At 47.8% G+C, this 71,117-nt stretch overlaps 3 protein-coding genes across 9 annotated transcripts; 2 read left to right on the forward strand and 1 right to left on the reverse strand.

Annotated features, from left to right (window-relative positions):
• Positions 1-33,926: 33,926 nt before the first annotated feature.
• Positions 33,927-41,486, forward strand: LOC123060354 (proline-rich receptor-like protein kinase PERK9). Of its 6 annotated transcripts, none has more exons than XM_044483037.1 (16): positions 33,964-34,360; positions 35,092-35,202; positions 35,274-35,366; positions 35,437-36,093; positions 36,238-36,303; positions 36,375-36,473; positions 36,562-36,681; positions 36,763-36,966; positions 37,045-37,128; positions 37,233-37,307; positions 37,390-37,494; positions 37,608-37,979; positions 38,191-38,457; positions 39,607-40,005; positions 40,098-40,341; positions 40,414-41,486. In XM_044483037.1, exons 1-16 carry the CDS (start codon positions 34,303-34,305, stop codon positions 41,048-41,050), a joined length of 3,591 nt encoding a protein of 1,196 aa, XP_044338972.1. In that variant the 5' UTR covers positions 33,964-34,302; the 3' UTR covers positions 41,051-41,486. The 6 variants fall into 6 exon arrangements, with proteins under 6 accessions (XP_044338976.1, XP_044338972.1, XP_044338970.1 ...); XM_044483035.1 differs by having other exon boundaries at positions 33,967-34,360; positions 35,437-36,111; XM_044483039.1 differs by having other exon boundaries at positions 33,967-34,360; positions 36,378-36,473.
• Positions 41,487-42,481: 995 nt separating this feature from the next.
• On the forward strand, positions 42,482-46,720 carry LOC123060355 (pentatricopeptide repeat-containing protein At5g16860). Its single transcript, XM_044483042.1, has 2 exons — positions 42,482-43,207; positions 43,771-46,720. Exon 2 carries the CDS (start codon positions 43,812-43,814, stop codon positions 46,473-46,475), a length of 2,664 nt encoding a protein of 887 aa, XP_044338977.1. The 5' UTR covers positions 42,482-43,207; positions 43,771-43,811; the 3' UTR covers positions 46,476-46,720.
• A 1,504-nt stretch (positions 46,721-48,224) lies between these two features.
• Positions 48,225-58,822, reverse strand: LOC123060356 (transcription factor IIIB 60 kDa subunit). 2 transcript variants are annotated; one of them, XM_044483044.1, is made up of 20 exons: positions 58,517-58,822; positions 57,523-57,674; positions 57,269-57,350; positions 57,107-57,182; positions 56,933-57,018; positions 56,781-56,857; positions 55,826-55,882; positions 55,642-55,754; positions 53,587-53,666; positions 53,427-53,513; positions 53,192-53,272; positions 51,933-52,070; positions 51,666-51,854; positions 49,983-50,067; positions 49,808-49,866; positions 49,610-49,690; positions 49,319-49,393; positions 49,145-49,228; positions 48,891-48,938; positions 48,225-48,652 (listed from the first exon to the last, which is right to left on the reverse strand). In XM_044483044.1, exons 2-20 carry the CDS (start codon positions 57,585-57,587, stop codon positions 48,467-48,469), a joined length of 1,749 nt encoding a protein of 582 aa, XP_044338979.1. In that variant the 5' UTR covers positions 57,588-57,674; positions 58,517-58,822; the 3' UTR covers positions 48,225-48,466. The 2 variants fall into 2 exon arrangements, with proteins under 2 accessions (XP_044338979.1, XP_044338978.1); XM_044483043.1 differs by having other exon boundaries at positions 58,513-58,822.
• Between the last annotated feature and the right edge of the window lie 12,295 nt (positions 58,823-71,117).

Raw genomic sequence — 71,117 nt, forward strand, 5'->3', positions numbered from 1 at the left:
TGCGCACCGGCTTGGGAGCCGGCGTCATCCTCACCTCTCCCAAAGGCGACAAGCTCAGATATACGCTGCAAATTCACTTTGCCGCCTCCAACAACGTGGCCAAGTACGAGGTGCTCATACACGGGCTCCGGCTTGCCAAAGAACTCGGCCTTGGTGGTCCAACAATCATTCGACGACTGGGATGCCAAGGACGCAAATATGGCAAGCTACCGCTTCTTCGTTCAGCAGATCAGTGGGTATTTTGAAGGATGCGAGTTCCTCCACGTACCACGAGCCGACAACGAGCCAGCTGATGCCCTGGCTCGAATAGGCTCCACTCGGCAAGCAATACCAACCGGTGTCTCTCTACAACGCCTCCTCAAGCCGTCTATCAAGCCGTCTCCAGAGTCCGATTCCATCTTCGTGCCGCCTGACCCCGACGCAGCCGGCTCGAAGAACCAAGCAGGTGACCTGGGGACTTCGATAGTCGGCCAGGGGGTATCAGCAGGCGGCTCGGAGACTTCCGTAGTTACGCCCGACCCGGGGACTGCCTCACCCGGCTCGGGGACTGCGGTAGTCGGCCCGGAGACTACACCAACACAACAGGCGGCGGCCGACTCCAGCATTTCATCGCCCAGCCCGCCCGCCCTGGTCGCAGTAGCCGTTTTGGCAATAGAAGAAGTCGCAGCTCCGTCATGGGCTCAATCCATCCTCAACTTCCTAATAAACCAAGATCTGCCGGCTGACGAAGTAGAGGCAAGACAAGTCCAACGCCGAGCCGGAGCATACACAATCGTCAACAGAGAACTCGTCAAGCGCAGTGTCACTGGAGTCCTCCAGCAATGCGTCGAGCAAGAGAAGGGCATTGCAATCCTCAGAGACATCCACCAAGGAGAATGCGGCCACCATGCGGCCTCAAGATCACTCATCGCCAAAGCCTTCCGCCATGGTTTTTTTTGGCCGACTGCTTTGGATGACGCCAAGGAGTTAGTTAAACATTGCAAAGGGTGCCAACTCTTCAGCTCCAAGCAACACATGCCGGCTTTAGCACTCAAGACCATTCCCCTCACTTGGCCCTTCGCCGTTTGGGGACTGGACATGGTGGGCCCATTCAAGATGGCGCGCGGCGGCATGACACATCTGCTTGTCGCCGTGGACAAATTCACCAAATGGATTGAGGCAAAGCCGATCAAGAATCTGAATGGGCCGACTGCCGTGACATTTATCGCAAATATAACAAGTCGGTATGGCGTGCCACATGGCATCATCACCGACAATGGCACGAATTTCGCCAAGGGAGCCTTGGCACGTTTCTGCGCGATGCAAGGCATCCGGTTGGACCTAGCGTGCGTCGCCCACCCGCAGTCAAACGGCCAGGTCAAGCGAGCCAACGACCTCATCCTTTCCGGCATCAAGCCCCGACTGATCGTACCACTGGAGCGTTCAGCCGGCTGTTGGCTCGATGGGCTGCCGGTTGTCCTCTGGAGTCTGCGCACTACACCAAACAAGTCAACCGGCTTCACTCCTTTCTTCCTCGTATATGGTGTCGAGGCGGTCATCCCAACTGACACCGAGTTCAACTCGCCTCGGGTAACCATGTACACGGAAGCCGAGGCCAAGGAAGCACGAGAAGACGGTGTCGACCTGCTGGAAGAAGGCCGGCTGTTAGCCCTCAGCCGGTCCGCCATTTATCAGCAGGGCCTGCGCCGCTACCATAGCCGGAAGGTCAAGCCAAGATCCTTCCAAGAGGGCGATCTTGTGCTCCGGCTGATCCAGCGAACAGCCAGCCAGCACAAGCTCTCGGCCCCTTGGGAGGGCCCCTTCTTCATCAGCAGAGCCTTAGGCAACGACTCCTACTACCTGATCAACGCGCAGAAGCCGAAGGCACGAAAGAGAGACGACTCCGGCAAGGAGTCGGAACGACCATGGAACGCCAACCTCCTCCGAAGGTTTTACAGTTGAAATGCAGTATGTATCACGCTAACTTTTGTACTAAGTACGAGACAATAGGCCCCCCGAGGAGAGCTCGGGGACTGCCATCTTTTGTCTATGAATGAAAAGTATCATGCTTATGGCCTTGCCATTGCATTCACTTTTTTCCGTCCAGCACCGGGTTCGACTAGTCGGCCCGGGGACTGGCCGCCTGGAGTTATATTAGAAGTCCTACCTGCAGTCAGACAAGTAGTGTGCAGGCTCCCAAGCCTTCTCTTGCCAAAAGTCGTAGTTCGAAGAACCGGCTGTCCGGCTGGCAAGAGTTAAGGGCAGAACAGCTGCCCACACGAAAAACGGCTAGGGACTAACGGACTAATATAACAAAAGCCAGTTTTTCTCCCACCGCCGACCGGCTTCCACTCACCTCGCTCCAATCTAAGAAAGCTCGAGTACTTGCCTTCCCAGAAGGGGAAGGCGGCAAAGGAAACAGCCTAAGGATAAAAAGCATACATGAATGGAAACCAAACACGCAATAATATTTACATAAAAGACCTTCAAAAGGCCAGCATTGAACATAGTTCGAATACACCCCCAGTGGGTGGAACTGCGCAAGTTTAATAAAGTTGTTCAAAAGGCAACAAGCAGGAAAAAACAAGGATGGCAGACTAAGCCAAGGGAGCGACTGGCGAGTCGGGCAGGTCGGTGGAGACGGCAGTGCCGGCTGGAGGAGTGGCCGGCTGGCGAACCTCGGCATGATCACCGCCTCCCGCAGAGGGCGCGCTAGCACGCGCCTTGTTGCCGGAGGCACGATCAGGCTGAGGTTGGATGCCTGCTTCACCAGTCGGCTCAACGTCTTCACCGTCCTCTCCTTCGTCGTCTTCGCCTTCATCACTGGAGGTGATCTCCTCTGCCGAGTCTTCACCCGCTGCCGGGTCCAGCCCGAACCACTCCTCCGGCTGGGCAACGCCGTCGTCATTGATCTCAGGAGCGAAGACACTGATGTCAGTACACTCGGCGATCGTCGAAGCGCGCTGAGCGATAGCCGGTCGCACCTCCTCCAACTCTTCGTCGGCCTCCAGCCGCCAGGTGCGCAGCTGGTCCAGGTTCAGCCCCGGATACTAGGCTCGGACGAACTCCAGTGCCCGTCCAGCTCCAAGCCGGGCTGCCGACGCCTTCCAGGCCTCGAAGCGGCCAACCGCCACCTTCAGCCAGTCGACAGTCCGACTCGGGGTGCGGGGAATCGTCTTGCTTGACCAGAGGGCGGCCAACACCTGCGCCCCGGCACGCTGGAGGCGGCGGAGCATACGGTGAGCCGGCTGCAGCCGGGCTTGGACCGCCAAGAGCTGCTCCTCAAGCGTCCGGCTCGCATCCGGCGCGATTTCAGCCCCCACCTGCCGGCGTACCTCGCGATGGGCCTGGATGGATTGGGTGGCGAAGACGGAGTAGCCGAGAAAGTAGTCTGCACAGAGAACAAAAAGCAGCACAAGTCAGAACACAAATCAGGGATCAAAGGGCAAGAAGGGAGTGAAGAAGGCGGCTTACCGTCGATCAGATCCTCAATACGGCTGAAGCCCTCGCTCAGCGCCTGCTTCGCTTCAGCCCAACCCGCCGCTTCGGTCTCGAACTCGGCCTTTAGGGCGTCCTCGTTGTCCTGCGCCTTCTTCAGGGCCGCCTTGTGGCTCTCCTCCTGGTCGGCCAACTTCTTGACCAGGCGGTCACGCTCCAGGACCAAGGCGCTGTACTCGGCTTCCTTGGCGCGAAGGGCAGACTGGGCCCCGCTGAGCTGCTCCCTCAAGTCGGCATTGGCTCCTGCAAGCATGAAGACAAAGGAAAAATTAATAAGGGGAAGTCATCAAGGAAGATCCGACCCGGCTGCTCAGCAGTCGGCCCGAATCTCGGGAACTACACCTAGTGGGTGCGCTGACGCGCCCCCATAGGAGATGAACGAGACAAACACGCACTACGGCTGCTGGTCAGGTCCTCAGTTCTTCGGCCCAGCTCCTGAGCCTGGGAGTTGAAGGCGGCTGCGCGAAGGTTATGATACTCCTGGAAGATTATACAGGAGGCAAGGATAAGTTAAGTTGTTAGAACCTAGTAAGTTCCAAGCCGCCTGCGCAGCAGCCGGCTTGGAACTCGGGGACTACACCCAGTGGGTGCGCTGACGCGCCCCCACGAAAGAAATCGAAAGAGCAAAATAACCAAGGACAAAAGACTCACCCGGATGACGGCCCGCGTCGAGAGAAACTCTTGAGTGTATCGCTGCAGCGAGGTGGCCTGAGCTTGAAGCCGGTTCCGGACCTCCTGGGCCGCCGCGTTCAGCTCGCCCGTCCCCCCGCTGGGAGTCCACTCGGACGTGCTGACGCTGGCCGCCTCCAGGGCCTCCTCCGTTTGGCTGGCGCCCACTGCTCGGTGCGGTTCCGGCGCGGAGGCGCCCCCCCTGCGCACCGGTGCAATGCCGGCTGCACCTCGAGGCCGGCCCCTGCCGCCGGCTCGCCCCTGGACGGCTGCTCTGGCGCCGCAACTGATTGGCCGCTTTGGCCCGCTCCAGTCGGCGCCGTCTGCGACGCCCCCTCCACGAAGATCACGGGGTCCTCCCGCCTCTCCATCACCGGTGGGCCTTGGTCGACCTCCTCCGACGGGGCCACAGGAACGTCGGGGGCCACGTCACGGAGGGGAACAACGAGCAGCGGAGGCCGGTTGTGCGAGGCCTCCGCCTTCGTCTCCGCGGCTGCCGCCTTCGCCCGGGCCTTGGCCGCCGCGTTGGCCTGCTCCTTCATCGCCTGGGCGGTCCTTCGCTCCGCCGCCTCCCGCTCCTCCCGCGCCTCCCGCGCGTTCCGCTCCGTGGCCTCCTTAAGGTCGGCGCGGGGATCCACGGGGCGGGAGCTTGAGGACCCTCCAGTCAGCCCGACTACGGAGCCGCCAGGACCTCGCTCGAGAGAAAGCGGCGCCCTGTCCGGCAAGAAAAGAAAGGTTTAGAAGAGTTTCGGACGAAGAAGACAAAAAAATATATACGCAAGACATTCGACGACTTACGCAGAGATCGCCTGCGGCTGCTTCACCGCCTTGCGGAAGCGGGCCGCCTTCGCGGTCGCCTCATCCCGCTTGGTCGCCGCCGTGGAGGCCTTGGATTTTTTCGGCCGGCTGCCGAAGAAGGTCAATGTGGCCCGGCACTTCTGCGCGCCGCCACGGGCAGCCGGCACGGCAGACGAGCCCGTGCCTTGATGATCGAGCGCCGGCTGGCGGTGCGGGGCGACTTCGACCTCGTCGTCATCCGGCCAGTCCTCGAAGTTGGCCCCGAGTCCCGCGCCTCCGGCCTCATCGCCTTCCCCCATGATGGCGTCTTCCATGGCGGCCGCTCCCAGGTCCGGATCGTTGGCGTCGTCCATCGTGCAGTCAGGGAGGAGCTGGCGCTCTACCCCCGCGGCCCCGGCTGTCGGCGGGAGAAGAGGGTTCTGCAAAAGGCAAACCAATTGATCAAGAGTCGGCTATCATGAGGCCGGCTACAAAAAAGGAAGAAAAGAAGAAAGAACTTACGGCAGGCGGAGGGTTGGCGCGGGAATACGGCTCCTTGCCGTATCGACAATCCTCGGCGAGCTTGCAGTTGGAGATATAATTCACCTTGTAAGACACCTCTGCGTGAGGCATCTCCCTGGTGCTCAGCCGGCACGGGTCGAAGCGGCCGCTCATTTGGCAGATCATGTGAGGCCGGCCTTGGAGCGGAAGAACCCGGCGCTCCACGAAGGCGGCCACCAAGTCGGCTCCGGTCAGGCCCTCCGACTAGATCATCACCCAAAGCCGGGAGAAGGCTGCGTTCCCAGCCTGAGACAGCGACCTGGCCCGGTAGCTCCACGAAGGCTGCATCCCAGCCGGTGGGCCGGCTATGTAAGCCGGCAGGTTGACGTAGTCGCCTTGCTGGGCGACGTTCTTCACGTAGAAATAAGACTTCTGCCAAAGCTTCACCGACTGGATCAGCGGAATGGACGGGAACAGATTGTTCTCACTCGCCCACCTCATGGAAATGAAGGCTCCACAGGGGGCGGGCACGCCCGCGACGACGGTGCCGAGCTTGCTTTGGAAGAACTCCCCCAGAGCTCGAGCGTGGGGAGAACTCCAAGAAAACCCTCGCACAGGGTGACGAAGGCTGACAGCGGCATCACCGTGTTGGGCGTGAGGTGATGCGGCTGGAGGTGGTAGAACTCGAGGAAGGCTCGAAGGAATCCGCTCGCCGGGAGGCCGAAGCCACGCAGGCAGTGCGAGCGGAAGATCACCTGCTCGCCCTCCTCCGGTGCCGGCGAAATCTCCCTCGCCGGCGCTTGACAAACCCGCACAAGGTTCTCGCCGGGCAGACGCCGCGTCCGGCGAAGTAACTCGACGTGGTCCTCATGGACGTTGGAGCCATCCCACGAGCTCGACAGCGCCATGGGAGCGATGCGGCGGGGAGCAAGACGAAGCGACGGCGAAACGGCGCGGCAAAGGATTGCTGCGGCAGGGAGCAAGACGAAGCGACGGCGGAACGGCGCGGCAAAGAGTTGCTGCGGCGAAGTGAAGAAGAAGGAGGGCGAGAGGGGGCGGAGTGAGGGAGAGCGCGCGAGCCTCTGCCGCTCCCCCTCCTCCTACTACTTATAAACCGCGCGGCGGAGCCGAGGAGGCGCGGCGTGGGGGAACGTGGGGATCAACTGCGCCCACTCCCCCACGTCCCGCGATTATTGTGCCTTGATGGCAGAATAAAACTGCCGTGGGAAGGCGAGCGGTCCATGTGGGCCGCAGAAGATCCGCGCTCGAACCGAGGCCTGCGAGTGGCGGGCCCGGGCCTGCGGCGGCGGCCCATCACGTGCGTGCGTTGGCAGGATTTCCTCGCCACGTGGCCCGCGTTCCCGCCTACGAGAAATAGAGTTTTTCTGAAGACGGCGCGCACGAGCAAAGCCGGCCCCTTGGGATAGGAAGCTGACCTAGCTTCTCGTCCCTTTGTTAGCCTCGAAGCTCGATCAGCTTCGGGGACTACTGTCAAAGTAAATAACCATGGGTAGCCTAGCCGGCTCCCCCTGGCCCTTCTGAAAAAATTACGAGTCGATTCGGCCCTCAAGGATCCAAGACACAGGGCCGCCTTCCCCTTGCCGGCTGTCTCCAGGCCGGCTATCGGAAGGCGGCCCGACTTCAGCCCTCATGAAGAAAAGCCGCGGGAGGGCCGGCTCCGAGAAGCCGGCCGCGAGAAGGCCGACTCCAAGAAGCCGGCTTCCATAAAGCGGTCAAGATCGTACCCTCGAAGTCTGCATCCACATAACAACGATGTGACGGGGCGTGACTACAGTGAAGCCTGCCACCCCTGAATCCTGGAGCACGCCTGGCACAATGCGCCGTACGGGTGGCCATGACCCGTCCGACGCAGCACTGTTGCCACGTTGACCCTGATGTCATCCACGACGGGCTACCAGTACGGCCCACGGGCGGTGGGCCCCTTCAGGCAGAGAGACACCTGAAGGCGGCCAGACCTCCCCCAGTTGGCCCAAGATAGAGCCGGCTCCCCACAGCCGGCTTGCCACCTCCCTCGAAGAAGATGCCCCATTAATGAGACAAGACGCGGTGGGGCTACAGTGATCGCCCACCGGGCGGCGGCACTGTAGCCACGCCCACTTCGGCGAAGCCCTCGCCACCAAGATTGAGCAACAGTAACCAGCTGCCGACAAGGCCCTGACAGTGGGGCCTGCCTGTCGACCAAGGAGCCGGCAGCCGGCGGGCTCCAGCAGCCGGCGCAGAAGTCGGAGAGCGTAGACACAGACAGCTGGGGCCCGTGCCCAGCCAGATTACCATTGTACCCCTGGGGGTAGGCCTATATAAACCCCCCGGGGCATCCATGCAAAGGGAGATCAATCCCTGCTAGTCTCAGACACCACATAGGGAGGAGAAGAGAGCAAGCCGTGCCCTTCTTCCTCCTCTCGCCAAACAGCTCAAGGAGCACCGTGTAGCTACTTGTTCATCTAGTGACCATGCGGAGACCCCGCAGAGCAGCAGTAGGGGTGTTATCTCCACGGAGAGCCCCGAAGCTGGGTAAGATTCGCCGGCGTGCATGTCTTTACCTCATCCCGTTTCCAGGCACCGGCGACGTCTTACTGGCTCCCACAATGATAAGCCACCCGTTGTCATATGTCGCACCTACCACCCGACACCATCTGATTCTGAGTGTGTCTTGTGCAGCCCTGAGCCTTTGCTTCTGCTTTTTCAGACTCCTCGTGATGGCAACAAGCCTTTGATGGGCATTCTGTTGCTCCGGGTGCCTGTCCGGTGTGATGTCGTCCAGATTGTTATCTTCGACGGAGTCGGGTTGTTCGGTTTGATTCTCCGTGTTGCTGTGGTCCGGCGATGGTTCACCCTGCTCTATCGCTGGGTCTATATGATCGATGTTTCTGCCGAGGTTGGATTTGGAGCGGCGCTTACGCCGCCGCTTTGACTGCTTCTCGAGGGAACAACCCTTCGCCGCGTCCTTCCATTCCTCGTCATCGTTTTCTTTGGGTGTGTCCACCATGTATACATCATATGATGAAGTGGGCATCCAGTGCCCTGTGGGCAGTGGTTCCTGTTCGTCTCCTGCGTCGTCGTCCATACCGTCGATGTCTTCGGAGTCGAAGTCGAGCATGTCGGTCAAATCATCGACAGTGGCGACTAAGTGGGTGGTGGGTGGGCAGCGAATTTCTTCGTCATCCGCATCGCAATCCCGTCGAACATAGTTTGGCCAGGACTCTCCTGACAGGGAGAGAGACCTTAATGAGTTCAGTATGTCACCGAAGCGCAAGTGCTGAAAGATATCCGCGGAGGTGAACTCCATGATCGGCGCCCAGTCGGATTCGATAGGCACGGGCGCAGGCGGTTCGGAGTCCGTGGCCGGGGAAGAATCCGGTAGTTCGGCGTCACGGCTCCAGTGAAGGGTAAGGTCGATACGGCCTCCGTGGCGGAGTCTATCCACCCGTCCCTGGATGGTGCAATTGGCTCCAAATTGAGGGTCGGAGCGGTTGCCGATGCGGTCTCCTGAACATTGTTCGATGGTAGAGCTAAATCATGCTCCTCATGACCGTGCGGCGCACTCAGCAGGGGCTCGAATCCGTCGAAGATCAAGTCTCCGCAGATGTCGGCCGTGTAGTTTAAGTTTCCAAATCTGACCTAATAGCCAGGGGCGTAGCTCTCGATCTGCTCCAGATGGCCAAGCGAGTTGGCCCGCAGTGCGGAGCCACCAAAATACAGAGATCTGTCCGGGGAGAAAAGTCTCACCCTGGACTGCATCGCTATCAATGATTGAAGGAGCCATCAAGCCTAATGATGATGACACAGAGGAACTCTCAATGAAAGCACCAATGTCGGTGTCAAAACTGGCGGATCTTGGGTAGGGGGTCCCGAATGTGCGTCTAAGGCGTATGGTAACAGGAGGCAGAGGACATGATGTTTTACCCAGGTTCGGGCCCTCTTGGTGGAGGTAAAACCCTATGTCCTGTTTGATTTATTCTTGATAATATGAGTAGTACAAGAGTTGATCTATGTGACGCCCCGAGACCGATGCTCCAGATGCCTTCCATGTCTTGCGTATCAGCTGTGTTATTTATTTGTTTGTTTGCATTCATCATGTCATCATTTGCATTGCATCGACACTCTTTGCCGTCATTGTTTTTAAAACTTTCTTCCACTCGTAGTTGTCACGTCCCCCTTGCTTTTGTTGACCGTTCGGAGACCAACCTTGTTCTTTGTTTTCCCTCTTGCCTAAACAGGAGTCTCTTTGCATAGTGCATCAACCCCCTGCATTGTCTCTTTCTCAACTTCATCTTCTTCTACACCCACAACCTTGCTTGATCATCTTCTTCTCCTTCGTTAATCCATTTAAATTGTGGTATTCTATTTCCTGCACCAATTTAATGTTCATTATTTTCCTATAAATTCTCTACCATCCCTTCAACCTCTCTGCCAAAAAATCAGCTCCTTTTGGACTTGTTTTGGTTGGGTTCAAAAATGGCTCAAGTTTGAATTTAATTCAAATGTAGATTATTTTTCTACCTCTAAAAATGCCCAAAGAAATTTAGTCAAATTCTGCAAAAATCCTGGACTCCATGGATATGTTCATATCTCTCACAACCCTCTCCAATTCCTCTGTGATTTTGCTCTTCTATTTCTGTTTGAAGAAATAGAAAAAGAGCAGCAGCGCAGCCCAGCGACTAGTAGCTTCAGCAGCCCAACAGCCGAGCCGCAGCCCAATTCCATCCCCTGGTAAAGTTCGCACGCGGTCGCTGTTTACCCCTTCCTCAGACCCACCTGTCATTCTCTTTTCTCCCTTCTTTTTCTTCCACCTCACGCACCCCTTCCCTCTCACAGTAACTCCAGCTCACCCGAGCACACACGGCCGCCGTGGCGAGGCCAGCACCATCCACATCCCCCGGCCTCATATAAAACCCTCTCGCGGATCCCCCTAGGGTTTCTCCTTCCTCCTTTTCCCCATCTCCACCGCCACCCAAGGGCATCTCCCCTGCCTTCCTCCTCCTTCCTCGTGAGAGACCAAGAGAGCACACGAGCATGTGCCCGTCGCCGGCGTGGTCTCCGACAAGTACAGCTGCAACCAAGGTCACCAGGAGTACCCCGACATCGACTACTTCCTCTACGTGACGGATCAGACGCCATCTCGCCTTCACGCCGTCGACCACGTCATCCACCTCCCCTGCTTCTTCTTCACGGACAGCGTGCTCCATCGCCGTCTTCAGCGCCTCGTCGCCCTCTCCTTCACCTCCCAACGTCCTCATCGAGCCACTCGAGCCCGTGGTGAGCCGCTGCTCCTTCCCATCTCCTTCTCCGTCATATTTCGTCGTCGTTGTTGCCGTTTCTACGCGTACCTGAGGGCCTGCTCGCCGTTGTTTCTTCATCCACAACCAGAGCAGGCGCCCTAACCACAAGGTCGTCGCCCTTGTTCCCACGCGCTCGCGCACACACGCAAGCACGAGAACTCTCGGATCCACGCCCAGCACCCATCGCTCGCATCCACACACGCGCACACCCGCACGATGCACGCGCTCATGCACTCAGCCGTAGCCCATCGCCATGCCTGAGATGAGCTCAAGCTTGTGCTCGAGCAGCCCCGCGCGTGCACATTCCGTAGCAGCCTTGCTTGCAGGAACCGCAACCCCCACCAAGTTCCGCACCCCCGCTGGCGCTCTCTAGCCTCAACCGCCACTGCTTTGGTCGCCATCGTCGTCGGCGATCTCCGTGCGGCCATGGAGGGCCAAGGTCATCCCTTTCGGTTGATCTTATTATGTTTTCCTGCTACCATGCCAAACATGGAGCAGCAGCGCAGTGGTCTTCACACTGCTCGCACATTCGGCCCACATCTGTTCTTTATGTTCGCCGTGATTTGTCTAATTCCAAGTGCATCCATATTTACAGAAAATGCCACTAGTTTTGCTTTGTTGATAACTAAAGATCCATGCATCCATTTAAAACATGTCATATATACTTTTTGTTCATATTTTCATGTCATTTAACAGTATGCAACTTTCATCCATGTTTAAAATGTTTAAAATGTTGTTTGCTTCTTTTCGGTGTTGTTTCTTCGGGTTGGTTCCGATACCGTCGTGTGTGTGAGGATCCGTTTGACTACGTCCGTTTTTCTTCTTCACAGACTCGTTCTTCTTCCTTGCGAGATCTCAGGCAAGATGACCATACCCTCGAAATCACTTCTATCTTTGCTTGCTAGTTGCTCGCTCTTTTGCTATGCCTATGCTGCGACACCTACCACTTGCTTATCATGCCTCCCATATTGTTGAACCAAGCCTCTAACCCACCTTGTCCTAGCAAACCGTTGTTTGGCTATGTTACCGCTTTGCTCAGCCCCTCTTATAGTGTTGTTAGTTGCAGGTGAAGATTGAAGTTTGTTCCTTGTTGGAACATGGAGATGTTGTTCCTTGTTGGAACATGTTTACTTGTTGGGATATCACAATATCTCCTATTTAATTAATGCATCTATATACTTGGTAAAGGGTGGAAGGCGCGGCCTTATGCCGGGTGTTTTGTTCCACTCTTGCCGCCCTAGTTTCCGTCATATCGGTGTTATGTTTCCGGATTTTGCGTTCCTTGCGCGGTTGGGTATAATGGGAACCCCTTGACAGTTCGCTTTGAATAAAACTCCTCCAGCAAGGCCCAACCTTGGTTTTACCATTCGCCACGTAGCCTTTTTCCCTTGGGTTAGGCCAGCCCAAGGGTCATCTTTATTTTTAACCCCCCCCCCCCGGGCCAGTGCTTGTCTAAGTGTTGGTCCGAACTGAGTAGACTGCGGGGCCACCTCGGGGAAACTTGAGGGCTGGTTTTACTTGTAGGATGTCTCATCCGGTGTTGCCCTGAGAACGAGATATGTGCAGCTCCTTTCAGGATGTCGGCGCATCGGGCGGCTTTGCTGGACTTGTTTTACCATTGTCGAGGATGTCTTGTAACCTGGATGCCGAGCCTGATTGGATTGTCTTGGGAGAAGGAATATCCTTCGTTGACCGTAAGAGTTTGTGATGGGCTAAGTTGGGACACCCCTGCAGGGTTTTGAACTTTCGAAAGCCGTGCCCGCGGTTATGGGCAGATGGGAATTTGTTAATGTCCGATTGTAGAAAACCTGAAGTTGACCTTAATTAAAATACATCAACCGTGTGTGTTACCGTGATGGTCTCTTCTCGGCGGAGTCCGGGAAGTGAACACGGTGTTGGAGTTATGCTTGACGTAGGTTGTTTTAGGATCACTTCTTGATCATAGTTCATCGACCGTGCTTTTGCCTTCTCTTCTCGCTCTCTTTTGCAAATATGTTAGCCACCATATATGCTAGTCGCTCGTTGCAGCTCCACCGCATACCTTTACCTTACCCATAAGCTTAAATAGTCTTGATCGCGAGGGTGTAAGATTGCTGAGTTCCCGTGACTCATAGATACTTCCAAAACCAGCTTGCAGGTGCCGATGTTACTTAGCAGGTGACGCGACCAAGCTCAAGGAGGAGCTCGATGAAGATCTTGTCCTTTATGTTGTTTCGTTTCCAGTTGATCAGTAGTGGAGCCCAGTCGGGACGATCGGGGATCTGTGTAGCATTTGGGGTAGTCTTCTTTTATTTTGGTTCCGTAGTCGGACCTTGTTGGTATTGGATGATGTAATGCTTTATTCATGTGATTGTGTGAAGTGGCGATTGTAAGCCAACTATGTATCTCTTTCCCTTATGTATTACATGGGTTGTGTGAAGATTACCTCACTTGCGACATTGCTTTCAATGCGGTTATGCCTCTAAGTCGTGCTTCGACACATGGGAGATATAGCCGCATCAAGGGCGTTACAATCTACCACGAATCGGAGAGGCTAAACCCTAGAAGCTAGCATATGGTATGATTGTCTGTTGTCCTACGGACTAAAGCCCTCCGGTTTATATAGACACCGGAGGAGGCTAGGGTTACACAATGTCGGTTACAAAGGAGGAGATATGCATATCCATATTGCCTAGCTTGCCTTCCACGCCAAGTAGAGACCCATCCGGACACAGGACGAAGTCTTCAATCTCGTATCTTCATAGTCCAACAGTCCGGCCAAAGGATATAGTCCGGCAGTCCGGAGACCCCCAAATCCAGGACTCCCACGAGAGGCAAGAGCTCAAGCTTGGAGATGCCCAAGGCACCCCAAGTAAATATTCTAAGGATACTCAATCATCTAAGCTTGGGGATGCCCCGGTTGGCATCCCATCTTTCTTCTTCAACAAATTATCGGTACACCCATGTTTTTGTTTTGTTCACATGATTTGTTTCCTTTGTGTTTTTATTTTTCTTTAAGAACCATGCTAGTATGAGATAGCCCTTCATTGGTTTATAGAATTCTTCATGTGCTTCACTTATATCTTTTAAGTATGATCCTATAGAATTGCTCTTTGTGCTTCACTTAAATCTTTTGAGTATGGTTTTATAGAAAGCTTCGTGTGCTTCACTTATATATTTTGAGCTTGGATATGGGTTAGTTTATATTAATTGTAGAACGCTCCATGAACTTCACTTATATATTTTGGAGTATGAATAACACTATCATCTAAAGCGGGTTTGGAAGAGTGTCAACTTTAGGAACTAGTGATCCCGCTATTCCGAATGAGAAGAATTTTGCTTATGTGGAGAGTAGAAAAATCTCTATGCTTGTAGATCATGAAAAGAATGCTTTAGGTGATGGTTATGTTGTTGAATTCATTCACGATGCTACTGAAAATTATTATGAGGAAGGAATAAATGCTTGTAGGAGTTGCAATAATATCAAGTTTCCTCTCTATGTGCTTAAAGTTTTGAAGTTATACTTGCTTTGCCTTCCTATGCTAGTTGATTCTTGTTCCTATAAATTATGTGCTCACAAAATTCCTAGGCATAGGAAGTGGTTTAGATTTAGATATGCTATTCATATTTTTCATGATGCTCTCTTTAGGTTTCAATTCTTATCTTTTATGTGAGTATCATTGAAATCATCATGCCTAGCTAAAAGGCATTAAAGAAAAGCGCTTGTTGGGAGACAACCCAATATTTATCCTTATTATTTTTGTGCGTTCTCATGATTAAGCTACTGTAGTAATCATGTTTTATAGCTTTTGTTTCAATAAAGTGCCAAGTAAGACCTTTGGGAAGACTTGGGTGAAAGTTAATGTGATCTTGCTATAAAAAACAGAAACTTTGCGCTCACGAGATTAGCTGCCATTTTTTTTATAGAAGAGTGCTTTGGTGCTGATTCTTTTTGCAAAATATTAATAGACAAATGCCTCACATCCACCAATTTATTTCATAATTGTATGAGTAGCATAAGTATGGTTGGTGTTCAGATCATTACAGATTGTTCTGTTTCTGATAGATTCTGTTTTCATTGCATAGTTCGCTTGTTTTCTAGTTTCTATGGCTTATATTTCTCAATATAAATTGTAGAAATGATATGGTACAGTAGGCATTGTGTGAGAACAATTATGAACCTTGTCTTTGACAGTACCAAAGTGAATGGTTTACTCTTTATCATACTAACATATCCCACGAAGTTCCGTTAAGTTTTGTGTGATTGAAGTTTTCAAGCTTTGGGTGAGATATCGATATGAGGAGAATAAGGAGTGAAAAGACCCTAAGCTTGGGGATGCCCAAGGCACCCTAAGGTAATATTCAAGGAAGACTCAAGCGCCTAAGCTTGGGGATGCCCCGGAAGGCATCCCCTCTTTTCGTCTTCAAAACTATCGGTATACCTTACTCGAAGCTATATTTTTATTCGTCACATGATATGTGTTTTGCTTGGAGCATATTTTTTATTTTACTTGTTGTTTGAATAAAATCATTGGATCTGAATTATTAAATGAAAAAGAATCCTCCCATGGCTAGTTAATTATTTGACTACTCAGTGTCCTTCACTATTATCTTTTGGAGTAGTTTGTCATTTACTCACGTGCTTCACGTATATCGTATGAGTGAATGGTTGAATAATTGAATATCATAAATCTGAATTTATATATGTTTCATATGCTTATACCATGGGGAGTAATGACTTCACATAGAATAAGTATAGGTAGTAAACTTATTGAAAGTTAGCGAATGTAGAATTGGTCACTTGAACAATTCATGAAAAAATATTGATGGAAGAGAGATTTCACATATAAATATACTATCTTGGACATCTTTTGTAATTGTGAGCACTCATTAAAATATGACATGCTAAAAGGTTGATGTCGGACAAGGAAGACAACGTAATGGGTTATATTTTCTTATATCCGAAATAAAGTATATTGTCTTGGATCATCCAACATGTTGAGCTTGTTTTTCCCCCTCATGCTAGCCAAATTCTTTGCACCAAGTAGAGATACTATGCTTCCAAACATTCCTTAAACCAGTTTTGCCATGAGAGTCCACCATACCTACCTATGGATTGAGTAAGACCCTTCAAGTAAGTTGTCATCGGTGCATGCAATAAAAATTGCCCTCTAAATATGTATGATCTATTAATGTGGAGAAAATAACCTTTATACGATCTTGTGATGTGGAAGAAATAAAAGCGACGGACTGCATAATAAAAGTCCATATCACAAGTGGCAATATAAAGTGACGTTCTTTTGCATTAAGATTTTGTGCATCCAACCATAAAAGCGCATGACAACCTCTGCTTCACTCTGCGAAGGGCCTATCTTTTACTTTTATCTTCTACCCTTATGCAAGAGTCTTGGTGATCTTCACCTTTCCTTTTTACATTTTATCCTTTGGCAAGCACATTGTGTTGGAAAGATCCTGATATATATATATATATATATATATATATATATCCAATTGGATGTAAGTTATCATGAACTATTATTGTTGACATTACCCTTGAGGTAAAAGGTTGGGAGGCGAATCTATAAGCCCCTATCTTTCTCTGTGTCCGATTAAAACTTTGAACCCATAAATATCACGTGAGTGTTAGTAATTGTGAAAGACTAAATGATAGTTGAGTATGTGGAGTTTGCTAAATCAAAGCTCTGACATAGACCCTTCCTGAAAATAAGATGAATTGCAATTGTTTGATGACTGAGAATATAGTTTGTTAGTTTTCAAGAGAGTTTATGACCTATACTTTAACATGTGAATAGCTTGTTACTTGATCATGAAAAGTTTTATGAAAATGAGCTACTGTTATGATACATAATGATGCTAGAAAAGTGATTGGAACTATCATTGATGAAACTTATGCACTTGCTAGCATTCACACTTCATAAATTATTTCTTTTATCATTTACCTACTCGAGGACGAGCATGAATTAAGCTTGGAGATGCTGATATGTCTCCAACGTATCTATAATTTATGAAGTATTCATGCTATTATATTATCCATCTAGGATGTTTTATATGCATTTATATGCTATTTTATATGATTTTTGGGACTAACCTATTAACCTAGAGCCAGTGCCAGTTTCTGTTTTTTTCGTTGTTTTTTAGTATCGCAGAAAAGGAAAACCAAACGGAGTCCAATTGACCTGAAACTTGACGAGCTTATTTTTGGACCAGAAAAAGGCCAGGATGTAAAAGAACTGGGCCAGAAGAGTCTCGGGCTGCCCACGAGGGTGGGGGCGCGCCCACCCCCTGGGCATGGGCGCACCCCCCTGCCTCGTGGACAGCCCGGAGACCCCCTGCCTTGTTCCCGACTCCAACACCTCATATATAAACCAAAACTTCTAGAAAGAAACCTAGATTGGGAGTTCCGCCGCCAGAAGCCTCTGTAGCCACCGAAAACCAATCTAGGCCCTCTCCGGCACCCTGTCGGAGGGGGCCATCATCACCGGAGGGCATGGAGGAGGATCCCCGAGGGGCCATTATCATCATGAAGGCCAAGGACCAGAGGGGGAACCTCTCCCCATCCAGTGGGGAGGCCATGGAGGAGGAAGCACAAGGGGGAGAACCTCTCCTCCTCTCTCTTGGTGGCACCGGAGTGCCATCGAGAGGGGAATCATCGCCGCGGTGATCGTCTTCATCAACATCACCATCCTCGTCTTTTTTACGCTGTCCACTCTCTCGCACCCCGCTATAATCCCTACTTGAACATGGTGCTTTATGCCACATATTATGATCCAATGATGTGTTGCCATCCTATGATGTTTTGAGTAGATATCCTTTGTCTTTGGGTTGATTGATGATCTAGATTGGTACGAGTTGTATGTTTTATTTTGGTGCTGTCTTATGGTGCCCTCCGTGTCGCGCAAGTGTGAGGGATTCCCGCTGTAGGGTGTTGCAATACGTTTATGATTCGCTTATAGTGGGTTGCGTGAGTGACTGAAACACAAACCTGAGTAAGGGGGTTGTTGCGTATGGGATAAAGAGGACTTGATGCTTTAATGCTATGGTTGGGTTTTACCTTAATGATCTTTAGTAGTTGCGGATGCTTGCTAGAGTTCCAATCATAAGTGCATATGATCCACGAAGAGAAAGTATGTTAGCTTATGCCTCTCCCTTATATGAAACTGCAATGACGACTATCGGTCTTGTTAACAATTGCCTAGGACAATTCCGCACACCGATCCACCATTATTCCACACTCGCTATTTATAATATTTAGTAATATATTCTAACTTTATGATAACAACACCTACTTATCACTTCATATTTTAGCTCTCTGATATCATGCAAAGTTATCCACTTCATACCCACAACATAGTTTTATTTCTCGTTGGTAGTTGGAAGCAAACGTTCGGTGTACGCAGAGTCATATCAGTGGCTGATAGGGCTTGAGAGAATATTGATCTTACCTTTAGCTCCTTGTGGGTTCAACACTCCATACTTATCACTTCCACCTTTGGAAATTACTACGATGATTCCCTGCACTTGGGGATTATCATGGACCCAGGCGATCCTGTCAAATCCCGCAACAGGCGCGCGCAGTACGTGGCGAAAAAGGTGGCGCGAGGATCGAGGCGCCCCTGCCTAATCTGCTCTGATTACCACGGTCCTCTACGCCCCATGCGCTTTCCCAAATTTCGAATCCCGCCAGATTCGGGAACAGCAGGGTAGTCGATCATACCAAAGATTTTATACAACACTAGCAGTCGAAACTCATCAGCAGAAACTTCACTCGACAAACTTCTGAATGGCTCAAGGCGACTGAAAACGAAGTTGAAGCTGTTGCATGGTTCTCCAATCTGGTCATATGCTTCCGTAGCATCAGGGTTGGGTCGGAACCATTGTCAACTTCAGTTTTCACTCGAACCCAGAACCATTCGGGGGCTAATGACGGTGTCGTGTACCTAGGGTAGGGCAATAGACATGATCTAAGTACCCTCCCCAAGGACACTGCCCTATAGTCAAAGACATCCAAAGGATAGCAAATTCTACCGACTGGAATTACTTCAAGGTACAACCCACTCGACGATGAGTTCCACTCGGATAATCCAATTCCATTCAATCATATCACAAACCACTCGGAGCGCAGAAGATCAAAGGCCACTCAGGATGGCAACAGTCAGGCGTTCACTCCGTAGTCTTAAGGGTCATTTATATCACTTTAATGCTGACGTTACCAGTAACGTCCTCTCTTTATGTACATTGAACCCTTGTAACGTGGGCAGGTTGGGGTCCTGGCGCACTCTATATAAGCCACCCCCTCCTCTGGCACAAGGGTTCGCACCCCCTGTAACTTCACGCATAATCCAATCGACCGAGCCTCCGGGCATCGAGACGTAGGGCTATTACTTCCACCGCGAAGGGCCTGAACTCGTACATCTTGCGTGCACAATCTCATCGTAGCTAAGATCTTGCCTCTACATTCCTACCCCTACTTTACTGTCAGACTTAGAACCACGACACCGGGCACCGGGTAGGTGGGCGCATAGCAGGGCTCCAGCTCCTCCTCCTTCTCATCCATAAACACGAGCATCTCGTCAACTTCCACGGCATGCTCCGCCTCCTGCTGACGACGGCAGGCCTCCGCCTCCAATTTCGTCCGGAGGTATTCGAGGGCCGCCTGCAGATCCGCATCCCCAGCTGTTGGGGAACGTTGCAGAAAACAAAAAATTTGCTACGGTTCCACCAAGATCCATCTATGAGTTCATCTAGCAACGAGTGATCGGATTGCATCTACATACCTTTGTAAATCACGCGCGGAAGTGTTCAAAGAACGGGGATGAGGAAGTCGTACTCGACGTGATCAAAATCACCGGAGATCCTAGCACCGAACGGACGGCACCTCCGCGTTCAACACACGTACGGTCAGCGTGACGTCTCCTCCTTCTTGATCCAGCAAGGGGGGAGGAGAGGTTGATGAAGATCCAGCAGCACTACGGTGTGGTGATGGATACAGGGGTCACCGCAGCAGGGCTTCGCCGTTCTACTGCGAGAGGGAGAGGTGTAGCAGGGGAGAGGGAGGCGCCAAGACTCAAGGGTGCGGCTGCCCCTCCCTCCCCCCTTTATATAGGCTCCCCTAGGGGGGGGCGCCGGCCCTAGGAAATGGGATCTCCTAGGGGGGGCGCCGGCCAAGGGGTGGAGTGCCCCCCGGGAACCTTCCAGTGGTCCCGGTACAATACCGGTGACCCCCGAAACTCTTCCGATGGTCGAAACCGCACTTCCTATATATAATTCTTCACCTCCGGACCATTCCGGAACTCCTCGTGACGTCCGGGATCTCATCCGGGACTCCGAACAACTTTCGAGTTACTACATATTATATCTCTACAACCCTAGCGTCACCGAACCTTAAGTGTGTAGACCCTACGGGTTCGGGAGACATGTAGACATGACCGAGATGGCTCTCCGGTCAATAACCAACAGTGGGATCTGGATACCCATGTTGGCTCCCACATGCTCCTCGATGATCTCATTGGATGAACCACGATGTCGAGGATTCAAGCAACCCCGTATACAATTCCCTTTGTCAATCGGTACGTTACTTGCCCGAGATTCGATCGTCGGTATCCCAATACCTTATTCAATCTCGTTACCGGCAAGTCACTTTACTCATACCGTAATGCATGATCCTATGACCAGACACTTGGTCACTTTGAGCTCATTATGATGATGCATTACCGAGTGGGCCCAGAGATACCTCTCCGTTATACGGAGTGACAAATCCCAGTCTTGATCCGTGTCAACCCAACAGACACTTTCGGAGATACCCGTAGTATACTTTTATAGTCACCCAGTTACATTGTGACGTTTGGTACACCCAAAGCACTCCTACGGCATCCGTGAGTTACACGATCTCATGGTCTAAGGAAAAGATACTTGACATTGGAAAAACTCTAGCAAATGAACTATACGATCTTGTGCTATGTTTAGGATTGGGTCTTGTCCATCACATCATTCTCCTAATGATGTGATCTCGTTATTAATGACATCCAATGTCCATAGTCAGGAAACCATGACTATCTGTTGATCAACGAGCTAGTCAACTAGAGGCTTACTAGGGACATGGTGGTGTCTATGTATTCACACATGTATTATGATTTCTGGATAACACAATTATAGCATGAATAAAAGACAATTATCATGAACAAGGAAATATAATAATAATCCTTTTATTATTGCCTCTAGGGCATATTTCCAACAGTCTCCCACTTGCACTAGAGTCAATAATCTAGTTACATTGTGATGAATCGAACACCCATGGAATTCTGGTGTTGATCATGTTTTGCTCTAGGGAGAGGTTTAGTCAACGGATCTGCTACATTCAGGTCCGTATGTACTTTACAAATATCTATGTCTCCATCTTGAACATTTTCACGAATGGAGTTGAAGTGACGCTTGATGTGCCTGGTCTTCTTGTGAAACCTGGGCTCCTTGGCAAGTGCAATAGCTCCAGTGTTGTCACAGAAGAGTTTGATCGGCCCCGACGCATTGGGTATGACTCCTAGGTCAGTGATGAACTCCTTCACCCAAATTGCTTCATGCGCTGCCTCCGAGGCTGCCATGTACTCCGCTGCACATGTAGATCCCGCCACTACACTCTGCTTGCAACTGCACCAGCTTACTGCCCCACCATTCAAAATATACACGTATCCGGTTTGTGACTTAGAGTCATCCAGATCTGTGTCGAAGCTAGCGTCGACGTAACCCTTTACGACGAGCTCTTCGTCACCTCCATAAACAAGAAACATTTCCTTAGTCCTTTTCAGGTACTTCAGGATATTCTTGACCGCTGTCCAGTGTTCCTTGCCGGGATTACTTTGGTACCTACCTACCAAACTTATGGCAAGGTTTACATCAGGTCTGGTACACAGCATGGCATACATAATAGAACCTATGGCTGAGGCATAGGGGATGCCACTCATCTCTTCTATATCTTCTGCCGTGGTCGGACATTGAGCTGAGCTCAATTTCACACCTTGCAACACAAGCAAGAATCCCTTCTTAGAGTGATCCATATTGAACTTCTTCAATATCTTATCAAGGTATGTGCTTTGTGAAAGACCTATGAGGCGTCTTGATCTATCTCTATAGATCTTGATGCCTAATATATAAGCAGCTTCTCCAAGGTCCTTCATTGAAAAACTCTTATTCAAGTAGGCCTTAATGCTGTCCAAAAGCTCTATATCATTTCCCATCAAAAGTATTTCATCTACATATAATATGAGAAATGCTACAGAGCTCCCACTCACTTTCTTGTAAACGCAGGCTTCTCCATAAGTCTGCATAAACCCAAACGCTTTGATCATCTCATCAAAGCGAGTGTTCCAACTCCGAGATGCTTGCACCAGCCCATAAATCGAGCATTGGAGCTTGCACACCTTGTCAGCATTCTTAGGATCGACAAAACCTTCCGGCTGCATCATATACAATTCTTCCTTAAGGAAACCATTAAGGAATGCCATTTTGACGTCCATTTACCATATCTCATAATCATAGAATGCGGCAATTGCTAACATGATTCGGACGGACTTCAGCTTCACTACCGGTGAGAAAGTCTCATCGTAGTCAACCCCTTGAACTTGTCGATAACCCTTAGCGACAAGCCGAGCTTTATAGATGGTCACATTACCATCCGCGTCTGTCTTCTTCTTAAAGATCCATTTATTTTTTATGGCTCGCCGCTCAACGGGCAAGTCAGTCATAGTCCATACTTCGTTTTCATACATGGATCCTATCTCGGATTTCATGGCTTCCAGCCATTTGTCGGAATCCGGGCCCGCCATCGCTTCTTCATAGTTCGAAGGTTCACCGTTGTCTAACAACATGATTTCCAAGACAGGGTTGCCGTACCACTCTGGTGCGGAACGTGTCCTTGTGGACCTACGAAGTTCAGTAGCATCTTGATCTGAAGTTTCATGATCATCATCATTAACTTCCTCTCTAGTCTGTGCAGGCACCTCAGGAACATTTTCTTGAGTTGCGCCATTTTCCGGTTCAAGAGGTAATACTTCATCAAGTTCTACTTTCCACCCACTTACTTCTTTCGAGAGAAACTCCTTCTCTAGAAAGGATCCATTCTTGGCAACAAAGATCTTGCCTTCGGATCTGAGGTAGAAGGTATACCCAATAGTTTCTTTAGGGTATCCTATGAAGACGCATTTTTCTGACTTGGGTTCGAGCTTTTCAGGTTGAAGTTTCTTGACATAAGCATCGCATCCCCAAACTTTTAGAAACGACAGCTTAGGTTTCTTCCCAAACCATAACTCATACGGTGTCGTCTCAACGGATTTTGACGGAGCCCTATTTAAAGTGAATGCGGTAGTCTCTAAAGCATAGCCCCAAAAAGATAGTGGTAAATCGGTAAGAGACATCATAGATCGCACCATATATAATAGAGTGCGATTACGACGTCCGGACACACCATTACGCTGAGGTGTTCCAGGCGGCGTGAGTTGTGAAACTATTCCACATTTTCTTAAGTGTGTGTGCCAAATTCGTGACTCAAGTATTCTCCTCCACGATCTGATCGCAGGAACTTGATTTTCCTGTCACATTGATTCTCAACCTCACTCTGAAATTCCTTGAACCTTTCAAAGGTCTCAGACTTGTGTTTCATTAAGTAGACATACCCATATCTACTCAAGTCATCAGTGAGGGTGAGAACATAACGATAACCACCGCGAGCCTCAACACTCATTGGACCGCACACATCAGTATGTATGATTTCCAATAAGTTGGTTGCTCGCTCCATTGTTCCTGAGAACGGAGTCTTGGTCATTTTACCCATGAGGCATGGTTCGCATGTGTCAAATGATTCGTAATCAAGAGACTCTAAAAGTCCATCTGCATGGAGCTTCTTCATGCGTTTGACACCTATGTGACCAAGGCGGCAGTGCCACAAGTATGTGGGACTATCATTATCAACCTTACATCTTTTGGTACTCACACTATGAATATGTGTAGCATTACGCTCGAGATTCATTAAGAATAAACCATTCACCATCGGAGCATGACCATAAAACATATCTCTCATATAAATAGAACAACCATTATTCTCGGATTTAAATGAGTAGCCATCTCGTATTAAACGAGATCCTGATACAATGTTCATGCTCAAACTTGGCACTAAATAACAATTATTGAGGTTCAAAACTAATCCCATAGGTAAATGTAGAGGTAGCGTGCCGACGGCGATCACATCGACCTTGGAACCATTCCCGACGCGCATCGTCAACTCGTCCTTCGCCAATCTCCGCTTATTCCGCAGCTCCTGCTTTGAGTTACAAATGTGAGCAACTGCACCGGTATCAAATACCCAGGAGCTACTACGAGTACTGGTAAGGTACACATCAATTACATGTATATCACATATACCTTTCGTTTTGCCGGCCTTCTTGTCTGCTAAGTATTTGGGGTAGTTCCGCTTCCAGTGACCACTTTCCTTGCAATAAAAGTACTCAGTCTCGGGCTTGGGTCCATTCTTTGGCTTCTTCCCAGCAGCTTGCTTGCCGGGCGCGGCAACTCCCTTGCTGTCGTTCTTGAAGGTTTTCTTACCCTTGCCTTTCTTGAACTTAGTGGTTTTATTCACCATCAACACTTGATGTTCCTTTTTGACTTCTACCTCTGCTGATTTCAGCATTGCAAATACTTCAGGAATGGTCTTTTCCATCCCCTGCATATTGAAGTTCATCACAAAGCTCTTGTAGCTCGGTGGAAGCGACTGAAGGATTCTGTCAATGACCGCGTCATCCGGGAGATTAACTTCCAGCTGAGTCAAGCGGTTATGTAACCCAGACATAGTGAGTATGTGCTCACTGACAGAACTGTTTTCCTCCATCTTACAGCTAAAGAACTTGTCGAAGACTTCATATCTCTTGACCCGGGCATGAGCTTGAAAAACCATTTTCAGCTCTTCGAACATCTCATATGCTCCGTGTCTCTCAAAACGCTTTTGGAGCCCCGGCTCGAAGCTGTAAAGCATGCCGCACTGAACGAGGGAGTAATCATCGGTACGTGTCTGCCAAGCGTTCATAACGTCCTGTTCTGCAGGGAGAACAGGTGCTTCACCTAGCGGTGCTTGTAGGACATAATCTTTCTTGGCAGCTATGAGGATGATCCTCAGGTTCCGGACCCAGTCCGTATAGTTGCTGCCATCGTCTTTCAGCTTGGTTTTCTCTAGGAACGCGTTGAAGTTGAGGACAATGTTAGCCATTTGATCTACAATACATGTTGTAAAGATTTTAGACTAAGTTCATGATAATTAAGTTCATCTAATCAAATTATTCAATGAACTTCCACTTAGATAGACATCCCTCCAGTCATCTAAGTATAACATGATCCGAGTTAACTAGGTCGTGTCCGATCATCACGTGAGACGGACTAGTCAACATCGGTGAACATCTTCATGTTGATCGTATCTTCTATACGACTCATGCTCGACCTTTCGGTCTTCTGTGTTTCGAGGCCATGTCTGTACATGCTAGGCTCGTCAAGTCAACCTAAGTGTTTGCATGTGTAAATCTGTCTTACACCCATTGTATGTGAACGTTGGAATCTATCACACCCGATCATCACGTGGTGCTTCGAAACAACGAACTATCGCAACAGTGCACAGTTAGGGGGAACACTTTCTTGAAATTATTATGAGGGATCATCTTATTTACTACCGTCGTTCTAAGTAAACAAGATGCAAAAACATGATAAACATCACATGCAATCAAATAATAATAGTGACATGGTATGGCCAATATCACATAGCTCCTTTGATCTCGATCTTGGGGCTCCATGATCATCTTGTCACCGGCATGACACCATGATCTCCATCATCATGATCTCCATCATCGTGTCTCCATGAAGTTGCTCGCCAACTATTACTTCTACTACTATGGCTAACATGTTTAGCAATAAAGTAAAGTAATTTACATGGCGTTTCTCAATGACACGCAGGTCATACAAAAAATAAAGACAACTCCTATGGCTCCTGCCAGTTGTCATACTCATCGACATGCAAGTCGTGATTCCTATTACAATAGCATGAACATCTCATACATCACATATATATCATTCATCATTCATCACAACTTTGGCCATATCACATCACAAAACACTTGCTGCAAAAACAAGTTAGACGTCCTCTAATTGTTGTTGCAAGTTTTACGTGGCTGCAATAGGGTTCTAGCAAGAACGTTTTCTTACCTACGTGAAAGCCACAACGTGATTTGTCAACTTCTATTTACCCTTCATAAGGACCCTTTTCATCGAATCCGCTCCAACTAAAGTGGGAGAGACAGACACCCACCAGCCACCTTATGCAAATAGTGCATGTCAGTCGGTGGAACCGGTCTCACGTAAGCGTACGTGTAAGGTTGGTCCGGGCCGCTTCATCCCACAATACTGCTGAAGCAAAATAAGACTAGTAGCGGCAAGAAAGTTGACAACATCTATGCCCACAACAAATTGTGTTCTACTCGTGCAAAAGGAACTACGCATAGACCTAGCTCATGATGCCACTATTGGGGAACGTTGCAGAAAACAAAAATTTTCCTACGGTTTCACCAAGATCCATCTATGAGTTCATCTAGAAACGAGTGATCGGATTGCATCTACATACCTTTGTAGATCACGCACGGAAGCGTTCAAAGAACGGGGATGAGGAAGTCGTACTCGACGTGATCCAAATCACCGGAGATCCTAGCGCCGAACGGACGGCACCTCCGCGTTCAGCACACGTACGGTCAGCGTGACGTCTCCTCCTTCTTGATCCAGCAAGGGGGGAGGAGAGGTTGATGAAGATTCAGCAGCACGACGGTGTGGTGATGGATGCAGGGGTCACCGCAGCAGGGCTTCGCCGTTCTACTGCGAGAGGGAGAGGTGTAGTAGGGGAGAGGGAGGCGCCAAGACTCAAGGGTGCGGCTGCCCCTCCCTCCCCCCTTTATATAGGCTCCCCTAGGGGGGGCGCCGGCCCTAGGAGATGGGATCTCCTAGGGGGCGGCCAAGGAGTGGAGTGCCCCCCAAGCCAGGTGGGGCGCCCCCCCACCCTAGGGTTCCCAACCCTAGGCGCATGGGGTGGGCCAAGGGGGGCGCACCAGCCCACTATGGGCTGGTTCCCCTCCCCACTTTGGCCCATGGGGCCCTCCGGGATGGGTGGCCCCACCCGGTGGTCCCGGTACAATACCGGTGACCCCCCGAAATTCTCCCGATGGCCGAAACTGCACTTCCTATATATAATTCTTCACCTCCGGACCATTCCGGAACTCCTCGTGACGTCCGGGATCTCATCCGGGACTCTGAACAACTTTTGGGTTACTGCATATTATATCTCTACAACCCTAGCGTCACCGAACCTTAAGTGTGTAGACCCTACGGGTTCGGGAGACATGTAGACATGACCGAGATGGCTCTCCGGTCAATAACCAACAGCAGGATCTGGATACCCATGTTGGCTCCCACATGCTCCTCAATGATCTCATCGGATGAACCACGATGTCGAGGATTCAAGCAACCCCGTATACAATTCCCTTTGTCAATCGGTACGTTACTTGCCCGAGATTTGATCGTCGGTATCCCAATACCTCGTTCAATCTCGTTACCGGCAAGTCACTTTACTCGTACTGTAATGCATGATCCCGTGACCAGACACTTAGTCACTTTGAGCTCATTATGATGATGCATTACCGAGTGGGCCCAGAGATACCTCTCCGTTATACGGAGTGACAAATCCCAGTCTTGATCCGTGTCAACCCAACAGACACTTTCGGAGATACCCATAGTATACCTTTATAGTCACCCAGTTACGTTGTGACGTTTGGTACACCCAAAGCACTCCTACGGCATCCGTGAGTTACACGATCTCATGGTCTAAGGAAAAGATACTTGACATTGGAAAAACTCTAGCAAACGAACTATACGATCTTGTGCTATGTTTAGGGTTGGGTCTTGTCCATCACATCATTCTCCTAATGATGTGATCTCGTTATCAATGACATCCAATGTCCATAGTCAGGAAACCATGACTATCTGTTGATCAACGAGCTAGTCAACTAGAGGCTTACTAGGGACATGTTGGTGTCTATGTATTCACACATGTATTATGATTTCCGGATAACACAATTATAGCATGAATAAAAGACAATTATCATGAACAAGGAAATATAATAATAATCCTTTTATTATTGCCTCTAGGGCATATTTCCAACACCAGCGTCCCCCACATCATCCTCCTCCATCTCAACCTTCTCCTCCACGTCAACCTCCTCCTCCTCCACCTTCAAGTCCTCCTTCGGATCCACCGCGTCTGGAGGTAGCCCTGCGGCGATCCGGGCTTCGCGCCTTGCCTGGATCTGCTGCCGGCGCTCCGGCGTTAGATATGGGTGGCTCCTTATCCGGCGGCGTGGGGGCATGGCTACTAGTGATGGCGGATAACGATTGGGAAGTGCGGCGGCGGCGGGTAGGAGGGGGGAAATGTGGATGTGTAGGGTTTCCGTGCCGGCAATCGGCTTAAATAGTCGGGCTAGGCATTACGCGGCCTGCCGGAGTGGGGCCGCATGACACCATCGGTCCGACGGGGGAGACGAACTTCGAACCGCCGGGTTTCGGAGTGTTTTTTTGTGGAACCCCACCGTCAGTCCGACGTGACGGACGTGCCTGAGTATCCATATATCCGTCCCAGGTTTGGGTTGAATATAAGGGGTGCCGGTTAGCCCGGACGTTTGAGGCATCCGTCCGAGTCGCTTTTTTATGACTGGTCACTGGCCAGGACGTAGTCCGGTTGTTTGAGACGGGTTTAGGGGCTCCGACTGTAGATGCTTGGCACACAATGGTAGCTTCATCTTGCCACGTTGAGTAGGCCGGATTGCAAGAACCGGATAAATCACGACGCAAACCGGACGGTGGGCAGTCGCCAGGAATCTAGGAGATTCTAAGCAAGCATGTGCTAGCAAAACTCATTTTAGAACAGGTATTGCAAATGCGAGGGCAAGAAGGACGCAATGCATATACACCGGTGCATGGCATGCACGTATACGTAGTTCCGTCCACCAGACTGATGGATGTAGCTTAAGCAAAAGTGTACCTCAGAGCGTATGTAGGTAATTTTGAGGTGCAAGCAACACCACGGGGTTTCTTGCCGGGTACAACTGCTCTAATTTGCAGCAGTATTAATTCAACGGGCCGGTAGAACGTCCCTGTGTTGCTGTACACGGGTTTCTTCCTCCTTGCACGCTAACCATAGCCAAGATCTACGGCTTTACTACTAGGCAGTAGCTGGTGTTCTGGATAGCTCATGCTGATTTTGATGTCCATGGCAAATCACACACGCGTGAGCAAGAAAGGGTCTGTTGCTTATGCTTGTTGCACACATGCATACGTGGACCGCCCTATGCTCTCGAAACAACCACTGGCGGAGACAGAGGGACCAGCAAGGGCCCTGGGCCTCCTAACAACAGGGATTACATGCTAATTTGCTTATGAACGGTACATGATTATTGCTTATTTACTGCAAAAAGCTCATTTTTTCTAAGGTTTGGCCATCACCAATGTGTTTTAGCATCGCTCGACTTTCCTGGCTCCGCCACTGGAAACAACCACTAATTGGTTGCACCGTCTTGAGTAGGGCATACCGGCAGAGCACTACTTACACCTAAAATTTCAACAGCAACAAAAATGCACTGAGAATTTCATTCTTCGAAACAAACCATCAATTTCTGTCTAAAGTATGTAATAAGTATATGATTATAAGAACCCACATGGGAATTAGAAAACTTTGGAAAACGGGGAGCTAAGGGCATCTCCAATGGCAACGCCCGCATCCGTTTACGGATAGGAGGGGTCCGGTCCATGGACACGGATGCGGGAGGCAGCCATTCAACCATAGCCGCATACATTTTCACAACAACTTAAACCAATCGAACAAAATTCATGCAAACACGTTCGAAATTCATATAAATATGACGGATTTTATATAAAAATGCCAGATTTTCATATAAACATTACGGATTTCATTACATTTACATCAATAAGCGATGCTAGTCCGGCTCTGAAGGATAATACCTAATCTAAATCGCTGCCGCGGATCCCTTTGCCTTCCTCATTTTCGGCAGCTCGATCACCGAACTGTCGAGAGCCCCGCAGGTATATGCTTCAGCGCAAAGGACGGCTCGCTTCCCCACTACTCATGTAGTGGAACCCCCCGGCTGATGCTTCAGCGGGAGGGGAAGGCGGCGCCTCCGCTTCCGTGGAGCCCATGTGGGATCAACGTAGGTCCTCACAAGAGAAGAACCGGGCAAGATACCGACTATGTACGCCGATGTTGCCTAGGTGGTGGCCTTCATGGGACCCAAGCGGCAGCGGACTCCCGTGTTCTACTTCTCTTCGATGGTGGCGGCGGATGCGGAGGCGCCGACCACCGACTCGTCGCTCTCCGCCTGCATGGCACGGTCGCAGGCACGGGCGGCGCGGCGCGGCGCTGTCGACGGCAGCGATGACGCCCGTGCCAGTGTGGAGCAACTCGCCATTCCTCATCGGGTGGGCCTGGAGCGGCGAGTTGCTGAAGCACGCGGCGGCGTAGGGCGGCAACTTGCTCCGTCGGGTCAGGCGCAGGAGGTGGAACAGCGAGCTGCCTCGCTTGTATTCGACCGGCTCGACGGGCCACCCAGCTGGCTTGTATGCTGGAGAAATGCTCTTCAGAAGCCATCGAAAGAGTGGTAAAGGAGGAGATGGAGGGAGCGGCGGAGGGGTGTGGTTCTTGCCCGATGTGTGACCTCGTTTCAATACAGGGTAGACGAGAGGAGCTCGGCTGGCGTTGCGTTTAATGCCGACCCGCTAATGAACGAACATGTGGACGAAGTAGGTTTCTTGGCTTCCACGTGGGGTTAATGAAGGCGTAGGATGCAGCGAGGAGGCGTGTTCAGCCGGGCGTCCGCCCCGAGCTGCCCTCAATGCGGAGCGACATGAATGCGGGCAGCTGGCGCCGGGATGCGCGCGGGAGGTTTTTTTTTGGCCTAGGGCGTCAGAAATGGGCTTGGCGTCAATCTGGACTCCTGTAAATTTCCTTTATTTTTGTCTTTGATTTGCCGCAAATCACGTCCGAACTGTCACACAGACCAATACAGCTCGACATTGGATGTTTTTTACGGTCCAAACAACACGGTCGTTGCAAGGAAGTTTGCGGATCGGCGTTGTAAATATCCTAAACAAAATAAACAGAAGTGTTGTGTCCACGCAGGTTCGCCATGTGGACGCATGGTTGCTCGGCAAGCAAAGGTGGCATGTGTCCGGCCAGCCAGCCGGTAACTTTGAGCTTTGCATGTCACGCAATCTCAGTATCTGTACGCGCGCCAAAAAGCCAAAGCGGTCGTCGTGGTAGGTCAAGCGACCGCGGCACGTGGACACGTGCGCACACATGTTTGTTCCTTTTTGTTGCTTCAATCAATCAGTTGCTGCTCGACACTGCTGTGCATGTGTACAATACGTACGTCCAAACATTATCAACTCGGGAAGCATGCTTAATTTGTTCGTAGACAGCACTGTCGTCTACTACCAACATTGAGGCGATGCCAGGAGCATAGTAGCTGTTTGGGCTTAATTAACGGATCCTATCATTCTGCGCATTGAGTGACTGATTATTGTACGTCGCCAGCTGCATGATTTATGCTGTGGTGCTTCACAGCTCGCCAGCAGCGACAGTTTATGTTTGGTTCTTGGCAGGGACCCTAGCCGCCCGTGGCGCCTATCAACTCCATGCCCGTTTTCCGTGATCACAAGCACGATCACTGTATGAGTAGGATAGCGCCACTCCTTATACCGATCCACCCGATTATTTTATCCGTGTGATTTTTTGTAAATAAAACTTCCGATTCATTCATATTCAATCATGGCAGTTGAACGAACACCAGAAATTATATAAATTACATTTAGATCCGTAGATCATCTAGCGATAACTACCAGCACTAAAGCGAGCCGAAGGCACGCCGCAGTTATTGCCCCTCACTCGTCAGAGTCGGGCACAAACTTATTGTACTAGACAGTCGGGAAGTCATCGTGCTAAGACCCCATAAGACCAGTGCACCAAAACAACAACCGCCGGCGATGAAGAACAACGTATGTCGAAAGGATCCAACCCGAGGATATATGAACATAGACGAACACCAACCAGACCCGAGCAAATCCACCGAGGATAGATCCGCCAGAGACACACCTCCACACGCCCATCAATGATGCTAGACGCACAACCAGAACGGGGGCTAGGCGGGGAGACCTTTATTCCATCTCCAGTGAGCCGTTGCCATCTCGTCTTCCTGAATAGGACACAAATCCTAACAAACTCGAAGAAACGACTAACAACGAAGCCCTCTCACCAGCCCTTGGCAGGATCCACCACGCCCCCCGTGGCCCTAGGGCCACTGGAGATAAGGCAGACCCGCGGTGGCGCTGGCGAGAGGCATGAACCCTAGCTTTGTTTTGGAGGACGAGAAGGCGGCGGCTAGGGGTTCTCGTACCACACAAAATATAGGTTTTATCAGCGTGATTCTTGAAGCATTTGTAGGCATCGATTAATTGGACTAAACGCGCTAGGATTAGGGCTACAAGAAAAGCTCTAGGTTTGTGTGCCGCTCAATATTGATTTGTATTTTGCCTCGACTCGAGATCAACTCAAGAAGAAATGAGCTGAGTATAAACACTTTATGTAGCTTGATAGAAAAACGTGCTAATTTTGAGCCAATACTGTTTCAATTTTAGCTTGATATAATATAATTCTATGAAAAATCCTGATATATATTAAAAGTAAAAAAAGGTTAATTTAGCACCATGTATGTTGTGTAGTACGATTTCATCTGGTATGCGGCCAAAGTTTTTTTTGGGTCAAAATTTAAGAGCATACACGCATTCTTTCTTCTCTTGCTAATCCATCCACAATCAGACAATCTTTTGCTATCAAGTACTAGTCTCAAGTGAGAGAGAATAAGTCAAACTACCTTGAATTTTATATTATCATCGTTTTGATCGGAATAATATGTTATAATGGTTTCTTATATTGTGTTGTGGCAATCTTATTCAAAATATTACCTTAGATTATTAAAACAAAACATCTTATTAAGCTAGCACAAGGCACTTTCTGCATCTTGACCTTGAGTTTGAGCTCGCTCGAATGTTAGTACAAGATGAGTTGAGCCTGGTCCAACTCGGGAGCCTGACACATTTATCCCATTTTCTTCAAAGAAAAAAGAAGGAAAAGAGGAAGAAACGTACAGCAGATGGCCAGCTATCTCGGCTGACACGCGAGATCGCCGCCGGTTTGGCGGTCTCCGTCGGCGACGGCGACTCCACAGCGCCTCGATTCCCGAAAACGAACGGGCCGGCTAGCGTACCGACGCACGTCGCGGCAGAGCAAACAGCGACAAATCCCCGTGTCAGGATCAGGATTACCCCATCAAACATACAGTACATAGCCTCCCGTCGCATGCACCAGACCGCGTGTGCTCTGCCCAGGTCACGCAGCATCCGATGCCCGCCCGCTCGTTCACGGCGGCCGCGCTCGGCCGACATGGCCCCGTGATCGACCGGCACAGTGTCCGCGTCCGTGTCCGTGGCACCGCCCGCGCGCGCGCGCGCACGGGCAGGAGAGGAGAACCCGGCGCTCAATTTCAGGGGCTCGTGCCGCTCCCATCCAAACGCAAAGCCCCGGCCACTGCTACATTGCACACAGTGGTAAAGCGACAAGCCGGGGCGGCCGGAGCCGGTAATTTTCCCGGACCAGACCAGGCTGGCGGGAGGACGAGGGATTACCAAAGCCCCACAGCGAGAGGGACGGACGGACTACGGACTACGGGCTAGCTGGATTAATTGCATCGCCAAAGATCTGCATTTGCATTTGCGTCTCGCGGCGGTACCACTACTGCCAGTTCGTGGTACTAACGTCCATGGTTAAACTAAACCAGAGGCCAAAGATCACGAGATTCTTTCGGCCTCGTGCGTGCAACGGTGGAGGTGGTGCGTGGGCGAGGTCACGGGCAGGAAGCAACGAATGTTTTCTTCACCCGGCCGTCCGTCGTTAGTTTTCCTCGACCCGGGCCTGGCACCGGCATCCGCATCGGTTTCGTGCTGCCTGGATCACCGCCGCTTTCGCCTTTAGCTAATAAATTCTGCTGCTAGGGTGGGCTCTCTTTTTAGGGTGCGTGATTTACATTTACCTGTCCCTGCTGCTACTTGTACAAGTACTGGTACTGTACTGTACTGGTACTGGTGGTGTTTGGTGCCTGCCTTGGCCGCCTCCTCCTCCTGGGCAGTGGCCACCTTCCCCTCCTCCTCCCCCTCCCTCGCGCTGCTCTTCCCTACACCCTCCCTGGCTCCCTCCCTCCCCACATGGGCCCGCGGTTGCTCATGGCGTGCTACCCGAATGGCGGTCAGGCTCCCTCCTTTTCAGCCGCTCTAGGGGCTTCTTGCGGGTGCGGCTCCGCGACTGCTGAACCGAGGTGGCTGTGATCCCCTTGCTTCTGCGGCAGCTCTGGCTAGGAGCTTGTGCGCGCGCGTGGCTTCAGGCGACGGCGAGATGCGGCGTCTTGCTTGCGCGGTGGCGCTGCTTCTCGCTTCCCTTCTTGGATCCACAGGTGAGCAAAGTTCAGCATTGCGCAAGCTTCGGCTTTCTTCTCCTCTTACCCCAGGTTCCATGGCGTGGTTTGTTTGGGTGGGAAATTGGGGATCAGCTCATGTCTAGCTGCTGGGCAATGCGAATGCTTGCTTGTTTCTCCATGATATTTCCACCCCTTTCCCCCCTCGGTTGAGCAATTTGAGGCGGAAACCTGCGGATTCAACAATTTTTCTTCCAAATGCGCAGGCTGGCCAGCTGATCTGCTGCCAGGAAACCGCGGTTCACAGTTTTTTATTCAGGATTTGAGCAAACCACAGGAGAGCTTTCTGAAGCGCATGTGCTCCTTGCTTCTGAATTTTCATCAAGAGGGGCGGCGCAATGTCGGCGTCTTGGCATTTCGCGTTCCCCTGTCTTTGGCTGTCACCGCAACTGCGAGCCACTTTAATTGCGTCGCATGTGCTTGCTGCCTCATCTACCTGTGTTTTTTGGCCGTGATATCGCAACAACAATTAATAATTTTTGGCCGCATGCGTCGGATGATGCATCACTATGTGCCATTTTCATGTTGCAAGCTTTCAATAATTGCTCTTGCTTTGCAACTTTTGTGCTGAAAAGACACTCAAGATTTGCCTCAGATAGCAACCTGTAGATTGTCCGATACTAAACTCATAGCTTAGTCATTACACAGTTAGTAGTGTACACTGCATACTTTACCTGCTCCTTGAACCTGTGTTCTTCACTCCACTCTAGGTACTGATCTGGCGCCTGCTCCCGGGGTTGGTAGTTCGCCTGTCGATCAAGGACAAGCTTCCAGTCCTCCTGGACCTTCCTCCGCCCTCGGTCCAGTGACTCTTCCAGCAGGTAGCTCTGAATTTTCAAAGATCATCAGGGACATTCATGTGCAGGCCCTTCCTTACATTGATCCTTTGCAGCACCCCCTACTTCATCAGCAAGTCCTCCCCTCCAGAAGGGGGCAGTTCCGGCTGAGCCGCAGGCCGCACCGGCTCCGGTAGTCCCCCCTAAAGGTAGCTCACATTCAGTCAGATATGGCATTTCCAATCCTGATATGTGCATCACTAACTGAATCTTATGTAGGTTACAACGCGCCTCCTCCGATTGAGTCTGCGTCGCCTCCAGTAGTGTCCACGTCTCCTCCAGCTGAGTCTGCACCTCCTCCAGTTGAGTCTGCGTTGCCTCCAGTAGTGTCCACGTCTCCTCCAGCTGAGTCTGCGCCTCCTCCGGTTGTGTCTGTGCCTCCTCCGGTTGAGCCTGCTCCTCCTCCTGCTGTCACTGAGGAGGTGCCCCCGGCAGCAGCTCCTCCGCCGCAAGCTGCAGCTGGAAACCCCACACCAATACTTCCTGGGTCACCTGCATTGCTACCTTCAGTTCAGGCTCCTACTCCATCTGTGGCTGTGAAGCCTAATCTGCCACTACCACCGCCTGCTTCGCTACCTTCAGTTCAGGCTCCGACTCCATCTGTGGCTGTGAAGCCTAATGTGCCACTGGCACCTCCTCCTTCACTACCTTCAACTCAGGCTCCTACTCCATCTGTGGCTGTGAAGCCTAATGTGCCACTAGTGCCTCCTGCTTCACTACCTTCAGTTCAGGCTCCAACTCCATCTGTGGCTGTGAAGCCTAATGTGCCACTAGTGCCTCCTCCTTCACTATCTTCAGTTCAAGCTCCTGCTCCATCTGTGGCTGTGAAGCCTAATGTGCCACTAGCGCCTCCGCCTTCTGTGAACAATCAACCAGGTACACCAATTGGATCAGGTATATATTCTGCTGGCAACGATTTATAAGCTTAGGTTCCCGAATTCTTGATGTGCCAAAAGTTCATAAAAATCGTGCAAATATGTTCCTTCCCTCATTATTCACTCCTGCATTCTCCCTCTCTAGGTAATGATGTCCCTCCGTATCCACCACCTGAAGGCATTTTCCCGGCAGTTCCTCCTTCCGCTTCAGGTAAATCACTTCCATAGGATGGATCAAATTTGACAGGTTGCATATGTTTTACCGTTTACCGTTCTTCTTAGTAGTTCCTCCGCAACATGTGAAACCTCCAATTTCACCACCTATTATCGCACATGCACCTCAACAACAAGCACAAGCTCCAAATGCTGAGCATAACAATAGTGAGTATTAAAAAAATCTGCTGGTATTTCTTTGCCAATGTTCTTACATTCATTTGTTCTTAGATATTGAACTTCATGTTTATTGTAGGAAACACGGCACCCCCAGCAAATACTTCCCCTCCTGCAAGTGGTAAGAACCATGACATTCAACGTGCATCTCCACCAAAGGAACCTAGTACTGCACCGGTTCACAAATCACCAACTAGAGGTAATCTCAAAAAATTAAATAAAATTGGCAGCTTGTTTGTGAAAGACAATGTATCTTGACTACTGAAATTCCTGATTTCAGGGTTTGCGCCTGCAGCAAGTCCTCTGCCCCACAACACAAATATGCCTACACTCCCGAGGAATGCATCAACGGTTCCACATGCTCAACCCCCATCGTTAGGGGTAGCTCCTAAGCCAGCACCCACTGGCAGATCTCATCCTCCGACACCAACGAAAGGAGAACGCCCATCATTTTCCCCATCTTACCCACCACCCCATGCTCAAGGTTCAGCATAATGCCTCTTGAAAAACCTAGCTATTATCTATTGTGAGTGTTAAGATTCTCAAAAGTTCAGTGTTATAGGTCCCGATGTCTCGCGAGCTCAACCTCCACAGCAGGTTGGGGCTAAAAGGCAAAATCATCATGCACCTCCACCGATGATTCAAGGTAATGGTAGTTATTCCTTCTATAAAACATTGGTTTCATTTTCTAACAAAAAAACATTGGTTTCATTTCATAGTACTAAGACTTTCATTGTTTTTCCTGTCCAGGCCATCCAAACCTCCATGTGCATCCTCCATCTCCTCCACCAGTGTCACCAAAGGGCCCCTCTAATGGCAGCAAAGGTACTTAGCCTTCTTACTTTGCCTTGTTTGGTATTCGTCTCCTGATTTCAGTACAGATATTTGAAACTTCAATCATTTTCAGGACCTCGTGTTTCTCCTACTCTTCCACCAATTCCTCCTGAAACAGATCCCAGAGCACCATCAACTCATCCTATTTGGGCATTGCCCCCACCACCACCTAATTTAGGTACATTTTTCTTTATGTATTCTAATATCTTTGTCCTTTCAAACTTTACATGCTGAATCTGTGCATATTGGGTAATACTGATGATTCTTACCTAGTGAAGCGTTAAAATGCAGATTGCAAATTGTTAGTGTGCCCAGAGCCTCTAACGGATCCACCCGCGGGAGCTCCATGTGCTTGTGTTCTACCAATTAAAGTTGGAATCCGTTTAAGTGTGGACCTTTATTCATTCTTTCCGTTAGTTTCGGATTTTGCTGACGAAGTGGGATCTGGGGTAAACATGGCACGGCGGCAGGTTCGTGTTATGGGTGCAAATGTGGCTGGCGATCAACCTGACAAGACAGTAGTTCTTGTGCATCTGGTACCAATGCATGTGAATTTTGATAAAGCTACTGCCTTGTCGACATTTCAAAGCTTGTGGAGCAAAAAGATTTCTCTCAAACCGTCAGTTTTCGGGGACTATGAGATTCTCTATGTTGTCTATCCAGGTATGCGTGCATTCTTTGCTTGTGTTCTTGGACTTTCTTATTTGGTTATTTGTAGTTGGTCAATGCTACCAGCTATTTTCAGTATACTGTAGTCATTTGATTGATCTCATAAACATCAGTGGATTCAGTGCGTCATGCTCATCATATCTCATTGTTAAGCATTTTGAACTTCTGCACTAAGAGTTTCACCAAAGATTTGTATTTTGTTCAGGGCTTCCTCCTTCTCCGCCTTCAGCACCAGCTGGTGCATTCGGCAACAGCAGAAATGCAAGGGCAATGAAGCCCCTGGGGGTTGATGTAGGAAGACCCAAAAGAAAAGTGAATGGGAGCGTAATTGCTATTGCTGTTCTATCCACTGTTATAGCATTGATTATTTGCACTGTGGCTGCATGGTTGCTGATACTCAGATTCAGGGATTCAGATGACATGGCTCAAGGATATCCACATAGTGCAATTCCAAAAATTTCCAGGTCTTCCGGTATGTGTACATGTCCTTCTAATATCTATATTCATATTATATTGTGATGTTACTTGCCTTAGCTGTTCGATTGACAGCAGAACAATAGCTGCACATTTTCAGCCAAGTGTCTCCAGTTCCAACTGGCTATTGAATTCAGCGTGTCCTATAGGCAAATATCTCCAGTAATGCCCTTTGGGAGGGAATACCGTATAGTTGGCATATTTTATTGTGCCACATGAGATACAGCCTTGGCCTCCGATGCAGCACATGCTTTCGAACATCCCATACGGAAAAACTGCACCCCATAGTTATATTTTCAATATTTTGTCCTGGTCGTATACACTAATTTGTACCTATAAAATAGACATGTAAAGCCACGATGTTATCCTCGTATAATCCTTTCAGACCTCACCTGATGTGGGAGCTTCTAGCACTGGATCTGTCTTTATAGAAAATGGAAGACTCATTATCCCCGACCTTGGCACCATCCTTCATGAAATGTCTATCTTATTGAACTGGAAATTATTAATGTTGTGAGGATTAAATTAGCCACTGCCTCTAAATTCGAGCGCTATTCTCAAGTGTTTACTTATGGGATCATTGCTAAATTTATAACGGAGCATCTGTCTCTCAGCTCACTGAGAAAGTGTTACTTCCATGTGGATGATTTTGAAAGTTGATTCTTAATCTAACGGTTAATTCAGTAGCTGAAAATGTTAGAAAATAGGTTTAGAGATGTGCAGCTGGTCGCTCAAACATTTCTAGACACAAAGTTGCACAAACGTTTTTGTGCTATCGTAGACTTGATGATGTGCAACTTGGTTGACCCAGAAATAACAATTACTCAGGCGAGTGACAAATATCAAATCTGTATATGCCAAGCATATTTTTCAGATAATAATAGGTCAGAATGGAAAAATCAATTTTATTATTTTTCTCAAAAGGTCGAAAAGGGGATAAACCCAGCCTCTGCATCATTGTGATGCACACAGCCAACTTTTAGTAAAAGGTAGTCCACATTTCAAATGCTAACCCACAGCGTTTATGGTAGCATTTCAGATGAGGCGTTTTCACTTCTGAACGTCCTGTATCATTTTGTTGTTAAAGTAATATATGTCCATTTTTACCAGCAACAAGTTTCCATCCTGAAACACCTCATGATTGCAGGGACATGTAACACACTTTTAGCTGGTCGCCGTAGTACTCAATCAGGTCCATCAAGTTCACTGGGGTCAAGTATGGCAGCATACGCAGGGCAGGCAAAGACATTCAAATTTGCTGAGATAGAAAAGGCTACAAATGGCTTTGACGATTCGTCGATACTTGGGGAAGGTGGCTTCGGATGTGTGTACCAAGGGACACTTGAAGATGGAACCACAGTTGCAGTAAAGGTTCTGAAAAGATTTGATGGCCAAGGTGAACGAGAGTTCTTGGCAGAGGTTGAGATGCTGGGACGCTTGCATCACCGAAATTTGGTCAAGTTGTTAGGCATATGCGTGGAGGAGAATGCACGGTGTCTGGTATATGAACTTATTCCAAATGGCAGCGTTGAGTCCCATTTGCATGGTAAGTATGTTATTGCAGATTTTACTCTGCCAGCATATAGAAGTGTCAACAGTTGATTGAAACTAATTACTTAATGTGTTGGCACATTGTAGGAGCCGACCGCGAGATAGCTCCACTTGATTGGAATGCACGTATGAAGATAGCCCTGGGGGCAGGGCGGGCACTAGCATATCTACATGAAGACTCAAGCCCTTGTGTGATTCATCGTGATTTCAAGTCAAGCAACATACTGCTAGAGCATGATTTCACACCAAAAGTTTCAGACTTTGGACTGGCCAGGACTGCGAGGGGGGAGGGGAACCAGCACATCTCCACCCGCGTCATGGGAACATTCGGGTAAGGACTATCTCCTCCTCAACGTCTTGGTGTAGTTTTAAACATGGTATGATATTCTGTCTTTCTTCTCAGTTATGTTGCACCGGAGTACGCCATGACGGGCCATCTTCTTGTCAAGAGTGATGTATACAGCTATGGAGTCGTATTACTTGAACTTCTCACAGGTAGGAAGCCTGTGGACATGTCTCAGCCTGCAGGCCAAGAAAGCCTAGTCGCATGGGCTCGCCCATATCTGACAAATGTGGTGGGCTTGCGTCAAGCTGTTGATCCACTTCTTGGCCCTAATGTGCCACTGGACAACGTGGCAAAAGCAGCTGCCATCGCATCCATGTGTGTACAGCCTGAGGTTGCACACCGACCGAGCATGAGCGAAGTTGTGCAGGCCTTGAAGCTTGTCTGCAGCGAGGGTGATGAGGGTCTTGGTTCGGGAAGTTTCAGCCAGGAATTGGCGGCTCGTACGACAGCGGCTTACGATGTAACTGGCATGGAAGCGGAGAGGGTGCTATTATCTGAGATGTTTGGTTCAACGCCTGTCTTCACTCCAGCTGACGATTCAGGTTCTTTCCGCATGCAGTCCAGCTCTGGCCCCCTGATGACAGGCAAGAACAAGAAGTTCTGGCAGAGGATGCGAAACTTGTCGAGAGGTAGTATGAGCGAGCATGGCGCCTCGCCAGATTTTGAGACACACTCACAGTGTAGCAATAGGTGAGTTTTTCTTCTTCTGTCCAGCTTCCAGTCTCGACATGGATATTCAGATGACTGGACATAAAGAGTTTGAAGACCTAGTTTGTGTACATTATGCATGTGGAGATAAAAGGCTATATATATAGTTCAGGATTATCAGAGTACCTGTACAAGATCTGCTCAGATTTGGCTCTACATTTGGTTTGATTTAACGGGTTCTGCCGTACTGCTATGTGGCCATACACAGATACGCCTGCCTTCCGATTTGTAATGTTTCTCTTTTTTCGGCATGTCAGTTTGAGTTAGTTTGTTTTCCCTTTTGTTTGGTTAGCTGTTTGGTAGGAATTGTTAATGTATAGATTTGGAGTTTCGGACTACATTTTGCCATGTGAATTTCAGCTCCATGCACGTACACTAGCATTTGCTGCAATGAAGATGATAGCTTGTCAGTGTTGTGATTATTTGCTTCTTCACAATTCACAACTTGTTTTACCAGTGAAATTCTTTTCTGAAGAAACTATGCAGTCTAACTCTGTCAGGTCTTCTTTCTCTCCTCTAGTCAGATTGGATATACTCTATATGGTAATTTTTGCTGTGGAACTTGTTAAGAGCTGATGTATTTTGATTAGGAATCTTGGATCTGTGCATCTAAAAAATTCTGCAACATTCCAGGACACACCCTTCAGAATGCATGAGTTAGCTCTAAGGGCACCTTCTTTTCCTGAAAAATTTCACTTCATTTTCTAGTTGGGGATCAAAAGTTTCAGCTCTCACTTCATTTTTATTCTTTTGAATAGGGCACCTTCTTTTTCCTGAAAAGTTTAACCTCATTTTCTAGTTGGGGATCAAAAGTTTCAGCTCGATGTTGCAAGTTTCCTAACACCTTTTGTTCATTTCCCATCACAGTTTTTTTTTGTTCTCCATTTCCCCTTTTCTGCGTGGTGTGAAACTGCTGTCATCACATTGTGATTACTGAATCATAATGTTTATTTAGTCCTTGATTAAACAGAGTGATACTAGCACAGACGGTTAGAAGTAGCAGAGCTAAAGACCTGGGGAATCAAAACCTGGATCTTGCCGTGAAAGGGACATGAAAAGATAATCAGAAGTGTTCAAAAAAGAGAGAAGATAATCAGAAAATTATATAAGAATGATAATGATGCAGTTCTAGGTGTATGGTCTAAAAAGAAGGCTGTTCTAGGTGGCGACTGGCTGCAGGTAGAAGCTCCCTGGGAAGAGATTAGGCGAGGGCAAACGGGGGGTGACAAAGCCAGAAAGAGACCGGCACTGAAATGCCCAGCCATTAGCTACAGCTAGGGTCCGAATCTGATGACACTCGCTGTCAGGAGTCGTTGTTAATCACACATGGAGTACGTTTTAAAAAGGATCCCACAGATTTTCTTTGCAGCTGTCAGGAATCCAAGATGCATGAGCTCACTGCTTACCTGATACTAGTAGTTTGTTCTGCTCTCTCGTTGAGGTCGCGGTTAACGCTCTGCGATGGCGATGTGTATGTGTGTGTAAGGTTTGTTGGATTTGGGGTTTCAGCGTGGAGAGGCCGAGGGGAACTGCGGGCTAGCGATGGATCAAGTGTTGGAGCCTGCGAGAGGACCAAAAGGAGCCGGAGACGGCGGCGACCGGCCGAATCGAGCCGGCGACGGCGACGGCGGAGGTGAGTCCGACCTCCGCCCGAGCCGGAGCTGGGCTCAGCCCACAACGCGTCTGCTTCCGTCCACCCCGCTCATCTAGAGCCCGGCCCAACCAAGGCCCAAGGCAGCAACGCAAACGAGTGCTGGATTCCCTTAGGCCCCGCTCGCTCCAGCGCGCTCCCCGCAGCTTCGTTCTTTCTGCTCACCCTCCACCCTAGCACGGCGCCGCACGGCCGCACCCTCACGCGCCGCTGGCACTCCGGCCCGGGCGCCAGCTCCAACCAGCGCTCGAACCTCGACCGGCGACCGACCAGCAGAGCTTCGCGCGGCCGTTCCCTCTCCCAGTCGTCGCCGCCACCGCCAAGCCAAGGGACGAGGCGGGGGCGGTGCGGCTGCCGCCGGAACCTCAAACCACTCGCTGCCTCTGAAGAACAGAACTTTGTTAGCAACCGGAGCAAAAACCAATCGATCAGCAAGCGCTGGAAGCGGCGGCGTGCGTGCGTGTGATTCAGCGATTCCCTCGCTCCCTGCTGGTAATTTCCTGTCTCCTCGCCTCTCCCTGCCCACTTGTGATGTCCGTCAGTCCCATGTGTCATGTCTGAGATGGATGCGTGCCAGTCTTGAATTTAATTCCAGTGTATAATAGAATTAAGCACTAAATTCGTAGTATGTTCAGCTCAAGCATGTAGGAGTAGTATTTTGTAAGCAATGTGAACAAGAGAAATGCAGTGTGGAGTAGCTTCTTTTTTTTAACAAGGGAGTGGTGCACAGTGCGCCGAATTTCATTTCAAACTGAGCTCAGATACATTGGACAGTATGAATGCTAAACCCAGGACAGTCTAAATTAACAAGCTTCCGAACGAAAGGACAACTAGATTGCCTGTGAGCTAGTTTTACGCACGCAAAGACAGGTTATGATCCGGACTTTGCGCCTGCTGGCATTTTAGTGTAGCTCTGCCACAGTAAGGCTCGAGTGCATGTGCACTTATTTTCTTGATCTTTGCCTACTCTTCTTTTCTGCTCCTTACATCAATTTGTATTGATTGAAATACTATGTGTATGACACCTTCTCATTTTGTTCTCTTTCATTGTACAGTGATGCGATGACTGCTTTGAGGGATTAGTCTGCACAATATTATGCTTTTCAACTTGCCAAGAGTCACAACACCAATTGCTGTACGGTGGTTCATCTCAGTTGCAAATGCAGCAGGCTTTGGTCGAGATATTTCTCCTGTTCAGTTCGCCACCCTGTTAAAGGAATGCAGGTCGGTGAATGCAGTCCATCAAGTTCACCAGAAGCTCATTTCTTCGGGTCTTCTTTCTTATCCAGCATCGTTGTTGGAAGTGTCGTTTCCACCTTTGCCATCTCAGCCGTATTTATCACCAAGATCTTTGGGTACTGGTGTCGTAGCTGCTTATCTTGCGTGTGGTTCCAAAGATGAGGCTCTCACAGCATTGGAGCATGTTGTGCCGTCTCCAGCTGTCTGGTGGAATCTACTCATCCGAGAACACATCAAAGAGGGCCACCTTGACCATGCCATTGCAGTATCTTGCCGGATGCTGCGTGCTGGAACCAGACCGGACCATTTTACTCTGCCGCATATACTAAAGGCCTGTGGAGAGCTACCCTCGTACCGTTGTGGTATCACATTACATGGACTTATATGCTGCAATGGCTTTGAGTCAAACGTCTTTGTATGCAATGCATTGGTGGCAATGTATGCCCGCTGTGGTTCACTGAAGGAAGCCAGCCAGGTGTTCGAGGAAATAGCTCAGAGGGGAATTGATGATGTCATATCATGGAATTCAATTGTTGCAGCCCATGTTAAACACAATAGTCCATGGACCGCGTTGGATATGTTCTCGAAAATGGCAATGATTGTCCACGAGAAGGCTACAAATGATAGGTCTGACATCATTAGCATTGTGAACATTCTTCCTGCATGTGCTTCTCTAAAGGCACTACCTCGAACTAGAGAAATTCATGGAAATACCATTCGGAATGGTACATTTCCAGATGTTTTTGTAGGCAATGCTCTGGTTGATACTTATGCAAAATGTGGTTCAATGAAGAATGCGGTAAAGGTTTTCAATATGATGGAAATCAAAGATGTTGTTTCTTGGAATGCAATCGTGACTGGCTACTCCCAAAGTGGGAACTTTGAGGCAGCCTTTGAGATTTTTAAGAATATGCGCAAGGAAAACATCTCAGCAGATGTAGTGACCTGGACTGCTGTAATTGCCGGGTATGCTCAGAGAGGATGTGGCCAAGAGGCACTCAATGTTTTCCGACAAATGCTCTTTTCTGGTTCAGAGCCAAATTCTATCACAATCATCTCTGTGCTGTCTGCTTGTGCTTCCTTGGGAGCATATTCTCAGGGTATGGAAACTCATGCCTACTCTCTGAAGAATCGTCTTCTATCTTTGGATAACCATTTTGGTGGTACTGGCGATGAGGAGGATCTCATGGTGCACAATGCTTTAATAGATATGTACTCAAAGTGCAGAATCTTCAAAGCTGCACGTTCTATATTTGACTCTATACCCCGAAAGGAACGTAATGTGGTGACTTGGACTGTGATGATAGGTGGGTATGCACAATATGGGGACTCTAATGATGCCCTCGGGCTTTTCTCACAGATGCTCTCGAAACCACACGCAGTTGCCCCGAATGCATTTACGGTTTCCTGCATTCTGATGGCCTGTGCACATCTGTCAGCCCTGCGTGTGGGTAAGCAAATCCATGCTTATGTGGTTCGTCAACATCAATATGAAGCATCTACATACTTTGTGGCAAACTGTCTTATTGACATGTACTCAAAGTGTGGTGATGTCGATACAGCTAGGTATGTATTTGATGGCATGTCACAAAGGAATGATATTTCATGGACATCAATGATGGCAGGATATGGGATGCATGGTCGTGGCAATGAGGCCCTGGAAATATTTGACAAGATGCAAATGGCAGGCTTTGTTCCTGATGATATATCATTCCTGGTTGTTCTATATGCTTGCAGCCATTCTAGAATGATTGATCGAGGCCTGGATTACTTTGACAGCATGAGCAGAGATTACGGTGTGGCTGCCTGTGCAGAGCATTATGCTTGTGTCATTGACTTGCTGGCCCGCTCCGGGCAGATAGATAGGGCATGGAATATGGTCAAAGACATGCCAATGGAGCCTACTGCAGTAGTCTGGGTTGCATTGCTTAGTGCGTGTAGAGTACATTCAAATGTAGAACTTGCTGAATATGCTCTTAACAAGCTAGTTGAGATGAATGCAGAGAATGATGGATCTTACACGCTCATCTCCAACATATATGCTAATGCAAGGCGTTGGAAGGATGTAGCCAGAATCAGAAACCTGATGAAGAACTCCGGGATTAAGAAGAGGCCCGGTTGTAGTTGGGTCCAGGGTAAGAAAGGAACTGCGTCTTTCTTTGTTGGAGATCGATCGCATTCTCTATCCCCTCAGATTTATGCCCTTCTGGAGAGACTGATTGATCGCATCAAATCTATGGGTTATGTTCCTGAGACAAATTTTGCACTCCACGATGTCGATGATGAGGAGAAAAATAACCTGCTTGCTGAGCACAGCGAGAAGCTTGCTCTCGCATATGGCCTCCTCACAACTTCCCCTGGTTGTCCAATAAGGATCACAAAGAACCTGCGCGTTTGCGGTGATTGCCACAGTGCTTTCACCTACATCTCAAAGATTGTTGACCATGAGATCATTGTGCGGGACTCCAGTCGCTTTCATCATTTTAAGAATGGTGTGTGCTCTTGTGGTGACTATTGGTGATGGCTTCTGAGGCTGAAGCATGAACTGAAAGTGCATTCCAATTGGTTTTTGTACACAGAATGTACTAATGTACTTACCATTCCTTGCTACTGATTAGCCAATGAAGAGCTGAATAGTTTCTCCCCTCCATTGCAATTTTCTTTACAAATATTTCACAGTTCTCTTAAGAGGTATCACCTGGAGTCTTCATTTATTATGCTGATTTCATTAAAAATATTATGGAAATATACATATTTCTTGAGAAATGTGTTTTTGTCTGTCAGTACTTCAAACGTTGTTTTTGTCAGACCAAGTTATTTAAATTATCTGATACTCCCTCCATTCCTAAATATAAGTCTTTGTAGACATTCCACTATGGACTACATACGGATGTATATAGATGCATTTGACTTATATTTAGGAACGGAGGGAGTACATTTTAGAGGTTTATATTTGGTCATTAAAAGGCAAATTAATCATCATTGGTGGAATGCTTGACTGCCGTGCCTATCAAAATCATGAAAATAAGTTACTGTGTACATTCCATTGTTCCTAAGTTTCTGTTCCAGATGGATTTTGCTCATCATAGGAGGTGTTACAGTGTTCTGCTGGAGTTCTCATGATTCTCATTAGATAACTGTTGGAAAAAAGAATGTTACAATTTTATTGTGCTAATAATACAAAATCTCAGGTTGCGACACAAGTACTATAGCAAAATCCATCTCACACTACATTGTATTTTTTTTCTGGTTGTTCATGTTTCACCTTGCCTGAGCTCGGTTGTCGTTCAGCGCCCCGATGTGCTCCAGTCTGGTTCTGACCTTATCAAGTTTTTGCCTTAACACAGTGATTTCATCTCTTGTGTTTTGAGCGGAGAAGTTTCTTAACAAATCAGGAAGCACTGATAAAAGAATCTGAAACAGAAGATTGACACAATTTCAGAAAGGTCATCCCACATTTCATTCTCAGGGTTTTCATTCACTTCCAATTCGATGAGAACATCAAATATGGCTGTTTCGGTCAAATTAGATGTTTCGATTAGTGGCCTCTCAACTATTAGTGGTCAGGTTAGTGGTCAGATTAGATACACCGGGCATGGAGATGGGGTGGCCTCTCAACTGGTTGAGGAAGAAACATCTACCTCTGTTCACAAAACAGCAAACGAGAGAGAGAAAACATGTATTCAAAACTTCCGTTATTAGTCCCAATAAGATTTTCCAACAATAGTTCAGTTCATCGAAGGCTTATTCTGCTGCACTATAGTCGATTAGTCGCTCAGTTGGATAAAGTTAGACATCCCATTTTTGAAAACCAAGAACTTCTGATTATACTTGCATATAATAAGCTCTGTCTCATTATAAAAAAAAAAGCTCTATGTCTCAGTTATAGATCTGTACCGTTGGGAACGACAAACCTTTAGATTATGAAAGGGAGATTCACATGATTTGGCCCAATCTTTTGTCTACGCTATTTTTTTGTCCCTTCTCAGCTGACGTTGAATCATCTGCTTATTCAGTGGGATGGTTAAGGTATTACATATGATTAAACTCTTCACCACTTAGCGTTCAATATAATTCTCTCAATCTCTCCTTCGATATAAGAATCCAAAGAAGTGTTTTCCTAGTCATCCTAAAATTTTTGTTTGGTCAACTCAGAGCCCCCATAGTTATATTTCTTTCAGTAATATGAACATCCAATATTAACAAATTCACCAGACCACAACACTAATCTTGTTGTGCGGCGTCCACTAGACTGAAGGTATGTCTTCGATTTAAGGGAGAAAAACATAATTGAACATTGCCATATTCACCAGACCATAGTGCAAGATTTGAAGTTAGTACTTCACTGTGCAGTGCCTCGGTATATCATTAATTGGAACTTCTTTATGCTACAAAACTCGCCTAAAAAAACAGCTAATATTTTGGTACGGAGGTAGTATAATACATATAAACCCCTTCCAGTTGACCAAGACTTATTTTGTTGAGCTGTTTTCTCAGAATTTTGGTACTATATTAGTAATCAATCCCATCGTAATCCTCGTAGGCTCCAGCATCACCACCATCAGCATAGCCATCGTTATTGTAATCAGCATAGTCATAGCCACCTTCTATTGTTTCACCATCACCAGTGTCATGTGCATATTCTCCATCAAAGCCCATGTCTCCTTTTTCATTTGCTTCACTAGCTTCATCTTTAGTCTGCTCGCAGTAAGCATTTGGGTCGCAGGAAACATAACAAATTAGACCAGATTAAAAAAAAATACTCCCCTCTTGAACTAAAACCACAACGAGTAATTTGGAACGGAGGGAGTATATGAGTAGCAATTTTAATTTCATGCAGGTGATATTCTAAGCATAATTTGTAAATATATAAACAATTAACCTCACAGAACCAAAGAAAACCATAAATTCAGTAACATAAACTCATAAAACATACATTATACAATCCACCAACTGCTTCGACGTTGATTTTTGACCCAAGTCCCTGCAAGAAACAACGTTATATATTAAATGCCAGTTTGTTTGCATGCTTAGCTTAACATGTACTCCCTCCGTTCCAAATTACTCGTCGTGGTTTTAGTTCAAATTTGAACTAAAACCACGACGAGTAATTTGGAATGGAGGGAGTATTACAACGTTTACAGGACAAGCAAGTTTTGGGCGGCTATGGCTGAACAATATGTTCATTACCTTTCGTTTTAACATATTGTATGTTGCTTCCGCTGGTGTTTCAGCAGGTGTTGAGTTCTTCGAGTCATCATTACGTCTCCGTTTCTACATGAAAAATGCATGGGCAATCATGAACCCAATCGAAAATGTTAAGCATACATAGGAGGCTTGTGTTACACTAGTAAGATTCCATACTTTCTGTTGTCCCTCTCCCACGCCCACACCTCTAGCTGCCAGTTCAGCTGCTAAAGCTTCCTTTGCGGCTTGTTCCTGCCAAATAAAGCAGCAGACAGTTACACTTGCACCCCATGTGAGAATAAAGCCCTGTTTGGAATGTCTCCACTCCGCGGAGTTGTGGAGCTCCGTTTTGGCAGCTCCGTCAAAGTTAGCTAAGTCTGGTCCGCTCTGGGAGCGGAGTTAGAGGAGCGGAGAGGAACCGAATACTCCCTAAGAACCGCCTAATGTTGCTAGAGTTACAATACCTACCTCTAGGTATTCTTTGTTCATTTCCTCCCAAATTATCTTTTTGTACTGCGTCTCTTCCTCATTGTGAAGATACCCGTCAACCTATCAAATTAATGGAGAATTAGATATCACAAATAACATATCTGGCCATCTTTCAGGCTCAGAGATCCCAACAAATTAGTCTGAAAGTGTGCTGAACAGATGGATGGATAAAGGTACCTCCAAATCATCAATATCAGAAAAACTTTCTGGATCAGCATCAGCTTTACCATTTTCACCTAAGGATGCCAAGGAGCATTCGGAAGTTGATCAGCAACAATCAACTTGACAATATGAACCCAAAAGTGGCCTGGTACTGAACTGAAATTACTATTGCATGTTACAACTAACAAACCTCCAACTTCAGGATCTTTTGAAGCTACATAATCCTTTCCAATTTCCCCAGAACCAATTGTTGCAGATTTATCTCCAACTGAATCCTGCTTGAAACAAGGCAAACTGAATTTTCAAAAACAAGTATATATAGGGCACACAACACACATAGTGGATAATAAAAGAAAGAGCTAACGCAGATGCGGTGAAGAGGTAATATACATGGTATAGGCATACATCACAATGCAATAAAACTATAGGCAATACAGGTACATTTTGCAGTTCAAATATTCCATCAGAAGATATCACAGCATGATTGGTAGTCTGGTACCGTGCCCAACAGAATTAACGAGTATATTTTTGTCTTTCACGTCCTTCAAGTGCAACAGATGAGGCAGCATGTAACTTTGTTGAAAAAATAAGAGAAGCTAAATTGGCACTACATATCAGAACACTTGCAGAAAACAGTGTTATTGCAAACTTGTGATACCAGATGCAAGGAAAAATCTGAGAGTAATTTAACACCTCGCTGTGGACACCCAATCTGAAATGAGTAGTGTACTATAAAAACCAGACTAATAAAATAAAGATGGAACTTGGAAGTTTTAAGAACCTTGGAAATAACCATGCAGCAATGTTGCAAAATTATTATAAAATGGATAGTATAACAATTCCATATGTAGTTACGCATTACAGCTACACAACAAAATATTGGATAAATGGAATCAGTGCATTTTAAACCCCTGAATTATCACATAAGTATAAGTTTCACCCACAACTATACAACTGACTAACTAACACAATCAACTTCAAAACCAATACAAATAACCCGTGTCCTAAAACTACCCTGGTTGCATAGTTGTTTTGCCATATAGCAGCCACAAACCGATGTCAGCCTGTCAACCTGATCCCAACAGCAGCAGCAGTTCTTAGATACGATCCTCACTGGGATAGTGGGATCTCGGGGCCGCAGCCGGCATAGCTCCCTCTTGACTAGCAACATGGGTGACATAAAAATGGTGGGGACAAAGCCACTACCAAAGTTTCTTATTTCCCCTGATTCAATATAAAACTACTGGCTTCTTCTAGGCCGCATGTCATGAGTCTGTTCGGATAAGTAGACTATTTGCCCCTATCTTGTGAGCTTTGTGTTACAACCTGCCCCAGTTGGAATAAGGGCCCAGATGCAGCCTACTAGTGATGCGTGCATGCATGAGCACATTTGGGAGAATAGTCCTACATTGCTTAGAGAACTAGAGTGCCACTAACATGTAAGCCAAGGGTTCCAAGGCAAGCCATGGGTTAACCATTTTGCATGAGTTGAGTTCAGAAAAATGGAAATGGTTAGTTGTCTGTCGTGTGTGGCCAACCCAAATGGGGTTAGGTCTAAGCCAGACTGGAACCCGGGCTGTTTGGCAAGCAGAATGAGCCGATGAAGAAGCAGGGGAACAAGGAGAGGTCAACGCCACTACAGATCTTCCTCGTCTTGCAAGAATCCAGTACCAGTGATGTTTTCTTCCACCCCACTAAGAAACAGCACCATCTTCTTCTCACCTAAAGTCCATCTCCCAAAGGACGGGCTGCCTCATCAGTGATGTCCCAGATGAGTGAAGGCAGAGAAGGTGCACTGTAGTAGCGCCTCTTGATTTGTTGAGTAGATAGGGTATGAAGCACGAGTTTGAGTAAGTTCAGGACAGATTATTACCTCTGTAGTGCTCGTGATGTTATGTTCAGCATCAGAATTCTGTATCTCACAAATTGACTCTCCTAACATTGCTTCCTTATTAGCAGCAGCTTCCTCAGCCTTCTTAGCAGCTTCCAGTCTTTGTTTTTCAGCTCGTTGGAAAGCTGGAGGGTCAGCACCACCCTCCAGTCCACCCGACAGTTTAGTAAACTGAACAATCAAGTCATGTGTCAATGGCGAATGGAGTATCAAAACCAATGCATTATAAGCATAGTAAATGTGTATTACTTTGTTGTAGCACTTCTCACAAAGTCCATGAGCAAAATGCTCAACAGCTTTATCCTTGTGCTTGCAGAGGACTTCTCCAGATATGGGTGAAAATTTTGAAACAGGCTCTTCATCAGCCTTTGCCAAAAAATCTTCAATCTAGCAAAGGGGCGTGAAGAAGTGCTTATGAATATGTTGTATGTTAAAAAAAAAGTGAGCAGTTCCTGCCCCAATCCTCAGGGGCCATTTTCATTTACAGTATAGCATAATTTATCTTGGCATGATATCCAAGGTCAAGACAGATAATGATACATTTGTAGTAGATGTGACAAGAGAAGGTAGCGACATGAAATGGCATGCCCCAATGCTCTAGCAGATACTCCCTCCATTCCAAACATAAGGTGTGTTGATATTTTGAGAAGTCAAACTTATCTGTGTTTGAGGAAGTTCATTGAGAAAAATATCAATATCTCATCACAAAAAAAGAGAGAAAAACATTGATACCTAGAATACCAAATCAGTATCATTAGATTCATCGTGAAACATATTTTCATAGCTTATCTATTTGGTATTGAAAATTTTGATATAGTTTTCTACAATCTTGGTCAAACAGAGAGATGTTTGACTTTTGAAAAATTAACACACCTTATATTTTGGAACAAAGGAAGTAAAAATATTATCACCTATAATTTGCTGTCTGAAAGGCTAAAAAGTAAAGATTATTTGCTTTAGTGATATCACACACAGTCCAATTCTTGCCCCACTCACTGCTGGATGATAATCACTTGGTATGCTTCAGAATGGACAGCTTAATAACGACTTCCACAAGATAGTGATAACCAAACAATTTGCACCGACTGATCGCTGACCATTCAGTGTAGCAACATCAAATAACAATTTTGCTAAATTTCACTTTTCAGTTGCCTAATTTTTGTTAACTTCATAGTACTAAGCCTAAATTGCAGTGCGCAAGTAATATGCACTTTCTGTGAACATTTAATGCAATTTTTAGTTCTATTTGTTTCAGTGTTTTTTAGGGGTTAACCTAGGTACTTGTTTTTCTTGTAAAGTTTAGAATTTTTTTATCCAGCTTAGATGTATGTTTTTTCTCTTTGTATTCTGTGGAACATGGTTTTATAGAAGTGAGGGGAGCGACCTAATTGGATTGATCTTTGCCAAAGGGTGTGGACTTGGGAGAAGTGACTAATATCTAGTGAAACTGAAGTCATCGGATGAATACACAGCCCCATTAGTCAACTTCAAGAAAAGCATATACATACCGTTAAGCTGCCAGAATCTGTATTTTCAAACTCTATCAAGCGCTTAGTTAGTGTTGCCTCACATACATGCACAACCGCAACCTGACAAACATAGCACAAATGTGTCAAATCATATTCAAGCCCACATTGTGCATAAAAGTAATGGATTCACACAATAAATGCTGATTAACAAAAAGGAAGCCATTTAGAACACAATTCTCGAATAAGTAGATCTGTCCTGAGCATCTGAGCTTACAATATTTGACTTGGTATAATTATAGCCATGTGAAAGTGCAGCAATATATAATGCTGCACCACATAATCCACTTGGCTTCCTCCCAGTCTGCAACATGTGACAAACTATTACAATCTTACAAAGGAACCTTAAACAAAACTAAAAGGGAGAAGATGCTAACCTGCATCCAGTCTCGCTTCATGCTAGCTACGATGCGTAAAGCTGTGTCTGAGACAGCATTGTCCCTTTTCCCAAGTAAACCTGCAGACAAAACCAGTTAATTAGAACAAAAACATAAACAAACAAATAAATAAAAACATGGTTAATTTTCTTGCCAAGAGGTGCAGTTGTCCATCTAATCGTGCTTACAAGCAAAAACACCCATGTGGGCAAGGAAAAGCTCATTCAAGAGCCGTATTAGCTCGCATTTGACCAACTTTTGATTACACATACTTCATAGCCTCTGTAGCCTATTAACATTAAATCTACATATACAGCCGAGGACAGATATTCTCTGTCATTAGCATGTCACTAGCTCTTATTTTGTGTAGCCTTTTCTCTTCGCACCATAAGATGCAGTAAATTTCTTCTTTTCATGCAATGGCATACGGTACAACTGAACAATTGACCAGTAAGCCATGCAGTATTAAGTAGCAAAAGTCTAGTTTTGCCCCTCAACTATCCATGAAGAGTCTTTGGCCCCTTCTAAGCCTCAGTACCGTTTATCCCTTGCCCTAAAGCACCCTGGCTGCAGTCTAACATGCACTCACGGGATCCTTGTAAGCGTATCCATGTACTGTGCAATGGGCCGCACATTTCAGTGACAAAAACATTTCCTCTTACACAGATCTTCATTTCCCACAGATCTCTTGCTGTCACCATCTAAACAGAGGTGCCACTGGCCCCGCCGGCCTTCCACTAGACCCCATGTCATGAGTTTTCTCAGTATTATAGTGGATAGCGGTCCAATGACTGGGAGAGTCCAGGACAGAGGTTCATCCGTACGCTGCGGGCATGGATCAAACGACTAAGGGTTGTGCGGCCATGGCGCTGGAGATGAGAGGGAGAGTACGTCGGATGTGGATTAGATCTTTACTGGTTTATTCACATTCCTTGGTACATGGCGATTGTGTCCCTTATATATAGTAGACTCAACTTGACGCCTCAGAATATAATGAATAAAATCTCAACTTCCCTAACAGACCATATATTTGTCTTCCTAACTAAGACAATCTCGTTCCGCACTAAATATATATATCCTTACTAAATAATATGCTAGTTTTACCCCCCTTCTCTTCTTTTAACTGCTACTGCAGAGCCAGCGTCTAATTGTTGTTCCGGCATTGGATATACAGTAGATGCCCCGCTCCTGTAGCCACCTACTCCCGCATGCTTCCATGTCACTGTGAAAGTTGTGGCCACGGTGCTGCTAGGAGCTTAGATGGATCATAGGATGACAATTAGAAAATTCAGGTAAGGAACTCCACAAGTCCAAGAAACTCTCAATTGAGGCATTTTCCAACAAACTACTGCACTGGAATCAAGACAGGGTGATGCCTCATTCATACGAAATCGAAGTGATCTTGCAACAAAAGAACATAACTTTTCTGCATCAATTAGGCTCTCACATGTAAATCCAAACCCCCAAATCAGGGGCAGATCTCGACGGCAGGAGAGTCACTGCGCCCATTTATACGAAGCCAGTCATATCGAGAGGGTGCAGCGGAAGCAACGGTAATCTAGTGGTCAGGAGATTTGAGTCGGACTATTAGTGAAAGGAAGGAAGAAGCAAGGGCCACAGTTCCAGCAAGTTTATTGTGCCTAGAAGAAGAGTTGGAAGATGAATGAGATCCCGGAGGAAAGCTCAAAGGAGAAACATATCTTTAAAAACAAGGGTTGAAGTATGATTCGGAATCTAGGAACAATATAATTTAGTCTAAGATACTAAAAAGAAATAGCACAGTTACAATAGAAGGGGGAACTCATTTTTAGACTTTTTGATATGATTTGTCAAGTACTCATGAGATTATGTTGTTTGGAATTAGAATTCATGCAAAAACTGAACCAACAAAAACCAGACCAGTATTGGGGTAGTTAGCGGAAACATGGAGAGGCAGGCAGGCTTGAGAAAGACGAAAAAATGAATTCATGTGTAGAACAAGAGTGTACATCTATGGAACAAAAGAAAAAGTCTCAACTAAATAAAGAGGTACATAGAAATATATGATTAACTTACGTTCTGTAAAACGATGGATGAAAAGGCTGGGATCTATGAGTTTCTGAACAATTGGATGTTCTGCAAGTAGCAAAACTTGGCAAAGTTGCAGAAAAACAGCACCTAGGACATAACTGAAAAAAAAAATAGATGAGCCTTTTTACTACAGATTACAAGATAAATGGCAAGAGAATGGTTCACTTACACGCTAATCTTCAAATAGTCCGAGAAATCGATAAGGAGATAAGCCTTTTTACTTTGCCTGACAAGAGAAGCAATTAAGCATGGATGTAAGTACTAACCATATAGTTTGCTGAAACCAAGTGACAACCATTGGCTTAAAGAGAGCAGATTTCGGTGAACCACAAAGAACATAAAAGGGAAACAAGACTTTTTCAGCACAGCAATAAATCATGACGTGTAGTGATAGTGCTTGCTGCACATATAATAAGTCCATGTATACACCCACAGAATATACCTAGTCTAGTAAGTAGTAATATCCGTTTCATGTGGACGCTGTAGATGCCCTTTTTTTATACATAGATAGATGACCAAGTTAATTTTTTATTACTAGCACGTATTTGAGGATAGGTATTTCCATTTGCAGGAAGTATTTTAAGAATAGTAAACAAACAAAAACTAACATCACTGGGCTACTCAGAAGAGCTCTGAACTCAAGAATTTAGGAAACAGTCTTGATAGTAGACCACTCCTTACTATATAGAATGTATATCTGAGAGGCATGGGTTCGCCGTGCATGTCTATAGAAGAAGCTTGGTTGTCCCATAGGTTCATACAGCTTAGGCGCTTGTCTCTTGGTTTTCTCGCTTGTTGTTTTACGAACTCACCAGGACAGAAGTTTATCTAGATCAAGCATCTAATTTTCTAGTAAGAAACCAGAGATATAGAATGGAAGTAAAACATAATGCGCCAATACTGTATTGCGATTTTTAAAAACCATATAGTAAAGATGGTTTTGCAGTTGTTTAGAGGAAATTAGACTTGCGTCATGAAGCAATCAATGACTAATAAACTAAGGAAGATTCCTAGCCCCACCAAAAATGGGGGAGGACAGGGTCATATATGAAAAAGGGCAAAATGGATAGGAAGGCTTACAATAAAGCAACAAGAGACAAACTGTTAATTAGGTGATAGCGTACCGGCAGGCAATGTAAAGACAAGCTGCTGCAACATGAGTTGTTCGACGGCCCCTTGTAAAATTATGGTCCACAGCTAGCTACACTTCAACAAAAAGAAATATCATTCTCATAATTTTTCATAACTATTACTGAGTGATAACAAAAATCCATACTGTATAAAATTTATGAGCCATATCAATGATAGTATCTCCACCACCAACATGTAAGCTAGTGACAATCTGCCAAATCTCGTCTCTCCCTACGGAAATAAATCACAGGCTTAATTCACAAAGTGGGAAGAACAATCAATAGTTCAATACAACAAAGGAGTGCCCTAAAAGCCATACCTTTCATTAAAGTCCTTTCATGGGATAGTGAACTCCCACTTTCGATGCTGCTCAGTATGTTTCCAGCCAGCCTGCTCTGTACACATCCAAGAAAGTCAACCTCACAAACTACACAGATAAATTAAGGAAGTGAATAATGAGAAGCACAATAATAAGACCAACCGCTCCGGAACTGTCCTTGACAAAAGTAGGCTCATCGGTGTAAATCTCCTGATCAAGAACCTTTCCACATGTCCCACAACATCTGACCATCAAACATGACAAGACACATGAACAACCGCTGAAGCTGCTTAATAGAAATCTATTAAGCAAGAAAGTAACAGGCTGATCAACAAAATCATGTACACAAACAATTATACGGCCTGATTTCAGATGCAATAAGAATAACAAAGAAAGAACAGGAAAGAGGATCTCACATATATCCTTTGTCAGGATCCTTTATGTATGGGCAATAATCAGCACAGTGAGTACAGTAAACCATTGGTGAACAGAAGTAGTAGACCTAGGAGAATGATCCAACTCCAATTAGCCTTCAAATAAGAGGATTACAAGGAATGTGGTCTTCAACCTTCAAAAGCAAAAAAAGGAATCTATTCAGATTGTGAAGTAAATACAAGGAATAGCATACTTCGATTTGGATTATTTTTCTATCCAGTTCCAGTCTAACAACACATTTTACAGTTGGAGCATTACAACTAGCATGCGAGGGGCGACCTGCTTCTGAACTGTGTGTGCACTTACTCTGGAGGTCAAACACGGGAGCAGTACAGGCTGTATTCCAGTCCGAACAAATATCAAAACATTCAAGCACTACTTTTGATTTCTAGGATTAAATGTTCAGTGTGGGAAGACTAAAAATCAACACACTGAAGTTTAACTCCCTATTCAAAATCGACCATGAAGTTACAACAATGAAACTAAACTAAACTTTCAACTCAAAAAAAGTGTTGAGATCTTTGAAAGCACATAGTTACACCGCTGGCAACAGCGTCCTGACCAATGGTCCGCGTGAATCCCCTAGTCCCAACGCAGTAGTAGTATGTGTAGTAACACTTCTTAGGACAGCATCGAGCAGCTTTATTGGCTTGTCCCCCACAAGTCGTGGTGGCTCAGGAGCAATGGCACCAGAGCAAGAGCAGCCTCGTCAACTCAAAATGTGGATGCATCAGCAGAATTAGAGGACACATCTATGGTTGACAACATGATGCAAGGCATTTGAATCCAATAAAGTAGTGCTAGTTGCATTCTAACACACACCACTAATTAAATTTTAAATCTCTCTAATTCCAAGATCGGCAAACACAGTCCAGTTAGTGAAAAGCAAAAGAACCAACCAAATTGTATTCTTTACACACAACACATCCAATCTTAGAGCGGCCAAAAAGTAAGAATGAGAATATCCTTACACGCCTCGGTGTGGAGGCTGCGTGGCGGCGCAGCAGGTAGAGGGCGGCGTCAGGGGCGTGGGCGGCGGCGGCGGCGCTGCTTCAGTGGAGGGGGGCGTCTAGGGTTGGGATCGGCGGCAGCACAACTCCAGGGAAGTGGCGCGTCGGACGGGAGGTTGGGCAGAAGCGGGAGGCGGGGAGGAGCGCCGGGCGGCAGCACGGAGGTGTGGAGAGAGGCAGGAGCGGCCGCCAGGCCGGGGCAAGGGAGGAGGAACACGGAATGGTGGAGCGGCGAGGGCCGAGGGTTCATCGAGGTTTCTACGAGAGCTCAGCTTTGGTTTTGGGAAATGCTATCCGGCGAACGTTCGCTGGGATGTGATCCCGCCGAACGCCACCAGAGCCGTTAGATCCAGATCAGACGGTGGCAGTTTTTGCAAAAAATTACCCACAATTTAAACAACCTGAAATCTAAAAAGTGCATACGCACTATTTAGACGGAACGAGCGGTCAGCTCCTGGCCGCTCGATCCCGCCGCGAATCACCGCACGCGTGGACCTGGTACCATCTGGTCGGGGAGTCTCAATCGCAAAACTATTGGCGTTTGTCGCTATCTACCCCTTCCACGCATTTCATCCATATCCCCTTCGTGTCCGCCGCTTCCACTACACCTCGCGCCGGCCACCTCTGCGGCTCCGCCCCTCTCATGTCGGCGCTGCAAGTTGGGGACGTGCGCCATGCCACTCGGCTGGATCGGGGCGCTGCAGCTCGCGTATATACCGGATCTGGTGTCCGGCGTACCCACCCACGTCGGACCTATTGAGGCTGGGTGGAGGGCGAAGGGAGCTCTGTACAGACGAGGGGGAGGGAGCAGTGGCCGTCGTGATGTCTATGCGTGAATGTAGGGGAGCGGCCGGAGGAAGAATGGACACAGAAGGAGGAAAGGAGCTCGTCCTCGATCTGGAGCAAGACTGTGACACCCCGATAGTTAAGCTACAGTAAACCCGTGTTAATGATGCCAGGTCATCGTAATTAAAATTTCGCTAAACCTCACTTGCTTCAAAGTAAGTTCAAATACAAATTCAAATTATAGTTTCATAAAAAAAATAAAAATGTCCATTGGGTTGTAAGAATTCACTAACAAATTTTCATGAACAAAACAAATATTATTTGAATTATTAAAATGCCCTTAACCTATTTAAAATTGTACCAACAACTTTTAATTGATCCAATTTCAATTAAATAAATATTTTCACTTTTCAAAATAAATTAAAACTTGTTGTGCTAGCTCATAGCAATGTCTTGTATTTATGTGCCAAGTTTCATCTGTAACAAAATTCGTTTGCTCGCTCCAACAAATACAAAACAGTAGGAAAATACATAAAAGAAAAGGTAAAAAAAGTAAAAGAGAAAACTACTAGCACTTACGGCCCGCGACTACAGGAGCCGGACCAGCCCATCAATGCCCTTCATCCCTTACCTCTCTGTTCACCACACCTCGTGGACACAAAGGGCTCGTCCATGGTTGGGGATCGCCACGCGGCATGCATCCAGCCCCCTCGGCCTCCTACTTGACTCCCCTCGATGCCCTGCGAACCCTAGCCTCTTCACTTCTTCCCCCTCGCGCCGTTTTCTTCCACGCGCAGCCACCCGCCGTTGTCACTGCCATGAACGTCGTCGTCCATGTGGTCTCCGGCCACCGTGCACCGCAAAGCTATGCCCAGGAGGCGCGCTGCCCTCGACTACGTCCTCTACGCCAAGCCATCGGAGTCGGGGACCACCACCACGCCGGATCCGACCGTCTTCTTCCTCGACGGCCGCCGGCGATCCCCGACGATTCCGGTGCCTCTGCTGCTCCTAAGCAAACGCCGGGCCTCCTTGTGCCTTTCCCGTGAGCTCCGGCTACTTTTCCCTCTCCTCGCGCCTCTCCTTCTTCCTCGTAGCTCGCTCCCCACGCTGTTTCTGCCATGGCCGAAGCTCTGCGTCCGCGCCCGCGTGGCCCAGCCACCTGCAGCCAAACCTTGGAGCCATCTACACGAGCCCCGTGCGCGCCCGACCGTGCGCCGCCCGCGTGCTCGCGCTCCGCCTTGCCTCTAGTTGCTTCTGCTGCACTGCTGCTTTAGCCGCCGCCGTCGCCTACAGCTTGTCGTGTCTGCCAGCGCCCAGCGCGTCGTTGGTCGCACCATCGACCAACTCCCCTAGCTACTTCCCGCACCCGGAGCTTGCTCCTTGCGCGCGCCGCTGGCGTCGTGGTCGTGCTCACCCCTCCCGCACCCACTGCCGTCGCTTCCGCCGGCACCCTGCGTCCCACCTCCGCCCGCTCCTCCTGTTGCCCCCAGCCGCGCCCCACCGCTTGCGGCGGCATCCGCCTCCGGCCGGCGGTGCTCACCCGGGCCGCCACTGCCCCGCCGCTGCTATTGTCTCAAGCGAAGGCCGCCAGCGCCCCCCCCCCCCCCTTGCCACTTCCGCCCTCCGCTGTGGCCTCTGGCCACCGGAGTTAACCCACCGGCCTAATTGGCCATTAAGGCCCTAACCCACCTACTAACCCCCACTCACATACGGGCCCCACGTGTTTAATTAAAATAAATAACCATGTCAGTTTAGTCACTGGGTATGACATGTGGGACCCCCCTGTTAATTAAATCCTTTTAACTAAAAGCTATTAACTAGCAGTCTATGATAGGTGGGCCCCGACGCCCCTTTGACTGGTCAACGTGGACCAGTCAACTGCTGACTATGCACTGCCGGGTGCACTGCACCGGGTGCATCTAACAATTTTCCTTTTAAATTTCGAAATTAATATAAATTCCAGAATATTTAGAAAATGTTTTAAAAAAAACTTTAAAATTTATATAAAATAATCCGTAACTCGGATGGAAAAACTTTATACATGAAAGTTGTTCAGAACGACGAGACGAATCCGAATACGCGGTCTATTCATTCACCACACATCCCTAGCATAGCGAACATGCAACAATCCACCTCCGTTTCATCTGCCCAAAAACATCAAACATCGGTAATACTTTCCCGGATGTTTTCCCCCTTCGTCAGTAGCACCTACTACTATGTTAGGTCACCTCTAACACCGCTAATGCCATGTTACACTTTGTGATGCTTTGATTGCTCTGTTATTTATTGTGTTCCCCCTCCGTTACTTCTTTCCGGTAGACCCCGAGACTGCCGGCGACCCCCAGTTCGACTACGGAGTTGATGACCCTTCCTTCTTGCCAGAGCAACCAGGCAAGCCCCCCCCCCTTGATCACCAGATATCGCCTATTCTTCTCTATACTGCTTGCATTAGATTAGTGTAGCATGTTACTGCTTTCAGTTAATCCTATACTGTTGCATAGCCTGTCCTTGCTACTACTGTTGTTACCTTTACCTGCTATCCTACTACTTAGTATAGGATGCTAGTGTTCCATCAGTGGCCCTACACTCTTGTCCGTCTGCCAAGCTATACTGCTGGGCCGTGATCACTTCGGGAGGTGATCACGGGCATATACTATATACTTTACACTGTTACATTACCTGTGGTACTGTTCGGAGATGGGGGCTAAAGGGGCAGGTGGCTCCATCCAGGTAGTGGTGGGCCTGAGTTCCCGACGGCCCCCGACTGTTACTTTGTGGCAGAGCGACATGGCAGGTTGAGACCACCTAGGAGAGAGGTGGGCCTGGCCCTGGTCGGCGTTCGCGGATACTTAAACACGCTTAATGAGATCTTGGTATTTGATCTGAGTCTGGCCACTGGCTTATACGCACTAACCATCTACTCGGGGACAGTTATGGGCACTCGACGTTGTGGTATCAACCGAAGCCTTCATGACGTCAGCGACTGAGCGGCGCGCGCCGGGTTGGACCGCGTAACGCAACTTCCTTTGTAATGGAGGTTGCTAGGTCTGCTCACCGGCCGCGTACGCAACATGCAGGTGTGCAATGGGCGATGGGCCCAGACCCCTGCGCCATAGGATTTAGACCGGCGTGCTGACCTCTTTGTTGTGCCTAGGTAGGGTTGCGACGTGTTGATCTTCCAAGGCCGGGCATGACCCAGAAAAGTGTGTCCGGACAAAGGGGATCGAGCGTGTTGGGAAATGTGGTGCACCCCCGCAGGGAAGTTGATCTATTCGAATAGCCATGTCCCTCGGTAAAAGGACGACCCGGAGTTGTACCTTGACCTTATGACAACAAGAACTGGATACTTAATAAAACACACCCTTCCAAGTGCCAGATACAACCGGTGATCGCTCTCTCACAGGGCAACGAGGGGAGGATCATCGGTTAGGATTATGCTACACGATGCTACTTGGTGAACTTACCATCTACTCTCTTCTCCTGCTGCAAGATGGAGGTTACCAGAAGCGTAGTCTTCGAAAGGATTAGCTATCCCCCTCTTATTCCGGCATTCTGCAGTTCGGTCCACATATGATACCCTTATTCCATTTGATACCAATGCATACATATGTAGTGTAGCTCATTGCTTGCGAGTACTTTGGATGAGTACTCATAGTTGCTTTTCTCCCTCTTTCCCCCCTTTCCCTTCTACCTGTTTGTCGCAACCAGATGTTGGAGCCCAGGATCCAGACGCCACCGTTGCCGACGACTCCTACTACACCGGAGGTGCCTACTACTACGTGCAGCCCGCTGACGACGGCCAGGAGTAGTTTAAGAGGATCCCAGGCAGGAGGCCTGCGCCTCTTTCGATCTGTATCCCAGTTTGTGCTAGCCTTCTTAAGGCAAACTTGTTTAACTTATGTCTGTACTCAGATATTGTTGCTTTCGCTGACTCGTCTATGATCGAGCTCTTGTATTCGAGCCCTCGAGGCCCCTGGCTTGTAATATGATGCTTGTATGACTTATTTTATTTGTAGAGTTGTATTGTGATATCTTCCCGTGAGTCCCTGATCTTGATCGTACATGTTTGCGTGTATGATTAGTGTACGGTCAAATTGGGGGCGTCACAAGTTGGTATCAGAGTCGGCTGCCTGTAGGAATCCGCCTTCCACACTCCTTGGCCGAAGTCGAGTCTAGACATTACAAAACTTTTTACTAACATGGTTGTGTGCCTTACGGGCCCATGTCGCCATCTGGGTGGTATTAGGATCTTTTACTCCTCGTCTATACTCTGGGACTCTGATCTCTCTTCTATTCGGGTTAAATGATTTACTAAATCTGACTCTAGGTTCTCGTAACTACTTCTCCCGGAGAGCCCCTTATCATAGATGTGTTGGGGAACGTTGCAGAAAACAAAAATTTTCCTACGGTTTCACCAAGATCCATCTATGAGTTCATCTAGCAACGAGTGATCGGATTGCATCTACATACCTTTGTAGATCACGCGCGGAAGCGTTCAAAGAACGGGGATGAGGAAGTCGTACTCGACGTGATCCAAATCACCGGAGATCCTAGCGCCGAACGGACGGCACCTCCGCGTTCAACACACGTACGGTCAGCGTGACGTCTCCTCCTTCTTGATCCAGCAAGGGGGAAGGAGAGGTTGAGGAAGATGGCTCCAGCAGCAGCACGACGGTGTGGTGGTGGTGGAGTTGCAGTACTCCGGCAGGGCTTCGCCAAGCTCTATGGAAGAGGAGGAGGTGTTGGAGAGGGAGAGGGAGGCACCAAAGGCATGGGGTGTGAAGCCCTTCCTCCCCCCACTATATATAGGGGGCCTAAGGGGGGGCGGCCCTAGGAGATGCAATCTCCTAGGGGGCGGCGGCCAAGGGGAGGGGGGCTTGCCCCCCAAGCAAGGGGGCGCCCCCCTTAGGGTTCCCCCCCCAACCCTAGGCGCATGGGCCCTAGGGGGGTGTGGCGCCCCAGCCCACTTGGGCTGGTTCCCTTCTCCATACAGCCCATAAGCCCCCCCCCCGGAAGAGGTGGCCCCTCCCGGTGGACCCCCGGAACCCCTCCGGTGGCCCTGGTACAATACCGATATGCCCTCGAACCTTTCCGGCGACCGTATGACAACTTCCCATATATAAATCTTTACCTCCGGACCATTCCGGAACTCCTCGTGACGTCCGGGATCTCATCCGGGACTCTGAACAACATTAGTTAATCACATACAAGTCTTCCTAACAACCCTAGCGTCACCGAACCTTAAGTGTGTAGACCCTATGGGTTCGGGAGACATGTAGACATGACCGAGAAGGCTCTCCGGTCAATAACCAACAGCGGGATCTGGATACCCATGTTGGCTCCCACATGCTCCTCGATGATCTCATCGGATGAACCACGATGTCGAGGATTCAAGCAACCCCGTATACAATTCCCTTTGTCAATCGGTACGTTACTTGCCCGAGATTCGATCGTCGGTATCCCAATACCTCGTTCAATCTCGTTACCGGCAAGTCACTTTACTCGTACCGTAATGCATGATCCCGTGACCAGACACTTGGTCACTTTGAGCTCATTGTGATGATGCATTACCGAGTGGGCCCAGAGATACCTCTCCGTCATACGGAGTGACAAATCCCAGTCTTGATCCATGTCAACCCAACAGACACTTTCGGAGATACCCGTAGTATACCTTTATAGTCACCCAGTTACGTGTGATGTTTGGTACACCCAAAGCACTCCTACGGTATCCGGGAGTTACACGATCTCATGGTCTAAGGAAAAGATACTTGACATTGGAAAACTCTAGCAAACGAACTATACGATCTTGTGCTATGTTTAGGATTGGGTCTTGTCCATCACATCATTCTCCTAATGATGTGATCTCGTTATCAATGACATCCAATGTCCATAGTCAGGAAACCATGACTATCTGTTAATCAACGAGCTAGTCAACTAGAGGCTTACTAGGGACATGTTGGTGTCTAAGTATTCACACATGTATTACGATTTTCGGGTAACACAATTATAGCATGAATAAAAGACAATTATCATGAACAAGGAAATATAATAATAATCCTTTTATTATTGCCTCTAGGGCATATTTCCAACACTCGCTCCCCACGCTGTTTCCGCCATGGCCGAAGCTCTGCGTCCGCGCCCGCGTGGCCCAGCCACCTGCAGCCAAACCCTGGAGCCATCTACACTAGCCCCGTGCGCGCCCGACCATGCGCCACCCGCGTGCTCATGCTCCGCCTTGCCTCTAGTTGCTTCTGCTGCACTGCTACTTTAGCCGCCGCCAACGCCTACAGCTTGTCGTGCCTGCTAGTGCCCAGCGCGTCGTTGGTCGCACCATCGACCAACTCCCCTAGCTACTTCCCGCACCCGGAGCTTGCTCCTTGCGTGTGCCGCTGGCACCGTGGCCGTGCTCACCCCTCCTGCACCCACTGCCGTCGCTTCCGCCGGCACCCTGCGTCCCACCTCCGCCCACTCCTCATGTCGCCCCCAGCCGCGCCCCACCGCTTGCGGCGGCATCCGCCTCCGGCCGGCGGTGCCCACCCAGACCGCCACTGCCCCGCCGCTGCTATTGGCTCAAGCGGAGGCCGCCAGCCCCCCCCTTTGCCACTTCCGCCCTCCGCCGTGGCCTCTGGCCACCGGAGTTAACCCACCGGCCTAATTGGCCATTAAGGCCCTAACCCACCTACTAACCCCCACTCACATACGGGCCCCACGTGTTTAATTAAAATAAATAACCATGTCAGTTTAGTCACTGGGTATGACATGTGGGCCCTCATGTTAATTAAATCCTTTTAACTAAAAGCTATTAACTAGCAGTCTATGACAGGTGGGCCCCAACGCCCCTTTGAGTGGTCAACGTGGACCAGTCAACTGCTGACTATGCACTGCCGGGTGCACTGCACCGGGTGCATCTAACAATTTTCCTTTTAAATTTCGAAATTAATATAAATTCCAGAATATTTAGAAAATGTTTTAAAAAAACTTTAAAAATTAATATAAAATAATCTGTAACTCGGATGGAAAAACTTTATACATGAAAGTTGTTCAGAACGACGAGACGAATCCGAATACGCAGTCTGTTCGTTCACCACACATCCCTAGCATAGCGAACATGCAATAATCCACCTCCGTTTCATCTGCCCAAAAACGTCAAACATCGGTAATACTTTCCCGGATGTTTTCCCCCTTCGTCAGTAGCACCTACTACTACGTTAGGTCACCTCTAACACCACGTAATGCCATGTTACACTTTGTGATGCTTTGATTGCTCTGTTATTTATTGTATTTCCCCTCCATTACTTCTTTCCGGTAGACCCCGAGACTGTCGGCGACCCCCAGTTCGACTACGGAGTTGACGACCCTTCCTTCTTGCTAGAGCAACCAGGCAAGCCCCCCCCCTTGATCACCAGATATCGCCTATTCTTCTCTATACTGCTTGCATTAGATTAGTGTAGCGTGTTACTGCTTTCAGTTAATCCTATACCGCTGCATAGCCTGTCCTTGCTACTACTGTTGTTACCTTTACCTGCTATCCTACTACTTAGTATAGGATGCTAGTGTTCCATCAGTGGCCCTACACTCTTGTCCGTCTGCCAAGCTATACTACTGGGTCGTGATCACTTCGGGAGGTGATCACGGGCATATACTATATACTTTACACTGTTACATTACCTGTGGTACTGTTCGGAGATGGGGGCTGAAGGGGCAGGTGGCTCCATCCAGGTAGTGGTGGGCCTGAGTTCCCGATGGCCCCCGACTATTACTTTGTGGTGGAGCGACAGGGCAGATTGAGACCACCTAGGAGAGAGGTGGGCCTGGCCCTGGTCGACGTTCGCGGATACTTAAACACGCTTAATGAGATCTTGGTATTTGATCTAAGTCTGGCCACTGGCTTATACGCACCAACCATCTATGCGGGGGCAGTTATGGGCACTCGACGTCGTGGTATCAACCGAAGCCTTCATGATGTCAGCGACTGAGCGGCGCGCGCCGGGTTGGACCGCGTAACGCAACTTCCTTTGTAATGGAGGTTGATAGGTCTGCTCACCGGCCGCGTACGCAACGTGCAGGTGTGCAATGGGCGATGGGCCCAGACCCCTGCGCCATAGGATTTAGACCGGCGTGCTGACCTCTCTGTTGTGCCTAGGTAGGGTTGCGACGTGTTGATCTTCCGAGGCCGGGCATGACCCAGAAAAGTGTGTCCGGACAAAGGGGATCGAGCGTGTTGGGAAATGTGGTGCACCCCTGCAGGGAAGTTGATCTATTCGAATAGCTGCGTCCCTCGGTAAAAGGACGACCCGGAGTTGTACCTTGACCTTATGACAACTAGAACCGGATACTTAATAAAACACACCCTTCCAAGTGCCAGATACAACCGGTGATCGCTCTCTCACAGGGCGATGAGGGGAGGATCATCGGTTAGGATTATGCTACACGATGCTACTTGGTGAACTTACCATCTACTCTCTTCTCCTGCTGCAAGATGGAGGTTACCAGAAGCGTAGTCTTCGAAAGGATTAGCTATCCCCCTCTTATTCCGGCATTCTGCAGTTCAGTCCACATATGATACCCTTATTCCATTTGATACCAATGCATACATATGTAGTGTAGCTCATTGCTTGCGAGTACTTTGGATGAGTACTCACGGTTGCTTTTCTCCCTCTTTCCCCCTTTCCCTTCTACCTGGTTGTCGCAACCAGATGTTGGAGCCCAGGATCCAGACGCCACCGTTGCCGACGACTCCTACTACACCGGAGGTGCCTACTACTACGTGCAGCCCGCTGACGACAACCAGGAGTAGTTTAAGAGGATCCTAGGCAGGAGGCATGCGCCTCTTTCGATCTGTATCCTAGTTTGTGCTAGCCTTCTTAAGGCAAACTTGTTTAACTTATGTTTGTACTCAGATATTATTGCTTTCGCTGACTCGTCTATGATCGAGCTCTTGTATTTGAGCTCTCGAGGCCCCTGGCTTGTAATATGATGCTTGTATGACTTATTTTATTTGTAGAGTTGTGTTGTGATATCTTCCCGTGAGTCCCTGATCTTGATCGTACACGTTTGCGTGTATGATTAGTGTACGGTCAAATTAGGGGCGTCACAAAGACATAAACGGCGGTCGTGGAGCCGGAGCAGCGCGGCTAGCAGGTCGGGAAACAGCAACCATGGGTCAGCAACAGCGGTGTCGTATCCTCCTCTTGCCATTTTTTATCGAAGCTGGAGCTAGGCTATCGACTGCTACCTTACTGCATGTGCACATCCGACAGTTTATTTTCTGACATAATACCGGTTGTGATTTTGACCACGCACTACTGTAGGATACTGCTAACGCAACACTACGATCAGAGCTTCTTTGCCGAAAATGTGTGCGATGCAATAATCGCAAACGGCGGTGTAGAAAACTGTCAAAAAAGGTACAAAACGTTTGCGATGACAGAGCCATCAAGCACGGTTCAGATTTTAGTTACGTGTGCGATGCAGGGCACACGGTTAATTCATTCAAACTATTTGCGATGAGGAAGGACAATAAAAACGGGCAGCCGTATCAATGTGTGTGCGATGCAGGACACACGGTTAATCCATTCGAACTATTTGCGATGAGGTAGAACAACAGAAACTGGCAGCCATATCAATATGTGTGCGATATACGGCATACAGTTCACTCGGACGAACTGTTTTCGATTAGGGAACACAACAAAAACGGTTCATCTTAACAAGATGTGCGTGATATGCGGCATACAGCTCACATGGATGAACTGTTTGCGATGAGCTAAAAGAACACAAACGAGTCATGTAAACAAGATGTGTGTGATATGTGGCAAACAGCCGACTCGGATGAACTGTTTGCGATGAGAAATTACAACACAGACGGTCAATACAGTTACTCCGTGTGCGATTCTGTGTGTACAAAAAACTTTGAAAAATGCTAATTAGTTGCTTGCGGTGGCTAGGAGTATCGCACACGATGCGTCTGCGAGTACTCATGCACGATGATTAATATGTTACACATATGTTTCCTTATGTTAACATGTGTGTGAATTTGCAATATGGACAATTAATATGCAAATGCCTTCTGGACATCGGGCACACGCTTAAACTCAGTGAATTGTGTATGATGCTAATATTTTCCATGAAAATCTATGAACTTAGGTAACAACATTTGAGTAACATATATATAGTGGTTACACTATTCGACAAAAGGAGGATCTTTGTAACACGGTTTTGACAACCATATGGTCCATATCTACATACTTAAGATAATAACAACTATCACATTTTAAGAGGCTAATAGCCAACAACCATATGGTCCATATCTACATACTTAACATATATAGTAACAGCTAGCATATTTTAAGAGGCTGAGGACCAACAACCACAACTATCCACTGGAAGCAGCTTGATCACGGCGACTCGGCATCTCGTTAATGAAAAGGAAGATCCCTCATGTGCCTTGATAGAGCATGAGTAGAACAATGTCTCCAATTTTCCAATATAGATGCATTGCCACAAGAAGCGAGAACTTGTTAATTTGAATGGTTCCATTTCTGTGGGAAATGCAGTACCTTGCAATCACTTTGGCATTATTAGCAGACACAAGTGTAATTCGACCACGCCGGGAAATCGATCCAGGAATTGCTACAGGGGTAATTTATGTTGACATGTAGAATAAAAACCAATTGTAACATATCGTTTGAAGATATATATAATTTATGAGTATCAACATTAAAATAAAAAAAATACCAGTGTTTTGTGCACACAATTGGTCTTGTTCAGTGTGTGCACCATATGTCTAATTAATCCCATCCAAAATCCATCGTTCATACGTTGTGCTATCTTTGTCATATTATCAACAAAGTTTATGACATGCTTCAAGTCCTTCTAGTGAAATTTGGCACGCTTAGTAACATACAGATTGTTCACTATGCATCCAACATATCCTGCTTAAAAGTGGAAAGATATTATTTATTCAGAACATGGCAGAAGAATATATAGTGCGCATAAATTGGTAAATAGAATTTGTTACTGCCTAGGAACGGAGTCAGAATATGAAATCACAATTGGTTGCTTAAATAGTGATCAATTAGTCAGAACAAATACCCCGATTTTGCTAAGTAATATGACAACATGGAGAAAGTTGAAAGGACACTAACCTCGATCAGACTTTGATCGGCTAATGACGTTGGGAAAGTAAACATCCATGTTAATTAGACCAAGCTATGGTGCACACACTAGAATTTTATTGCCAGCTTTCAGTTCATAACACTTAGACATTTTTCTCCAAAGGTCCGCATTAAGCATTAAAATAGGAGTGATCATCTTTATAAAGTTTTACGCTAACCGTCATTGTAAATCCATGCTGCGTTGTCAATATGACATCCTAGGAGTCATTAACAAAGTAAAGCCTAAGATTTTCTTCTACTCATGTTCTTGCAAAGCAAGGGATGTACTGCTTGAAATGAAAATTAAGACCGTAAATTAGATATATTGAAATAACAGAGCAAGATGCAAATATGGGAGTAACTGGTAGAACAGATCAATATATAGATGAAAGCAAAGTACAAAAATATAGAATTAAAAATAGATAATGTGAAAGTGTTAGTGATCGACTAGAGGGGGGTGAATAGGCGATTTTTATGAAAGTCTTCAAAACATGGAAGTTTCGAAGACAAATGATAGAAATAAACCTATTACCATGCAGCGGAAGGTGGACTACACTAAGCAAGCCATAGTCAAGTATTCAATGAAGTGAAAGCACAATGACTAATAGCAGCTAGGCAGTATAGATC

This window comes from Triticum aestivum, chromosome 3A (genome assembly GCF_018294505.1).
Source record: "Triticum aestivum cultivar Chinese Spring chromosome 3A, IWGSC CS RefSeq v2.1, whole genome shotgun sequence".
Lineage (NCBI taxonomy): Eukaryota > Viridiplantae > Streptophyta > Magnoliopsida > Poales > Poaceae > Triticum > Triticum aestivum.

Bases quoted from the DNA above. Each gene is read 5' to 3' on its own strand.
- LOC123060354 (XM_044483035.1), top strand. From the start codon at position 34,303: ATGCGGCGTCTTGCTTGCGCGGTGGCGCTGCTTCTCGCTTCCCTTCTT. The intron at 35,367-35,436 runs GTAGCTCACATT...AATCTTATGTAG, and splicing joins TCCGGTAGTCCCCCCTAAAG to GTTACAACGCGCCTCCTCCG. The intron at 36,682-36,762 runs GTAATCTCAAAA...TCCTGATTTCAG, and splicing joins TCACAAATCACCAACTAGAG to GGTTTGCGCCTGCAGCAAGT.
- LOC123060355 (XM_044483042.1), top strand. From the start codon at position 43,812: ATGCTTTTCAACTTGCCAAGAGTCACAACACCAATTGCTGTACGGTGG.
- LOC123060356 (XM_044483044.1), bottom strand. From the start codon at position 57,587: ATGGTTTACTGTACTCACTGTGCTGATTATTGCCCATACATAAAGGAT. The intron at 55,755-55,825 runs GTAAGTGAACCA...TTTTTTTTTCAG, and splicing joins GACTATTTGAAGATTAGCGT to TTATGTCCTAGGTGCTGTTT. The intron at 53,667-55,641 runs GTAAGTTAATCA...TTTTGTCTGCAG, and splicing joins CATCCATCGTTTTACAGAAC to GTTTACTTGGGAAAAGGGAC.